The following is a 72,089-nucleotide window of genomic DNA, read 5'->3' as shown; positions in this document are numbered from 1 at the left end:
ACTCAGTCAAATAGAATAACAGAGTTAGTGTATATAGTACAAGGTTATTGGCTTGCTCTGTGTTATTTTTTTACCAAGACGTTGACAGCGGGACGTGCATGCGACTGCTTCCTTCATTCAGCATCTCTGTTCCCTTTGACGTGCAACCATACCGACGCCTTATTGATGTCCTTCAAAGACATGTTCCAACCAGTGTCAGATGTTACCACTATCTGCTGTAGTTTACCATGAGCAAACCTATAGTTTATGTGTTTCTAACATCATCCACAAATCAACGCAGTGGAGCTGTATCTCTCATAAAAGCGGTCTTGTTTCCACAAATTGAAGTATTAATATACACATATGTGGATTCATCTTTAGGTCGAGAGAATACGTTCGTAGGCGCAGAAATACATTGCTCTAGGTTATAACACGCCACTGAAACCTTTGTCTAGATACGGCCACTGCAAAAAAAAGACTACATTTACAAGCTTGTGAATGTCTTGGAAAGATGATGTTTCCAAGGCATTTCCAATTTTGGAAATATGTTAGTTTGGAAATATGAGATTTCCAAACATTTACAAGTTAATTTACGAAATAGGTCGTTACGATTTCCTAAAGAGAAGGGGCAGAAGATACTTAAGACGCTTTTCGTAATGCATGATCAAGTTTAAGCAGAATATAGTTTCACTGTATCTTTGATAACTATGCAGTGAATATCTACTATCTTCAGGTACAGCAAACTCAGCAAAATATATTTCATACCTACATGTCTAATTACTACTGGCCTACGCAGTGGCCTAACGTTTAGCAAGTTTTCCTAAGGCCGGTCATACTCACTGGATCATCCTTACACTCAACAAACCTTGATTTAAACGACCTAAATGGAAATTCCACTGTCCACATACTTCATGTAAAAGTAACAATAGGTACATTGGCAATGAGTATAACAGCCTTAGTCTTAAACATACATTCAAAATATCACAAACCTTGACCGGAGATCTTGCCAGTCGCTCAACACATGTGTTTGTGCCAGTGCTTGATGCGTTCATTGGCCTCCTTCGACTTGGATTTGATGTAATGTAGCAGCGAACTTGTTTGTAGGAGAACAGTATACCAACGGCGTGTTTGTCTACAACAGATGGACATAGCAGACGTTGCACCTTCGCGGAAATGGCTTCTTGGGCGGTACGTAGACAGGTAACACTGACGACTTCGTCTAACAGCTGAGAACAGGTTCAGATATATGAGAAGGAAAATCTGACAAACGGAAGAAACGAGGAAATTATTATGACTAGATTAAGTCAGCAACATTGGAACTGTTTTCTTTGCTTTTGTTTAGAAAATAGGCAATCTTAATTGTGCTTTATGGCAAAGTGATGCCGGTTAAAGATGTGACATGGTGTCTATTTTGCAGTAAGGTTTATGTTCCTGTAGCAGAAATCCCATTGTTGATTTTGTGTGTTTTTGTCGTTATGTCAATTCGTATATGTATTGATGATAGACTATGTGTTAATATGCTTGCATGCCTGTTACTGCCATCAGATACTACAGTTTGCTCAAGAGTTAACGTTGTTACCTGGCGCACGGTCCGTAATAGCTGCGTACTGGTATGGTAAACATACATATGCATATAAACCACTGGAAGCCCGGAAGCTTTCTGTTGTTTTCACGGTCTTCCAGTTCACTTCTTGTAGATACAAGCACCTGCACGCAGCTATGCACAACACTGTTATCAAACTGTGTAAAACAAATTCTCATGTTTTAACCAGATATTTTCAATTGTGTTATAACTTGTTTATACCAGTGATGTAAACCTCAGGGGTAACAGTCAAAACTGATGTTGCATTTTGGCACATACTGAAGAACTCTTGGAACGTCAGCGAAAAAACATGAAGCCTAGAAAAAGTTTCGTTTGGTGTAAAGGGTAAAATAGCTGTGAACAGTCTATGAATGAAACACTGAAAGTCAGTGATAACCCCATGTGTTTCGTCTCTCGATAGTACCTCAATTCACAAAGTACTGTTTTGCCTAACAGCGCACAGGAGTACTTTTACCACGGCACGTTTGTTTTCACTGTAGACGCAAGTTCTATTTTCTTAGGTTTGCAGTATATGAATCATTCTTGGAGTATGAAATTTACCTTTTTACATACTTTACACAGCGTTTTAACGAGCTAGTCGGAAATCTGTCATTCCATTTCTTCTCGAGATGTTAGATGTGCACCTTAAATTATCAGCAGCCAATTTAGTAGATAACTCCCTTGTCTGTATTGTAAGGCAGTTCTTTGGCAATACGATAAACAATGGATAAATGGTGTTTAGATACTTGTGGATGCATCCGACATATAGCAGCAGTATCGTCGATATGTTAATAGAAGCAATCAATGTGTTCTAAGGCCCTTTATGTTAAGTTCAGATTTCAGCAATAATCACATGATGCATCTTTCCCAATAGATACTGGAATATATTCAAACACACACACTTTTATTATTACTGCCAAGGAAATTACGAACTTAATGTGCATGATATTGTGTTTTGCTTGTGCTATCCCTGCTATCAAGGGAAAATAGGGATAGAGACCCAACAAGATGATATGATACATGCTCCATTTCTCCTCTGAAACAGCCACGCACGCATGTACACATGCGTACACACACCAAAAAATATCTCATCTGAAAATGAAATGTTACATTCATATACCGGAGGTAAGATAATGATGACGGTTCGGGACAGATCTGAACAAAACGCATACTGGAGGTTTTAAACGTAGAGCTAGTTTTGTGTTTTAGTTCTTCGAATGATGTAGACCTCCGGTTTTAAAACATCATGACTGCTTTCTTAGTGGCCCACCATTTTAGACAGGTAACAATATCCCATTTGCTTTCAGACCTTGGATGCATGATTACATTGATATCTGTATAGAACTAGGTGTCAGCTCTGTCTTCCCTTCACGTCTGTCGCCACTCTCGCTTCCGTCACCAAGAAACGTTCCTAGCATACAGGAAATTCTACTGATGACAAGTTCGTAGTTAACGGAATGCTTACGGTAAGCATAACATGGATAGACCGATAATGGGCTGTACACCGCACAAATACTTGAGGGACTTGGGCTGTACTGTCAATGAAATAAGTAAAGGGCTAGACTTTTATTTATTTTTCTTATTATTATTTCGATTTCTTTCAGGCAGACATATATGTTCACACATATTATGTAAAGGTATATTGTGTAAGTTGCATAAACATGCAAGGTATGTAATGCATTGGTATTATTTTATAGAGTCAATAAACATTGTTAAATGTACATCGAAAACATTTCCCTATTCAACAGCTCTAAATATCTTTCTGTTGTGAATACATTGTATGTGTTTCGTATTGTATCGTCACATCGGCAACATACAGGGCATAAATCTTAAGACACACAATATTAGGGAGCGTGACACACTTTAATAATATTATATGAATATACGCAAAGGATCTAAGCAACAAATTCTCGTGATGCAATACAATCCACTTGCACCAAACACTGGATGGATGAACAACACGATAGTTAACAAGCATCGATCAACATACTTTCATACCACTACAGCCAACCCCCTTCAGGGTACAGTATCTCATTTTTTTGCGTGTCACAAGAATCGTTCGGATTGAGAATACATAAACAATACAGAAATACCTGTTACCTTCTGTAACCAATTAGTGGCAATGTCCTCCACTGATATATGCTTGTCTTTCTGTCATTTGACGCCATTGACGGCGCATTTATTTTTCATTTTCGTTATTTTCATTGATACCTTGTCGATTTTGTTTTGACTTGACAACATTTATAATCTGCTGTACTGAACACTGATCAAAAGAAAGAATGCCATTCTATCATTCCTTTTACAATGGGATGTATGTTGGTGACACATGCACCTGTTGAATCATATGTGGAGAACACTCTGCACACGTAGGCCACATTCTGTTTTAGATATTGTTTTGATCTGATTCTTTTATGATTCTCTGTCAAAGATGATACCGGTACGTATAGAGAGAGGCACATAATTTTATTGGTTATACATTTGGTGTAACAATACCATGGTTAAATATGTACGTTTTCACATTGAAAGAACTTTTGGAAACGAGAAACTAATGATATCTTTTTGTATTTTAAAGGCGGTTCTATGGGCTTCAGGACGATATTATGACATTCAGATGTGAAATTTTTCTTTCCCTAAATGTGGATATTATACATTTATCTACAATAGTTTTACACCACGTTTCAAATAATTCTATGTGAAACACATTATTTGATGTTTCTTATTAGATGTATTTTTAACGGATTTCAATTACGAACACATCTGAGCACAAACCCCATGAATAAAATGCAATATTAGACGGACACACTATGTGTCTACAGTATACTTTACTTATGATCTATTGCATTATAAAAATAATGAAGTCTGAATTTCTTGTAGCATTAGCAGCTGTTATAAACAGTGCTTCTGACAAGCAAATACTCGTGTTAGATGAGGATGGTCAAAAGCAACTGAACGCTGACAATAGCGCGACAAACCTTCCGCGTGGACATAGGTCGTATCGGGGCGACTGGAGGTTGAAGAATCTGAGGACGTGTAAGCTGGCGTGTCATCAGCGCTCTTGGGGTAAAGATAAAGTCGCTCCATTTCATTTCAGACATGTATAAGTTGCAACAGTTCCGGAAACCTTGCAGTCCAGGATAACACACTATCGATGTCCCTAATCATCGTCCTAAAATGGTAAAGTGATGTCTGTCATCCCTGTAGTGCCCAGCATTCAGCTTTCCAACATTAAAACAGCAATGATCTAAGAAGCTTCTATTGTCTTCATTCCACCCTGCATTATACTGCGATCACTTCCATAACGATTGACTAGAATACCTGACGTGAGAAATGTTCACCTCGACTCCTGGTGATCCTCCCTATCCTGCAGTTGGATCGTAACAAATAGGTATAGGCAGTCATTCGTGACGACGATCCTTCTTAGCTGACGTCCTGTCCACCACAAATGTTGTCTGCACCGCTGGACACGTCAACATTGATGGCGTGTTCTTGTCATGTAAGACTGCAGTATTACTATTACAGATTCGAAAATCTCGATTTGTTTTAAGGCAGTAACACTTTCTTTAATATACAAGAGAATATATTCATAACGCTATTTTGGAAGATGTCCGAATGCGTGAAATAGTATGTCACTTATAACTTCATACTGCTATGTCAGTCGTAATACTGTAACAACAGATGTACTGCAACGATTCCATACTGAGTTTAAGCTTAATTTCATGCAAGGTTATCAAGAACTGAACGGCACGTGCCAATCTCCTAAGTAATCCAACTGAAGAAATGCCAAAATTGATCAGTCTGCAAGAGTGGAATGATATTAGATTCATCAGGTATCAGGCGGAACGAGGATCCAATGTTTTATAGAAATTGTCTTAAGTCGTGTTCTGCCTATTCCAAGTCAGTCCTGCTAGTCACTAAGTGTCTTCCTATTCCCTCCACCGCCAGGGGGTTAACTGATTAGCCCCAGTCAGTGCCACAGTATGGGGACAGAATTTGATAGATTTTGTTTTAGCATCTGCTGATGAGGGAAAGTAAACGAGTTGAAATCGCCTTTCCCCTATGATGTTTAATCATCCCATAGCCATGTGATGGTGGTTAAGTGCATGTTGACTGTACCGCAGCATGTATATACCATTTCGTATTTTTAATAAACAGCGAGTCATGTAAATCAACGTAGTGTTCAGTCTTATTGCTATTGATGACTACAAACGATGAGCTGATCACGTGTTACCCACACAACCTAGACAAATTTACGTTGGCGGCACCAAGATTATTATATGGTCCCTGTTGTCTTATTTCCCCAGTCACCCAGACAGCATAAACGTAAACGTTTGATTGGCTGACCTTGTATGCTGAGGACCAGAGACCTATACACTTCATGGGACTGACGAACTAAGTGCATATCAATGCTTCAATATATCTAAAGGATGCTGAGCTATACCTCCTGTCTTACTGAAGCTGGTAGCCCCTTGATTCTGAGAGAATTATTAAACGTCTTGCACCGAAATTGAATACCTATAAAAAATCCGCTTTCCAAAAGAATTAACGCCACTGTCTCTTCCCTTGTCTATTAAATATTCTTTGAGGAAACAGTTGTTTGTATATAGATAAATATGGAGAGTAACCATTTGTCAGTCTCCTTACACTGGCGTTCAAGGATCAGTAGGTAGAGACCACTGAAATGACTGATGAAAGCAGGTGTTCAAGAATTGCAATTGGATGATCGTGTCTGCTACTCCTGAAGTGCTACGAATGCACAGATTTCCGTATAAGAGTGACGTCACGTACATTCCGGCTCTGTGGCGGCGGTACAGTCAAGTGACCAACATTCTCTTCCCACAGAGACTTCTTGTCATATCTTTCGACTACCGTCTGTTGTAATACATCTCTATCTCGGTGCGAGTGTTCAAGGTTCATGATTGGTTGCAGTCAAATTTAGTTGTGCAATCAGTGACCTTGTTTCAAAAGTGGTTCGCAAAGCCAATGTAATTATCGTTTGCATCGGGGAAACTAGAACCTCTTATAGGATAGGAATGAAGATTTTATGGATATCAACTTCTTTATATGAGAACACAACGTTTCGGAGTTAATGCTTACTCCTTCATCAGGTGATTGAGAATGGGGTACAGAGCTATATTTATATGTACAGGTAAAGCAATAACAAAGTAACAAGTGGAATGACTTAACGAAAGCTGGAAGCCAGTATAAACAAGCGCTGATTGGAAACCGACAGTTATGATAACAATGATAGAAGCCAATGGTAATACATTACAGATGATGAGATATGTTTACATAACACAGGTAGGGGGTAAGGACGATGTACATGATAGGGGAAAAGGGTGGAAGCCAATGGTGGATGATGTTTACATAACACATGATTGGGGATAAGGATGATGTACATGACTGCATGAGGGTTGATGGGCATGTTTACATGGGGGTAGATGATGTACAAACACAAGTAGATAAGGATGTACACGGGTAGATTGGCTATACATGGATTACATAGATTACATAGATAGAATGTACACAGATAGGTGAGATTAATTTATCAATAAGTCCCAGGCACTTGGTAGGTACAATCCTTGGTCACGGTTGATTGCTGGTTTCTGTCTCCGGATCTCGATGGCTTCTTGCAGTTTCCTTTGGCGCCAGTTGTTGTTGTTGGTAGATAGTATCCTAGTGTCCTCCCATCGGATTGAATGTCCAGGGTTCTTGAGAATGTGTTCAGAGATGGCCGATTTCTGGTCGAGTTTGCTGACAGAGGTCTGGTGTTCCTTCATTCTGGTGTTGATTGGTCTCAGCGTTTCTCCAATGTATCGGTCGCCACAGTTGCAAGCGATCTGGTAGATGCATCCTCTCGGGTTAGGGTGTTCACAGCTGGGTCCTTTACCGTTGGCTTTTAGGTAGGTCTTGATGGTCTTGCCACTGGAGAAGGTGACATCGATGCTGGCTTTGGTCTTGATGAGGCGTGATATTTGATGACTGATGGGGCCAAGGTAGGGTATGGTTACTCTGATGGGTGATGGAGAAGGCTTGAGGCGGGGTTCTCGGTCCTTGAGGGTCTTGTTGATGGTGGCTGTGACGAGCTGGGGAGGGTAACCGTTTAGTGTGGTGAATGTCTTTCTGAGGTGGTCCAGTTCATTGTTTAGGGCATCAGGATGGCAGAGGGCTTTGGCACGTCTGGTAAGGGTGGCGATGATAGCTTGCTTGATCTGAGGATGGTGGCAGGAGTTGTAGTGGATGTACTGGTCGGTGTGCGTCGGCTTGCGGTATACTGAGGTTCTGAGTCCATCGTCTGTGGCGTGGAGGGATACATCAAGGAAGGGCAGGTGTTGGTTGGTCTCAGTCTCCATGGTGAACTTGATTCTTGGATGTTGGTCGTTGAGGTGGTTGAGGAGCTCGCTGGGGTCGTTGTCATTGGCGATGGTGGTGAAGGTGTCGTCGACTTTGCGGTACCAACAGAGGGGCTGGAACGGAGCTGTGGAGAGGGCTGCTTCCTCGAAGGAGGTCATGAAGATTTCTGTAATGAGAGGAGAAAGAGGTGAGCCACAAGTCCCACCTCCAAAAAAACATTGAAACTAGCAGACGCCACCGACAAGACACCCTCGAGCCTGACCTCTACCACAAGACCCAGTCCTTAGCAGAGAAGACCAAGCAGCACCTCCATGAGAAAGTGAAAACTACCCACATCACCAAGTTCACCCAGTTACAACGCCCTCCCACCTCCAACATTCCTGAAGCTAACAACACCACCAACCCCAAGACAGTCATCAACCTCAGCAGTAAAGCTCTCACACCATCTCAGACGTCCCTCCTTGCCAAAGGCCTGAGATATGTCCCAGTCACCGCCAAGATCAACACAGATGCCTTCATCACCAGCATTGAAAGCAGACTTCAACAACTGGCTCCCAATGGCAACGTAGACTATCTCCGACACCAGATTATAGACACCATCAAGCAAGCTCCCAAGCCCCGCTCCAACCTCACACGCCAAGAGAGACAGGCCATCACCGAACTCAAGAAGGATGACACCATCACCATCACCGAAGCTGACAAGGGCAAAGCAGCAGTCATCATGAACACCCCGGAATTCCTCCAGCTCGTCAACAACAGCCTCTCAGACACCACCACCTACCTCAACATCAAGAAAGATCCCACGGCCAGACTGGAAAGACAACACAAGAAAACCCTGAAGGACCTTCATGAGAAGAGAGAAATCAACGACATCATCTTCAACCAGCTGAACCCTATCAACTCCCAAGCCCCATACGGAAGAGCTACCATCAAGATCCACAAGAACCCGCCCAAAGCCCGGATCCTAGTCGGGCAACACAAGAAAACCCTGAAGGACCTTCATGAGAAGAGAGAAATCAACGACATCATCTTCAACCAGCTGAACCCTATCAACTCCCAAGCCCCATACGGAAGAGCTACCATCAAGATCCACAAGAACCCGCCCAAAGCCCGGATCCTAGTCTGCTCCAGAGGTTCAGTTTTCTACAACACCGCCCAGTTCCTCTCACGTCTCCTCGCTTCATTTGGCAAAGATGGCAAGTCCTACATCAGCGACTCTTCATCCTTTGTCAACCAGCTGAAAGAATCCAACCTCACAGGCACCATGGTCAGCTACGACGTCGTGGACCTCTTTACCAACATCCCACTAGAAGAAGCCCTGGACATCCTTCGCAGCAAGTTAACCAACGGGATAGATGACTTGGACACCCACCTCACCATAGACAGCATCATCAACCTCGCCCGCAGCTGCTTCGACACCTCCTACTTCACATTTAATGGTAAGATATACAAGCAGATCCATGGTCTCCCCATGGGCTCACCTCTTTCTCCTCTCATTACAGAAATCTTCATGACCTCCTTCGAGGAAGCAGCCCTCTCCACAGCTCCGTTCCAGCCCCTCTGTTGGTACCGCAAAGTCGACGACACCTTCACCACCATCGCCAATGACAACGACCCCAGCGAGCTCCTCAACCACCTCAACGACCAACATCCAAGAATCAAGTTCACCATGGAGACTGAGACCAACCAACACCTGCCCTTTCTTGATGTATCCCTCCACGCCACAGACGATGGACTCAGAACCTCAGTATACCGCAAGCCGACGCACACCGACCAGTACATCCACTACAACTCCTGCCACCATCCTCAGATCAAGCAAGCTATCATCGCCACCCTTACCAGACGTGCCAAAGCCCTCTGCCATCCTGATGCCCTAAACAATGAACTGGACCACCTCAGAAAGACATTCACCACACTAAACGGTTACCCTCCCCAGCTCGTCACAGCCACCATCAACAAGACCCTCAAGGACCGAGAACCCCGCCTCAAGCCTTCTCCATCACCCATCAGAGTAACCATACCCTACCTTGGCCCCATCAGTCATCAAATATCACGCCTCATCAAGACCAAAGCCAGCATCGATGTCACCTTCTCCAGTGGCAAGACCATCAAGACCTACCTAAAAGCCAACGGTAAAGGACCCAGCTGTGAACACCCTAACCCGAGAGGATGCATCTACCAGATCGCTTGCAACTGTGGCGACCGATACATTGGAGAAACGCTGAGACCAATCAACACCAGAATGAAGGAACACCAGACCTCTGTCAGCAAACTCGACCAGAAATCGGCCATCTCTGAACACATTCTCAAGAACCCTGGACATTCAATCCGATGGGAGGACACTAGGATACTATCTACCAACAACAACAACTGGCGCCAAAGGAAACTGCAAGAAGCCATCGAGATCCGGAGACAGAAACCAGCAATCAACCGTGACCAAGGATTGTACCTACCAAGTGCCTGGGACTTATTGATAAATTAATCTCACCTATCTGTGTACATTCTATCTATGTAATCTATGTAATCCATGTATAGCCAATCTACCCGTGTACATCCTTATCTACTTGTGTTTGTACATCATCTACCCCCATGTAAACATGCCCATCAACCCTCATGCAGTCATGTACATCATCCTTATCCCCAATCATGTGTTATGTAAACATCATCCACCATTGGCTTCCACCCTTTTCCCCTATCATGTACATCGTCCTTACCCCCTACCTGTGTTATGTAAACATATCCCATCATCTGTAATGTATTACCATTGGCTTCTATCATTGTTATCATAACTGTCGGTTTCCAATCAGCGCTTGTTTATACTGGCTTCCAGCTTTCGTTAAGTCATTCCACTTGTTACTTTGTTATTGCTTTACCTGTACATATAAATATAGCTCTGTACCCCATTCTCAATCACCTGATGAAGGAGTAAGCATTAACTCCGAAACGTTGTGTTCTCATATAAAGAAGTTGATATCCATAAAATCTTCATTCTTATGCATTTCACTTCTAAATGCCCTTCAAAGACTCTTATAGGATAGGTTGCGATACGCAAGCGTTTCTACTAGACAGAACTGAGCCATATAATGGAGAACCAAAGGCGTTTAAATCGCCCTCGTCGACACCAGACAAGCGAGACATTTAATGTCTGGTGTGTCACATCAACTCAAGTTCCCGGCAGATGAAGGATATTTGTGGTTCCACATTTGCTTGTATCGGTCACGTTCGATCCAAGTCGCTGTGCGAACAAGTGTTCGGATTGGATAGAGAGAAAGGGAAATCATTCGTGTTTTGATTTTTGACGCTGGTCGATTTCACCAAAAGCAGGAAATATGGCCGTTTTTGAACAGAGGTTCGTAGGAAGATATGACATGTAACCTCTGTGGGAAGAGAATGAGTGTAATATAGTGCATTTGCTGATAATGTCCTAGCGAATCAAACAATATACTGATTTTTCATTACGCCTGCAGTGAACAAGCGCAAATACATGCACTACACTTTATGTGCCACAGTGCTGCAGTTTTGTGGTCTGACATGCCATTTTGACTCAGCTATCACAACAAGAGACTCAAGTATTCTCTCTGGCTGCATATACATGCACCGCGGCGGACAACCTGTTAAGCACGTGTTACCAGCGATACTGGCCTAATAAATCACATCAAATATTTACGTGCATTGGGTTTGACAGAGTGGGTTTGATCAGTGCTTCAGTATAAAAGTCATATCATGGCAACTCATAATAACTGAGAGTGAAGACCGAATGCTTTCCAACCTCAGACCACCAGGGTTGTGATTCTGACAACCCAGGTTTAACGTTTGTTGTTACGGGGTTTCCACACTCCCAGACTAGATTTTCATTGATATAAACCACAATTTGAGACTTATTCATAACGTATGTTTCTGAATGTTCTAAAGGAGGGAAAGGTGAGGGTTGATATGAAGGCATCGCCAGACATACTGGGTGCGTCCACTCTCACCTTTCATCCTTGTCCATTATCAATAAACTGATTGGCAAACTCAATAACGCCTGGAAATTCCATCCAGTCTAGACGCAATTTCCATTGCAGAGAGAATACAAGGGCCATTTATCATCGTTGTCAAATAATGTTGATCATGTCTGAACGGAAGCCCGAATGCGGTAAACATTTTGCTCTGCTTGACGGGTCTGATGGACACACGAGATATCAATACTTTGTTTGTCAGTGTCATAATATCACGAATATATTCTCAACACCATCATGTTCAACTGGCAAACAATGTGTTTTACTGGAATTCAATCCATAAATCGGATATTTGTGTTGGAGCGACAAATATCACTTATGCCAAATAATTGATCGTCGGTGGAATTTGCAAGGCTGGTGATCGCAACTCTGACGTATCTCGTTTCGGCAGGAAATGAGCGTTTTACCACTGTGCAACAATCCATTAAAAGAGGTCAAACGTTTGTATTGGAAATACATATCAACCTTGACTCACATGCATGGCACGTATCGTGATATATGTGTTCTGAATGTGGATTTCTGTCAATTTCTCATGATCCACAGTGTCATGCATGTGCGCATTGTTTGGACTCCGCACTAGAATCTTCTAGTGTTGATAGCAAACTCTGCATAACGGAAACTCTAGAGTTTATTGACCACTAATTAATACTGCCACAGTTCATATTGTTTTATGATTCAGAATATATTGATGGTGGGACACGAAGTATCTAATTTATGGGGCGTCAGTGTTTACTATCCATGGATGTCAGAGTATGTGAATTCGATCAAAAAAACGTCGTCAATTATTCTCAAGCCTTTATTACAAAATAAAAGCCGTTGTCTACATCTAGACGTTGGCATTACAGAAAGTTATAGCGTCAATGAGTCGATAGAAGCCGCCCTCAACACCAATACATCAACTTGGTACTTCAACCGAGACAGCTCTAACAGTGTTCACAATCACCAAACAACAGTGGCTGCAACAGGTTTACAGGACACACACTCCTCTTGACAGAATTGCAAATCGATGTTTTTCTTTCATTTGAAGGCCGTCTGTAGGTCTTACAGTTGAGTGTGTGTTGTATACAGTGCGGGTAAGTCTTATGGTTACACTGATGGCAAAAATCGTTTTTACCTACCAATGTTAAATATGTAACGTGTTTTTTATTCATAACACGAATTGCACATCAACCTGAAAGGAGATTATTCTAGATGGGTTAAAATACACCAACCTTGAGTTTGCAATGTCTTCCTAAAGGAACAAGCTATGATAAGGAACATGATGTCTACTGTCACTGCATTAGGTCCTCCACTCGTCTGTTTAGACTGTTTCCGTTGTCTTTTGGTTACACCGCTAAATTGGATACATTGTCTGGTGCGAGAACGAGGTGTTATTTCAGTAATTCAGACAGCACGCAATGGTTCGATGCCAGGTCAGGTCCCACCCAAACAAAATTCCTGTTACACTGTCTGACGCTTTTTACCACGAAGCTTTCCATGAAAAAGATTCGTTAAAAAAACTAGTTCGCCAGGAATCAGTATCATGTGGCTGAGTTGAACACCAATGTTGGGCTGACACTTTTACTCCAGGGTGGTTCAAAGAGTTACACGTATCTTATTACACGTGACAGTATATGAATTTTGTCTTAAATTCAGTGTTACTTCTGTTCTAATTACAGAAAACGTGCATAGATCTGACCCATGCCCTCCGTTCTGCCACACTGTGGAAGAGTGAAGGCGATTATAAATCCAATTCCATTTAGATGGAACTGCTAACCAGATGACATGCGTATTTAATCGACAAAAGTATAAAACTTGTCACAAGTGAGGACTGATTACACCTTGCATGTTGGCCCTTTCAGCAACTGCAACAGACCAACCTCTGGCAAAGTTGGCTGTAATTATTGCATTTTTAATGAATTAGATTTGTTGCATGGCTTATAAATACATAACTACTTTATGTTTGGAACTTTATATTTATAACTTCGATAGTGAATGGATGTATCCTCAAAGGGGGTACTGTAACGTCCGAAGTCAATTTAAACTTGACAGGCTTTTTAAACGCAGTATTTCCTAACAATTATTACAATAGCTAACAGCTGAAGGGGTGGTGTAAATCCAGCTAGGGTTCATGCAGGTAGCAAAGGTACTGTACGTCCCCATGGTCCCTTGTATGGTGATCTACCTTCAGTAGTTGGTGATCTATAGCCAGTTTGTATACTGCATTGTCAGAAAAGTGCTATTAGTGTAGAACTGTTTCTCACGGAAACCCAGGACTTTGGTGAGGTCTCTCAGTGGTCATGCGAAACACTCGCTATTACTACAACCAAAAATGACGGCATGACAAAGTACAAATGTTTGGACGAAAACTTACTATTTGTGCATACCTTGTTAATCGAAAGAATCACATGTGAAATGTTTGCAACGGATTTACCGATAAAGTTGTCAGTTTGATTTGGAAATACACACTTTATTGCTGTGCTGAATAACCACGCTGACTGGAATGACGACATGGTGACAAACTGAGACTTCAGTTCAGGAAGACAGCCACCAGTTTGCAGCACAGATCGCTGAAATCTGGCGTCTCTCTGAGAATGTAAATGTGAGTCCTGCTGAGATTCCATTCCGTGGCGTGGCGTGGCGTGACGCTAATCTAAATGACCAGAACTACAAATGGCAACTAACGTCAGATCTTAAACTCAACCTTGTTGGTGCTGTCCGATAGCTACTTCTTTACCTATCAAGTAATGTTCGAGTTGAGCGGGATGGCAAAACTACCGCTCAATGTGTAGAACTGAAAACGACAGCGTGTTTGATTGTATGTCGAAATACTGTGCAATACAGTTAAACGAACATTGCCTTGGAATAATAGGAACGTTCATTTGCTAAGTATATTATGTGTAGATAAAATATATTTTTCTGTTATGATGCAACATTACAGTGCATAGCTTTGTGCAACTGCCAGGTCAGAGTCTCTAAGTGGTATCTGCTGATGCCCTAATGTTCTCAGAGTTAGAATAACACATTAAAAGGTAGTACAAATATGTTTTTTAAACAAATGCATGTGTTACCCTGAAACAGATGATTCTGTTTTTGGGTTTTTTGGGGTTTTTTTCTTTCTTTTGGTGATATGTACCTGTGAGTCTGACAATAGCTGTATGCAATAAAGAGAACTAAACAGTATCTACAAAATTTGGTCAATTTCCTGACATCCACTTCGGTGGGGGCGTGCACAATGAACCATCTGGGCCACTTCCCAGTCTTCCCCATCAAGAGACGCACGGTCAGAAAGTCAAATATAGTAGGATGTATTCATGGTGGTCTCAGTTCCCAATTAGGAACTGTCTGTGGTCATGAATCCCGGCGTAGGTCATATAGTCATGTGTCTGTCTACTGGCCGCGACATTTTCCATTATCTCTGCCAGATGTCGTGCTCCATGTTGACTAGGAGAACGGATTTGCTGCAGCTCATTGCCACAACATGACATTATGGCGTTGTTGTCATACATAATTCGGGCCACGTTGCTGAAACTTCGTTTTAGAAGTAATATCTACATTCACCATTGTTTAAGATCACAGATATCACAAAACTTACGTGTAGACATAAGAGCATAACTTGAAGCATGAGTAGGGGACCACTGGTGTTGACATGTTGACTGGGTTAACCTCTTTCACCATGACGACAAGATCAGATGGTCCGTGGTTCGAATATAGACTCGGATATTTCCGGAATCCATTTGATCCACTTGAATTGAATTGGATCCACTTGACTATCAGCTGTTGTGTACGAAATGTCATTGCACATATTACCACAAACCACTGCTTCATGATCCAAAATGCATTCCGTTGTGCAACATGCTTACATCTACCAACATTCAATTATATACGTAAACATATTTCCTAATTTGCACTCTTGTTTATTTAAAACAATTATCACGGACCAGCTTGTCAAAAGACAAAGCCAGCATATATCAAGTGGGCACTTTTAGTCGGCGAACACCATTCTTCGACTGACGTCGACAAAACTTCGCAGGCTACCCCTGGCCTGTGCATGTTCATGCTATATGGGAATGATAATAGCTCTCTGTCATACAAACACACGGAACTGTATTATGATGCACATTAACCCATACAGGGTCCTAATCTCTTGTTCTGAAGAATGCTACTGCTGATGGGTCACGGAAGACGTGTGTTGATGTGCATCTGCACTACAAATAGTGAGCATATGCTTTCTCTTTCCCATACGTATGCTTTCGTAATCTGAAGTGAGTGAAGCTCAAATGAATTACATTTTTTAAAACAACAACAAAAAAATAATTAATTTCGATTGCCTGCGTATATCAGGAATTGTTTGTAATGAATGACGATATTAAACAGGAACCAGGTGGTAGTTCTATCATTTTGAAATGCTTCCCTGTAATTGAAAGGCAAGATTCTATGGTTGGTGGTATCAATTACGTCATGTCCAATCACAAAGGGATCCCGCCAAATCCTTGTAAAGTCCGTTTGTGTCATTCAGCCTCTTAAGGAGAATCCCAGGATGTTCATTAAATTAGAGAAAGAACTTGAAACTTATTTCTACTTTGAATGAAAAATCCATGCACTTGATTGTTATCGAAAATACAGCACCCGAAAGTGGTGCATAGTTTTCTCCTGGAACTCCGTAAAGTAAGCTAGTGAGTGAGTGAATGAGTGACGAGAACAAGTAACAATTGTAGATTAAGAAAGTTAGAAGCCAAAACACTGTTGACGAAGAACAGGAAAACCACTAGTATATCACAGATATCCATTTTAGACTAGCAATTAAATCTAAAACAGTTTAACTATAGAGGAGAATACAATATAAAAATTGTAGATTGCCAACAACTGCAGGTCGATCACCAAACTAGGGACCATAGGGACTTACATTACTTTTGCTACCTGCATGGGCCCTAGGTGGATTTACACCATGCCCTCTGCTATTGGTTTTGATGCAGAGAATTAGCCATACATTAAAATAACAAAAATGCTACGATTGGAAACCTGGAAAACTTAAACTGACATCAGATGTGTTGGGGCTTATGTTCCCTGTCAGGAGGACAATAATTGTGCAGTACTTTGACCCCATTTGAGGGTACAGCCCCCAACAATTTGAGTTACCAGTTTAAACTTCCAATCGTCTATTTACATATCAGTTAACTGATCTAATTCTTTTAAAATCTAATGATTGAATGAGAACTAGTATTGTTAAAAAGAATCTTCATAGATCATGATTTGAAACAGTTGTCCCTTGTGAGGGAATACGCAACACAGTCAGAGAACTAAGGTAAGGCGCTTTTGAAAACGGGTTAATTATTTTTACCTCAGGAAACCTCAAATGACTTACCAAGCAGATAAAAGATCATGTTCTTTATTGATGCAAACATATAAAGAATATAAGAAAACAAATGATCGTTTGTTCAACAATATCTATTGCGAATACATAAACCCGTGAAGATCCAGTTTAGAATTGGTGTTAGTAACTCATGTTTCTCGCAGCGGCGACTGAAGAGATAGTGTAGTCAAACTGGCCTGACTTGGCTGACACTTGTCATGATATCCACTTGTGTACACCAACTCCCATCCAGTAAAACAGTAAATTAATACCAGACATGTTTGGAAAATGCGTTTAGGGAGTGACTTGATACTGGTTGATATTTTAGATTAAAGGTCAGGCATTATCAATCATTCATACCACCACGACATAATATGGCATATGAGTAACTACAATGCATCATAACCAAATCATAATGATTACTCGTAAAATGTCGAAACACAGAAGAAATCTATAGTAGAGACACTTCTGAGAAACCTTCATGACCCAACTAGCAGGCAGACAAGGTGACAGCGTTCGTGTGACGTATGAGCAGTGCATGACAGGGACCGTCTCAAAGAGTCCTCGATTTCGAGAACACAGTCTTCAGACTTTTGCAATAGCTCTGGGGTAATTCTCGCAAAAGAAGCAAACGCATACCTTTTAACGGCTGAAAGCGTGAATGTGGTTATATTGCTAGCCAAAAAATGTAGCTGACGGTGCCGTATTGGTATACGCCGAACTATGTGGCCTTGTTTTGCAGGTAGTTCGTCAGTGATGTACTGGACCGACTTTTTCTGCTGCCGTATTTTTCTCTTGACCTGAGGTTTTGTTTCTGATTGCCTGTAACGCACGTTACTGGAAGTGAAAAGATCCTGCAACTGAGTTCTAAGATTGCTCGTGGTGGGTGTGATGATACCAGGGACACGCAGGATATGGTAACTGACCTTATCCAAAATGATAACGCTTGGTTCATCCAGTTGAGGTAAAATCTGATGTTCGAACCAAACAACAACAAAAGAAGTACCTGCCCTTTCGTTTAGCTATGGTAATCAGCATCAGATTTCTCAGCCTCCAAAACAAAGTCACAACACCCAACCAGCCCATTGGTACGGATACCAGCATGCAAGATGATCAGGCGTCTACCTTTGCCTGATGGTAACACTGATGCCTTAGACCGTTCTTCAGGAAGCCTCATTCGATCGTTTCCATGATTCGTATTACACCAGGTTACATCAAGGTGTATAATTTGAAACCCCAAATCGTGGTATTCTTCAAAGGCTCTGAGAAAAGCAGGATTGAATCCTTTTCTCTAAACACAGTTCCTTCATCTCCCTATTTGGTATACTCCATTCCTTCCAGTGTTACAATAAGTGTTGTTTTCGGGACATTTGTTGCATCTTTGATCTCACCTTGTATTTTAGCACACGTCAGTGGGATTTTGCGGCCATACAGTTCATAAACTGCACCGCGTATGACACCCTCATCAAAGCTATCCAGTTTGTTTTTCCTACCTGTTTGTCTTGTGTCAAATTCAGCATATTACTATTAAAGCCAAGCAGTAGTTTCCAAGCATTTCCGCCATTATTTCAGAATGTCTGGTCAAGACTGGATAACTGACAGACCGCCAACCTACTGATGCAATATTACTGCGTTCAACATTAAACAACAAAGAAATAAAACCAACAAACAAACCCAATAAAAATTGAACTGTCTCAGTCTTGGATATCTGAGGTACCCTCATAACTATCAAAGCAAAATATACAAGAAACAAAACGTATGAACCATTATGCACACAAGAAGATGCATATACCAAAGTGTATAAATAACTTGCCCACGTTTTGTTTTATCTATGGCTATAAAAACTTACGATGTTCACTTACTTTTTGTTTGTAGTAAAGATGAGGATAACATTGATAACACGTTGATATCTTCATGTGCGACACAGCCGAAAGGCCGCATTGACAATGCCGAGTACACTTATGCACGGTATGCGGGGCACAAGTGGACTGATTGATCGGTATATTTACTTTGTGTCTTAACAAATAAAGCACAAACCCCACAATTTATTAATTTGTTATGTGACTAGAAATTGAGGTACTCTGCAAACAGACTGAGCTAATGGTGTTCTTGAAAACGTGACAGACATATTTTTAACTTGCAACAAATTACAATAATTTCAAGTTACCCTCATTTGTGGCTCCTGATTTGTCAAAGAAAGCATTACATTGATTTCATCTGTTGTGCCGTTCTTACAGGATACTTAGTTAAGAAAATAAATTGGCATTTTTCACGAAGTCGTCTGTTCAAGACTAAAGAACGCACAACTTACCATTGTGCCCACAAAAAGAGAAAGCAGACGGAAAACTTCATGCTTAAAATTGCAAAAATAATACCCTTCTTTAACAAAATATCAAACAGACAACGAAGTGCCTTTAATGTATAATTGCAAAATGTTTTGCATAAAAGGACAGATAATGTAGAGGCTCAGTGTAGTTTCCAAATTGGCCCCCAGAGTATTGTATATTTCCGGCCACTGTCTAACCAGTTGTTTCCGTTTACAGTAAATCCCCAATCTATCACTAATGAGACAGTCACTTAGTAGGTCTAACATGACCCTGCATGGGCACCATATCTGACATACGTACTTAAACACGTTCTTTAACATTACACGTGCAAAGTTCCATGTCCAGTTATCGTCAACCCAACATAATAGAACAATATTTTAGACCAAGGTTTAGAAGATATTCGAGATATGACGTTTCATTTTGCTTGGGTAGATACATGTACTCAACGCGTCCAGACTAATATTTTCTGGGACCTAAGATGACACAGATTAATTATCGAGATAACAAAGAGGTTCGCCGCCTGTGTCTATGTTCCAGGCATGGAGCATTACAAACTACCACTGTTGGGAGACCAACGTTGTAACTGTCAAGTAGCACGAAGCTGCCATTTCTATGTTATGAATCAGTAATCACATCAGAAGATTTGACGAGTTTTCTCATCATTTACATAGATTTCGTATGCACAATAGAAACACTATGCTAAATGGAGGAATTCCATACTGGAGTTGATATTTGTTATGATATAATCCCGGATGACAACATTATTGTGCACATGTGCAGAAGCATGTATGGCAAAGGAAGCACCTTGGTTCATTCAGAGACCATTAATGAACCTTTCTTTAACTACAATTCAAATATGTCGTTGCTAAAGATTCAATATTGGATTTATAAAAAACATATGCATTTACGATATTATATATGCATTTGATGTCATTTACCTGTCCCCAGTAAACGGAAACGGTTCATATCCATCAAAAACTGAGCCTGAGGCAATACTGATTCCCTGGAAATATCATATCAGAAGCGGACTGAAGATTTTCAATGAGGCTAATAGCATTCATTCAATGGGTGACCACGGATTTCTGAAGAACTATTCATCCTTATGGATCCCTATCAAACTTATTTTTAAGCTGGGTCAATTGATATGTATTATCCATCAATCATATGGTCGCTGGATTTATTTAATGGGCACTCCAAGATTTATTGTAACCAGAGATGATAACCTCCGATTTTCTGTTTGTTTATCAAGAAACACAAATATTTCTAAATGATGATTAACAGCCGATGGGATCAATGTAATATTAACGCCCGATTTCACGTAACGTTTATAGATTGCTTGATGTGATATGATAGATGTGATGAAGGAGGACAATATATTCCACTGCCGTTTGATAACAGATTTGCTGTGTGTAAACAATTGAGTTCGTGCATTTACGTTTGTCTGAGCAATGAACTTCAGATAATTTTAGTAGAGAGTCTAGGTCAAGGTAGACTCAGATGTTGTGTGTGGGTGAGTTTAGTTTTACGCCGCACTCAGCAATAATACAGCTACATGGCGGTAGTCTGTAAATTATCGAGTCTGGACCAGAAATCCAGTGACCAACAACATGAGCATCGATCTGCGCAATTGGGAACCGATGACTTGTCTCAACCAAGTCAGCGAGCCTGACCACCCGATCCCGTTAGTCGCCTCTTATGATAAGCATAGCCGCCTTTCATGGTAAGCATGGGTTGCTGAAGGCCTATTCTACCCCGGGAACTTCACGGGTCAACACAAGTAGCTGAGAGATGATTTTTTTGTGTGTTAAAGTAGCTGAAGTTTGAAAATCTGTCATTATGCATGCATCCAGAGTGCAGCGACTGACCCAAGAAGATAAAAAACCCTTTATGTCCTAATTTGGGTCCTTCAAAATGAGACCTCTAAAATTTGTCCGATCACTTGAAAAGATTCGTGCGATGACGGTAAGGGTCATTGATCATCTGTAGCTGCACAGACTCTACCCATACCCTCAATAATGACAATACGAACGGGATAAACAAACGTTAATCAATGTATTGTAATCCATTGGACATTTTACTGATTCCACACCTTCGACATACTTTCTTTGAGGTCACTGTGAAATTCGGATACCCTTTCATTTAACCTGTCTCGCAAAATTAATATTAGTTTTTACCAAATTACTTCTGTTCTGGAACACGTCTTCGCAATGCACACTTTGTTACTTGTGACCTGATCTAACTAGGTGTTTAAGAAGGAGATCCATCAACTGTGTTTTCATAACGAGATAACGCCAATATTTCCCGCAACAACGACGAGTACATAGATCATGAGTCTAACATAATCAGACACCTCTGGTACGTATGACTGACAGTGCCTACTTAAATATACAAAAGAACCAGGATTAGTTTAAACTTTAAAGGCAAAAAAAACCCAGCTTTCCAACAAGAATATAAATCGTCATTCGCATTGTCAAATGAATATGATACACATCAATTTGATTTTTGACTCAGTCCAATGCAATAACGCCCAAGACTAAAGCACGTATAATGTCCCCAAAGCGTTGTCAAACGTTAAAGTACAGATCATTGGAGACTGGACTCTTCAAACGGCATCCAATAAACTTCCTTGCTGAACTGCATATTCTCACGATTTCTGCCTCCCGCACCATCAGGACAGCATTACTGTCTCTACTTCTGGCAGAGTTGGTGCTGTCTGTGTGTTTGAGTCATTGTAATCACTTCTGTAATGGTTCCATGGCCTCTAAGAACGTGAATTACTTGATATTTTTATGGAGCATGTATCTATAAAATATATATGAGCGCAGTTATCTATGAATCAGTCAGCTCCCTCTATATTTTGCTACTTGCGTAGCAATAGTTTCCTCTGAACAGTTTTTGCCTCTATTATGATGAGATTTTTATTCAAAATATGTACAGCTATTTCCCATATGGAAGAAATGGATTAACAACGGAATAAGTAGAAGTGTTCAGACATTTAAGCGTTCTAAGCAAGTTGATAAGTGCAAACGTTGGTTATTCTGCATGTATCGAGAAGAGCATATGTTCTGATAATGTTTGTCCTCTTGGACTGACTTTTGTGCTGCTGGACTTTTCCCATGAACTGGGGCTTTGTTTCTGATTGCCTGTAACGCACGTTACTGGAAGTGAGAAAATCCTGCAAATGAATCCTAAGGTTGCTCAAGGTAGGTGTGATGATACCAGGGACACACAGGTTATGGTAATGTCCCTATCCAAAATGATAATGCTTGGTTCGTCCAGCTGCGGTAAAATCTGAACCGATCAAAAATACCTGCCAATTCAAAGGTAGTAACCATCAGATTTCTCAGCCTCCAGAACAAAGTCACAACACCCAACCAGCCCATTGGTACGGACACCAGCATGCAAGATAATCAGGCTTCTACCTTTGCCTGACGGTAACATTGTTTTAGTGATTTATATTACACCAGGTTACATCAAGATATATAATTTGAAACCCGAAATTGCAGTATTCTTCAAGTGTTCTGAGAAAAGTTGATTGCATGGAAAAATGAGTATATTTTGTAAACACAGCTCTGTCATCTCAGCTTTCGATCGATCTGGACCCCATTCCTACCAGACCTACGAGAAGTGTTTTTAGACGTTTATTGTATCTTTGATCGCATCTTGTATCGTTGGTGGGATTTTGCGTTGATACAGTTTATAGAATGCACAGCGTATGACACCTTTATAAAAATATCCAGTTCGTCTTTCCTACCTAGTTTTGATTTCAGACCGCTGAGGTTATTTATTTGTTTACAACTTTGTTCACTTGATTACGGGCTTCCCACATGCAATAGTAAACCGTGTCATGCCTGATGACAGTTTTTCCCCTCAGTATCTCGTGTGTGAAATACTGGTATAAATTTGCATGTTGGGGAGGAATGTATATATATTCACAATAAAAAATACAATTAGGGTGAAAAATCACCATTGAGACAACACATTATTAAAACAGGCTATATAGATCACCAGCAACTGAAGGTAGATCACCATACTAGGGGCCATGGGGACTTACAGTACTTCTGCTACCTGCATGGTACCTAGCTGGATTTACACCATCCCCTCAGCCGCTGGTGATTGTATGCAAGATTAGCCACAAATTGAAATGACAGAAATTTTTAGACTTACGTACCTTCTCAGGAGGACAATAATTTTACGGTACTTCAACTTCCTTCGAGGATACGGCCGCTAACAATCTCAGTTACTAATTCAACTTTCAATCATAAAATACGTTTGTATGTACAAGTCAGACAACAAATCTAATTCTCACTCACTCACTCATTGTAACAGTTTTGTCCTCCCATTCAAAGTCAATTTAACTCTACCATACCTTTAATCGTAGTATATTTTTGTTTGTTTGTTTGTTTTTAATAGGCACCCGTGGCGAGCCACCTCGAGCCTCGTGGTGGGTGCTGGGTAACGCTAAGTGCTCGCCAACACCCCCCCCCCCCCCCCCCCCGTGTGGATCCGGGGGCATATTTGGTCCACCAACCCGTTGGCCGTGGGTTGCGGCCCTGTGTCGGTGGAGGACGGGAGTCTGGGGGTTGAGGGCACTGGGGGCCTGTGACCGCGTTCCCTTTGCTCAACACACCCCTTCGACCCTTACTTCACCTAGACGGGAGGTTGAATGGGCCCGGTTCAACCAATCGGCTGGTCATGCCAAGCCCTGTGCATAGATTATAAATTTATTTATCATTGCACAAGTGTGATTTGGAACTGATTTTGATTGATTTTGGTCTTGGCTTTAATGTCTAAAACATGTTTGATGTTGAATTATGTTGCTTTGAACTTTGCCTAGAGTCTTATGCCAGAAGGCAATGGCTCATGGGCCAATCTGGTAGACTAATTATTTCTATTTCTTCTACTGGAGTATATCATCCGGGTATCCTTGGTGCTGCAAGCTGGAGGCCCGCTTGCTTTAGCATCGTCCTTGTGATACTCCGTGGTGGGTGGGGAGCTCGGATGGTGAAATCTACATAACTAACCATGGCTTACGAAACCCCCACTAAGAAGAGCAAACGTCCTCTCGAAAATGATCCCGTTGACGACCTCAGACCGTCCAAACAAATTGATTATTGGCCACGTTTCCTTGTCATTGAGACCAAAGATAACACACCTTTGAAGCTGAACCCGTTTGCTGTGTCTAAAGGTGTCCAAGGCATTGCTGGCGAAGTAAAGAACATTCGACGATTACGTTCTGGTGCGCTGTTGATTGAGTGTGCCAGAAAGCAACAATCAACCAACCTTTTGAATATTGACACTTTTGTTGGTACTCCGGCTACTGTCACGGCCCACAAAACACTCAACACCAGTAAAGGAATAGTGCGAGATCGTGATCGATTGCTGGCAGACATGTCTGACCTAGATATCGTTTCCGAGATGAGAGATCAGGGTGTACTATATGTCAAACGTTTCTCAACCCGTAAAAACAACACAACCATAAAAACCAACACATATCTGTTTTCCTTCTCATCGCCTACTGCTCCAAAGTCACTTAAGGCAGGGTACTGTAATCTCAATGTTGATACATACATTCCGAATCCGCTGAGGTGCTTCAAGTGCCAAAAATTCGGCCATGGTGTACATACGTGCACATTGTCTGTTGTGTGTGCTCACTGTAGTGAAAAAACACACACAACAGAAGATTGTGACAGCCATGTTAAAAAGTGCACAAACTGCGCAGGGGATCACCCATCTTTCTCTAAAGAATGTCCTGTGTGGAAACAACAAATGGCCATTAACAGAATAAAGTTTACACAAAACATCAGTTTTGCAGTTGCAAAGAAAATGGTCCAGAGCTCAGTACAAACGGAAAGCTATGCTTCCGTTGCCAGACCAAACCCAGACGCAACATCCACAATTATGAAACTATCTGCAAGCTGTCAGACAAACTTGACTTGGGTGAACACGGATTCCCCTCATGCTCAACCTTTGTCACCTGCCATATCTACTCAAACTGCAGAATCACTTCCTGGTACATCTCAGATTCAATCAGCAACATCCCCTGATCATAACATATCTTCTCAGTCATCAACAAGGTCTCAACCCAGTAAAACAAAAACTAAGAAGCCTGATTCTTTGAAAAAGCTAAGTGGCAGAGCCCTAAACGGTTCAGAGAATAAAATCCAAATTTACAACAAATATGGATCACTCGAAGACATGGACGTGTCTGAAAACGGCCGCTCTAGGGCACACAGCCTGTCGCCCACCAAAAAAGTGTGGGGTAGATCCCCAATAAATCCCCCCAAAAGATAGGTTATCAGAATAATATTATTCAGTGGAATTGCAGAGGACTAAGGACTAATTTTAATGAATTGCAGCTTTTAATCCAGGATTTTACACCGTCAGCAATGTGTCTACAGGAAACATATTTAAAACACACTGATACTCTCGACCTCCGTCATTTCAAAGCATACCATTATTTTTCACCTCCAGGTGATAGGGCAAGTGGAGGATCATCAATCTTGGTACGGCAAAATGTTATACATAGTTCAATAGCGCTTAAAACAAATCTCCAAGCTGTAGCTGTGCGACTTACATTACACGTTGCATTTACGCTTTGTTCATTGTATATTCCACCTTCATCCGCTGTCCAGTTAACTGATCTACAAGCTCTTTACAGTGAACTTCCTAAACCCTGTATAATCATGGGCGATTTCAATGGCCATAACCCACTCTGGGGTGGTCCTACTACGAACACCAAAGGTAAATTACTTGAGGATTTTCTTTCAAATAATGATCTCTGTATTTACAATGACGGATCACATACATATTTACATCCTGGCACAGGGACATATTCAGCTCTTGATTTATCAGTTACTGACTCTAATCTCTTAAATGAATTTGAATGGTCGGTTCACGATGACTTGTGTGGGAGCGACCATTTCCCTACAATACTAAAACCTGTGAGCCCCTCTGATGTACCTCCATCATCACGATGGAATTTTAAAACGGCCAACTGGGCTCTATATGAATCTCTCTGTACTGGCAAACTTAATCCCGAACGTTTTATTACTGCTCCTGATGCTATTAAATGTTTTTCAGATGTACTTATTGACATTGCTGATGAGTGTATCCCAAAGTCTTCTGCAGTTCCACATATTCGAAAACCATGGTTTAACGATGAATGCAAACAGGCTAGAAAGGCAAGGAAAAAAGCAGAACATTATTTCCGTCGCCACCCTATGGTGCATAATTTAAATAGATTTAAAATATTAAATGCTAAAGCACGGCGTACCTTTAAACAGAATAAACGCCAATCTTGGCAAAATTATGTATCTAAAATAAATTCTCGGACACCAATGTCCAAGGTATGGAACATGGTCCAGAAAATTAAAGGTAAAGGTACTAAATCTACTGTCCATCATCTTAAACATGGAGATCAATTGCTTACTGATAAATCAGATATTGCTAATAAACTAGGTGAAACCCTTGCTAAACACTCTTCCTCTTCCAATTATGTACCAAAATTCCAGCAATATCAAAAACAAGAAGAACAGAAAACTATTAATTTCAATTCTGATAATGGGGAAGATTATAATGAAACTTTTTCTATTCATGAACTCCATACTGCTCTTGATCAAGCTCATGACACTGCTACTGGAGCTGATAACATACATTATCAACTCCTGAAGCACTTACCAGAATCCTGCCTAGAAACTCTTCTCAATATTTTTGATGATATTTGGACATCGGGTAACTTTCCTCTGTCATGACGTGACGCCATAGTAGTACCAATACCTAAACCTGGACGTGATCATACGGATCCATCCAATTATCGACCTATTTCACTAACTAGCTGTGCTTGCAAGACCATGGAACGCATGATAAATAATCGACTTGTTTGGTACTTGGAAACAAATAATCTTCTCACAGACATACAGTGTGGTTTCCGTAAAAACAGAAGTACTGTCGATCCCTTAGTGCGTTTAGAATCATTTGTTAAAAACGCACTAATTAATAAACAACATGCTGTGTCTATCGTTTTTGATCTCGAAAAAGCATATGACACAACCTGGAAATATGGTATTTTACGAGACGTACATGACTTCGGCTTGCGAGGTCGTTTACCTCAATTTATAGCCAACTTTTTAAATGACAGACAGTTTCAAGTTCGAATGGGTTCTACCCTGTCTGATCATTACAATCAGGATCAGGGTGTTCCACAAGGCAGTATTCTGTCTGTCACACTTTTTAGCATCAAGATAAATAGTTTATCAAAAGTTTTAAACGACTCAATTGATGGATCGTTATTTGTGGATGATTTTAATATTTCTTGTCGTGGTAAAAATATGCATACCACTGAACGGCAACTGCAGCTTTGTTTAAACAAAATAAATAAATGGTGTCTTGAAAACGGCTTTAAATTTTCTAAATCGAAAACTAACTGTATACATTTTTGCAGAAAATATAAGCCACATAAGGACCCTGAACTATCTCTAGATGGCACTCCCATCAAAGTTGTAAAGGAGGCCAAGTTCTTGGGCCTAGTCTTTGACTCCCACTTAACATTTCTGCCTCATATTAAATCTCTTAAAACTAAATGCCTGAAGGCTCTTGACTTGTTGAAAGTTGTTTCCAACTCAAAGTGGGGAGGGGATCAGGCTACCCTCTTACACCTATATCGATCACTGGTCCGTTCGAAACTCGATTATGGCTCCATCGTCTATGGTGGAGCCTGCAAAAGCAACCTTAAACATCTTGATTCTGTCCACCATCAAGGTCTAAGACTTTGTCTTGGGTCTTTCAGAACATCACCTATTGATAGTCTTTACGTTGAGGCCGATGAACCATCTCTTACTCAACGTCGTATAAAATTGTCTTTACAATACATAACTAAATTATATTCTAACGAATCTAACCCTGCCTATAACTGTGTGTTCAATCCGCTTTATGAGGATTTGTATAACAAAAAGTCGTCTCTTGTCCCCCCTCTTGGGCACAGAATTAAACCATTTATTTCTTCTGCCGGCATTGAGCTGGAAAGCATATCGCCTTCCCGTCTTCTTTCTTCTCCTCCTTGGCAATTGGTTAGGCCACAAGTTGACCTAACCTTAACATCATTTAAATCAAAATCAGAAACAAATGACTTACAATATAAACAAGAATATCATCAATTAAAACATCAATATAGCAATTACAAACCCTTATTTACAGATGGATCCAAGGACGGTGGCGCAGTGGCTTGTGCCACTGTCACTGGATCCAGAACAATATCTTCTAGATTACCAGATAATAGTTCTATTTTTACAGCAGAAGCTAACGCCATATTAACAGCTCTTAAATATATTCAAAGACACCCGAAACGTAAACAGTATATAATCTATTCAGACTCTCTTTCTTGCCTTCAGGCTATCAAAAATCTTTCTTGTAAACATCCACTTTTAATTGAAATTATTGAACTGTATAATAATCTTGCTACTGGCCAATACGACATCGTCTTCTGTTGGTTACCCAGCCATGTAGGCATTTCTGGTAACGCAATGGCCGATCTTGCTGCCAAGGCGGCACTCAACAAATCTGTGACACCACTTTTTATTCCCTACACTGATTATAAAGCTACCATTAGATCTTATATCCGTGATCTGATGCAGAAGAAGTGGGACACCCAAGTTAATATAAATAAATTACATGAGATAAAACCTTACACTGGTTATACCCACTTGGGTTGTCAGTCCAGATTTGAAGAGGTCATACTACGACGATGTCGTATTGGCCACACTAGATATACTCATGCATACCTGTTAAAAGGTGAGGATCCTCCATTTTGTATCCCTTGTGATGAGAGAGTCACGGTCAAGCATATTCTGCTTGACTGTGTCGAATTCTCCATCACAAGGGATATGCATTTTGCAGTTAAAACGATGAAGGATCTTTTTACCAGCGTTAGTTTTCATTTAATTATTGGTTTTTTAAAAGACATTGATTTTTTTATTGAATTGTGAGCAATATGTTTCTGTAAAAAGATGTATTTTAATAATTGGTAGTTTGGATTCCCTAGTATGGTGATCTACCTTCTGTTGCTGGCGATCTATAGCCTGTTTTTATATTGTATTGTCTGAATATTGATATTAGTTTTAACTTTCCAAGCTAGTTTTAATTCAAATTGTGATACTGTAGTTGTTTTACTGTCCTTTGTCGACAGGTTTTATAACACACATATATTCCTTTTCAGTGGTTTGTTCCCGTCACGATATGGCTGAAATATTGCCGATGTGACGTTAAATATTAACTCACTCACTCACTCACTTGTTTTTAATATTGGCTTAAAGTCACCTAAATCGCTATCAGCTGAATGGGTGGTGTAAATCCAGCTAGGGTCCAGGCAGGTAACTAAAGTACTGTACGTTCCCTGGAATGGTGATCTACCTTCAATTGTTGGCGATCTATAGCCTCTGTTCTATATTGTATTGTCTTCTTTAACTACAATGTTTTAGTTTTTCATGCCAGTTTTATGTTCATATCTGTGAAATTGTAGTGTTCTTACTGTGCATCGTTCGACAAGTTTACACTTCAACAGTCTTTTCGTGTTTATTATATGAATTGTTTACTTAACGGTATTGCCGATGTGACGTTAAATATGAACTCACTCACTCACTCACCTTTAATGGATAATTGCAAAATGATTTCCATAAAAACAACGCAGACGGCATGGAGGTTAACTCACCTAATTGGAATCCTGAGTATCCCAAAATTCCGTCTAGTGTGTTTCCGCCTGAAGTATCCCCAATCTGTCACTAATTTGACAATCAACTGGTATGTCTAAAATGGCACTGCATAAACACCATATCTCACAAGTGTACAATAACATGTCCTTTAATATGATAATTGCTCCGCTCCTAGTCCAGTCATTGACACCAGTGGTGTATGTCAACCCGACACAATGGCACAATATTTCGTAATCATCGACCACCGCTTAGGAGACATTCTGTTCCCACGAGATGTGACGTTTGATTTTCGGATGGGTAGATATACGTCATTATCGCGTCCAGACCTACATTGTCTGAGAGCTGAGATTGCACAGAAATCTGAGCCCAAAGTGACAAGACGTCTAGCATCACATATTTGGACCTGAGCATGTCACGAGTAATGTACATTTGAGTCCCGAAACAGTGGATGTAAATTTAAGTTTTCCAGGTTTTTAATCGTAGTATTTTTGACACTTTAATGTATGGCTACGCATAACAGCCCATGGCTTAGACGATGGTGAAAATCCAGCTAGGGTCCATGTAGATAGCAAAAGTAATATAAGTCCCCATGGTCCCTAGTGTGATGATCTGTCTTCAGTTGTTGGCAATCTACAGCCCATTTATATATTTCATCGTCCTCTATAGTTGAACTGTTTTAGATCTAATTACAAGTTTTACATTCTCTGTGGTGTTCTAGTTGGTGTTACTGTCCTTCGTTGACAGATTATTATAACGTGCCATTTATTAATATGTATGTTTGTCTTTAATCGCTCTCGTCAGGATATGGTTGTAGTATTGCCGATGTAACCATAAATTTTAACTCACTCCAATGCATTTACATTGTTCATGTAACAGTGGTACAAGAATAATCGAGATTACAGACATATCCGCCGCTTGTGTCTATGATCCAGGCAAGACCCTCTTTTGGGAGGCAGACAAGCGACTTCGGACCAACGTTGTCTTCAAGCAGCACTTACGTATTTTCTATCTACGTATTTCCATCTCTATTTTCGGAATTAGTGATCTGTTTGAACGATTTGGAGAATGTTACCATCACGTATATCGCACTGGTATGCAGAAAAGAAACATCATGTTTAGTAGATGAATTACGTATATGAGTTGATATAATGGCGGTGGGTGAGATGGTTAAACCACCAGGCTAGTGATCCAGCGAGATTGAGGTGTCGAGATCGACCCACCTGTGACCAGGTGTACACAACCCTGTGCACTTAAAAGAACCCACGAAATCCTTTGGTATATGACCAGATGGTGGTCACATGAATACGTGCATGCACATACTTGCGGGTACAGCAACGTGGAGTAAACTTGGACAAAGTACTGTGTCTATGTGTCCCAGTCCACCCAGCTGTGAATTGGGTACCTCGTTATAATGAGAGTGCTACAAGAAAAACTCGGTGTGCCTAGTGGCAGCAAGAGTTGTATACACCCTAAACAGTTGAGATTGGTAATACGGTGTGACGTTGAGACTGACATCCAATGATCGAGGGACCATATATCAGCGCCTGGAGCAAGCACTAGGTGCATGGATATGTGCGCTATATAAATACCCTGTAATAAAAAGACAACATTATTCTGCACATGTACAGAAGCATAAGTGGCAAAGCATAACACGTGCTTTATTCAGCGACCTTTAATTAACCTTTCAGTGACTACAACGCAAATATTACCTTGCTAAAGATTCCTCGTTGGGTTTATCAGGAACATGTATTTACAATACTATATGCACTTGATGCCATTTGCCATTTCCCAGAGACCGAAATAGCTACAGTTAGAAAGAGTTTCTGTCCATCAACCGCCGGATTTCAGGTGAAAAACTGAACCTGAGTCAATATTGATTTCCCGGAAATGTCATATCAGAAGCATACTAAAGATTTTCAATGAAACTAATAGCATTCACTCAGTGGGTGACCACGGATTTCTGAAGAACTATTCTTCCTTAAGGATTCCTATCAAACGTGTTTTAAGCTGGGTCAATCTCCTGCAGGTCTAAGCCTTGATTGATATATATTATCCCATCACTCACACGGTTATATTCAGTCGGAAGTCCAAGACTTATTGTAGCCAGAGGTGACAGCCCCCGATTTTCCGGGGTTTTTTAAAGATGAAACTCAAATACTTTAAATGATGGTAAACAGCCAATCGGATCAATGTTTGATTAACACCCGATTTGACGTAACGTTTGATGATTATTTCTGCAAACTTTGTCCGATGTGTGGTGAGAAGGAGGACCATATTCCACTGCCCTTTGATAACTGATTTGCTTTTTGCAAATGGCTGTGTTCATGTATTTACATTTTCTCTGAAGGATGAACTTAAAATGCTTTTATTAGAGGGTATGCCCAGGTCAAGGTCGGCTGAGATCTGTCATAAGTACCTCAGAAGCGATTTTCGGTGTTGATAAAAATACTTGAAGTTTGAAAAGCCGTCAAAGCGCCTGAAGTCTGGCGAGTGTCTGCATCAACTGACGCAAGAATATAGGACGATTTAGTTTGGAGTTTGAGAGCTTAAATGAAACCTATCAATGCATCCAATCGCCTGACAACATTCATAAGTTGACGACGAGAGTCAGAATTGATCATATATGGCAGAAATGATACTTCTAACGTGAAAGAACAATGAGCAGAATTGCAAAACGCAAGTTATATACAATGATTTAATATGTAATTATTGAAAAATTTATTTAACGCATTCCACACACCTTCGACATGTTTTTATTTCTTAACTTTTTTCTTTTCTTTTTTTTTTGATAAATGTGGGATATACGGAGAATCTTTCATTAATCTATGTCACAACGTGTTGTTAGATTTACCCAATCACTTCTGTTCACACAATTGTTTTTGTGTCCTAATCTAACTAGACGATTGAGAAAAACATCCATCAGTTCTGTATTAATAAACGAACAACGCAATTATTTCTCAGAACAACGACGAGTACATAGTGACCCATAGATAATATTATTATGCAAATCATTTTCGCAGTTAACAAGGATACTCATCAACCGTGTTCTAATACCAAGAACAGCGATAATTCCCGCAACAACGACTGGTACATCGTTGACGATTTCTTTCACATAATAAGAAACCCTGGATTGGGATGCATGTATGATTCATAGTGCATAATAAAACTACATACAACGAATCATGATAAAATTATTAAATATATGCAAATTGTTATGTTAACCAGCTCCATCAACTAAAGGCTCTGATTTCCATATTTTCCGGCATTAATGTAAATGCATTTACCAATTACAACATAACTATACATTACTGAGATAAGTGGTACATAACACCGTTTATTTACAGATAAAACTGACGTTAATATATCAGAGACCACGTCATGTTCTGTAAGCTTAAAAGAACAATAAAACAAGCATTCCAATAAGAGTACAAACCATCATTGGTATTGTCAAATTAAAACGACATTCTCCAATTTGATAATGCTGTCCCAGAATACACAGTCTACTGATTTCTTAATCAGTCCAATAAATTAAAATTACATGGTTTGACGTGTGAGGTTTTGCTTCTGTCCAATGCCATAAGGCCCAATGCAACTATGATCTTCCCAAAGCGTGGGAAAACGTTACAGTACAGATCACTGGAGACTGGACTCTTCAATAAGGACCCAATATACTTGCTTGATGAACTGCACATTCTCACGATTACTGCCTCCCGCTCCTTCAGGAAAGTATTTCTGTCTCTGTTTCTGAGAGAACTGGGTCTCTTTGTGTGTTTTTATATATTGTAGTCAATACCATAATGGTTGTATGACCTCTAAATGTGTGAATTACGTGCTTTTTTGTATGGAGCCTCTACTTCTATATATCTGTGAAATCTATATTTATAAATCCGTCAGTTCCGACTATATAGTACTACTTTCTTAGGAACTGTTTCCACTAAATTTATTGCTGTCCTAACCATGATATGATTTTACTTCAGTGTGTACAGTGCTTGCCTTAAAGGAAGAAACGGTATAAAATTAAATTAGTGGAAGGGAATCAGTATTTCGGCATTCTAAGCAGGTGAATAAGTGTAAGCGATGGTCATCCTGCGCGTATTCAGAAGAGTAAATGTACAGATGACGTATGTCCTCTTCCATTTCTATCAGCCCTCCTGGCGGTATAAGGTATGTGTTTTATATTGTACTGTCTGCTTTGGATAAAATGTTTTAGTTTTTCATCCTAGTTTTATATTTATATCTGTGACAATCTACTATTTTACTTCCATCGTGGTTTCATTATTTATTATGTAAATTGTTCTCGTCACAATATGAGATATTGCCGTTGTTACGTTAAATATTAACTCACTCACTCCATTTCTATCAAAGAATTTCAGGAGGATGTTCCGAGTCGCCCATGCTTTCACAACCTCTCAAATGAGATTGGGTTGGTCAAGGCGTATCGCCAGTTGATTGTCATCTCACCTTACTTTTCCAAATTTAATGTTTTCTGATGCCTGAATTAATTACTGTTTGCCTAATGCTTGCTAGATTGATCGGTCTCTGGGAAATAATTGCAACATTTATGGAGGCAGCATAAATCAACATTCACATTCTCACTCATTTTCCTCTGGCGGATTGATCGAGGTTACGGGTTAATGGAAGTGCTAACAAGACAGAAGTTAAAATGCAGAAGACGACGTTTGTGAAATGATATTCTGATGACGGATGTCGTCATTATCGAATTAGGTTCGAATTTACATCCGTTTGTGAGGTAGTTGGTTGTGTTCCACGTAATCCGTCACAGGTAATCGATTCAACATTTATTGAATACTTTTTTGGACTCTTCGTGTGCCACATGCAGAATGACGAAAGTACATTGGCAGACACCTGCACAGTGCACAATGATGTATGTGGGCACTGACCCTGATAGTTACACTAGGGTCGTTAAGCTAAGGTTCAACTTCACTGTGTCAAACAGTGTCATCACATTCGAGAGGCCAGCGGCCACCCACAATGCGAATCACAGTATGCATTAATTTATCAGTGAGAGAGGGGAATATTATCAAGCTATTAACGAGTAAATAATGACACTCGTGTGTAGGCGATGGTCTGCAATTTCGCATAATGAACGATATCTAATTAACGTTCGTATATAATATAAACTGAGTGAACTTAGCATTTGGATTAGGTGGTAAACACGGGAAGGTTCCATTTGAAACCTCCTCCTGATATCGCCAATTCCAAATGAACTCCCGTTCTAATACTCCATAACACCCAAACATTGACACAAAGGTAAACCAAAAGCCCCATAAGGGTTTTACTGCCTGTATTTATTTACGTCGAAAACCAGTGAAGTGTCATTAGCTGGTCGTGTTTCAGGTTGTTCCCATGGCAGCATGTGGAACGGCTCATATGTGACGTCATTTCGAGTTTACGTCACAGTATGATTTGAATATTGTCACCATTGCTGACGACGCAACAAACAATTTGTGTCATATCTCTGCGTGTTAACACGCAGCGAATAGTATTGCAATTTCCTGCCTCGTTCATTTATTTGACGCAATCTATCGTATCCCGTAGTGCGATGATAGACTGTCGTGTTATCAATCATTGGATTGTCTCCCCCAGACTCGAACGTCAGACCGCCGCCACGGGAATGTCGCCGAGGGTGCCATAAAACATCAAAACCTAGAACTGCGGGTAATGCAAACGCTTGGAAAAAATGTCACTTGACAAGCAGAAAATGACAATGTTGCACGCCAAGCTACTGAACCCTATTATACATAATACGATTGGTATGAACACAAGCAGGAGCACACACCAGGAAGCGCAGACACAAACGTGCGGATGTTTTCGTTTGACATACTGTTTCAGACGACCTCAAAAATATCGTGTGCCCAGTACAAAACTATGTTCGTCAGGAATAACTGTTCAGACGATATTACTGAAGCTGTGTAACTTTACAAGTGCCTGTTGTGTGCAGGTGGAAGTCAGTGGAGCTGTTGCTTCAGGAAGTAATTTCCCTTCAATGCATTGAAAGTCGTAGTAGAACACAGGTGTGGTGACATAAGGTCACAAGTAACCCCTATACAACAATAACGGTTCAAGTTCCTCCAGACAGTTCATCAAGTGCAACGTGATGCCCTTTCAATTATATCGGTGAATGTTTCAGGAAGCACGTGTGGGAACAAAATGTCAACATAAAAGGGCAATACAAAAACGACCCATATCCAACGGTATCGTGTCACTGATGTCATGAAAAGGCGAACAGAAGTATAGTGGTTGTATGCGCTTCCTGTTGTTTGTGTTGGATTTCAATCTTCAAGTCGTCTTGGTCTCATGCCTACAACATGGTATGAACTCAATCATGATGTTGAAAATGGTTATGACCACCCAAAATATACTTCTCAGGGCGCGGAAGACATTTCTGTGTTTGGGACCAGTTTCGTTTCCCTGGTTTAGAGGCTGCGTACTTTACCAGTGTCTGCTCTTTGTGGGTTCACATCTGAGATTTCCTCACCCGTGAAGGTCCCGGGGTAGAATAGGCCTTCAGCAACCCATGCTTGCCATAAAAAGCGACTATGCTTGTCGTATGAGGTGACTAACGGGGTCAGGTGGTGAGGCTTGCTGACTTGGTTGACACATGTCATCGGTTCCCATTTGCGCAGATCGATGCTCATGCTGTTGGTCACTGTATCTTCTGGTCCAGACTCCATTATATACTGACCGCCGCCATATGGCTGAAATATGGCTGAGTGCAGCGTTAAACTAAACTCACTCCCTCACTCTGAGATTTCCTACGGTAATGAAACTGACTCACTGGCAGTGCTTTCACTGTTATGGATGGCATTTTACAACCTGACAACAGGCAGAGTATTAACAAATGTGATGATCTGAATAGTGCAATTTGTCTACGGACATAATATACAGCAGGTAAGTGGTTATATGTTTGACGTGCTTTATGAATTCCCATATGTCACCTTCAAAAAGACATGTAATCTATTCCAGTACTTTGGGAGTCATGACGAAACTTCAAGACCAACAGAACGTCTTTTGCCAGTTCAGTACCGACTTCTCTCGCACAAAATAGAAGTAAATCACCCCGACAAATTTGTTAGCTGTTGCATGTTAGAAAATGAGCACTAAAAGTGTATGTCTCCTTGAATTTGCTTAACAATGGCGAGAACGTCACATGTTCGTAGGGTTAGTTTATCATCTAACTCACTTCGACACACTGCCAACAGCAACTGGTGACAGAAGTTATGGCGTATATTCTGCTGAGAATCGTGCAGAAAGCAGGGATACTGCACATCCCCATAATCCCTGTTAGTGAGGCCATAGGGCCGGCCAGATGTCAGCTGAGCGGAATAATCTGTTGTATATCTTCATGTTGGCAATGGCCTTAGTTTTCATCAGGTGTGTTTTCTGTTGAGACGGTGAAACAACCGTTACATTGTAACTTTAGGAAGATATTTTGCATTGAATACCTTTTTCTTATGCCCGTAAGTCTGTAAAGTTGCCGACAAGATTTTAACTCGCTTCTGAACTGATGGATTCTAACATATTTTGGTGAGCACTGCATCCATCGGGTGGTGACCAGAATGGTGGCGTACTTCCTGCTGTTGCATCATGCAGAATGCATAAAGCACCTGTGATCCCTAGTAGCTTGGTCCAGCTTTGGCTGCTTTTGTTCTATAACCTAGTTTAAATTTTATCTAATCTATTAATAATAGTTCATGTGTAATGATACCACAACACAGATTACGACTCTTTGTCAATGTGTATACTTTCTTTATTTGCTTTTATCTCGTACGAAATATTGGCTATATAATGTGAACTTTAACTCACTGCAAGTTTATACTCATTAATACATCAGGGCAAAGTCACATTCATTAATTTTCCCCTTAACTGTGCCCTTATACATGTGGGTATATGGAGTGGACATTTTCTACCAGTCCTCCAGTGCAGCAACTTCTTTCTAATTTTAGTCGACGAGCACATTTTTCGACTGAACTCAGCTGGGAAAACGAGCTCTTGATGGTAAAAAATAGCTTTCCTTTGACATGGTTCCACATCTGTGTCCGTCCACATCATTTCCACACGCCTCTCTGTCACATACACCACAGTTTTGGATGTGCAATTATGCAGCAGATGTATCTCATATTCTGAAGAATGCTGACAAACGATGTTGACGCGTATTTGAGTTACATAAATTGATCATGCCCTTTTATATTCAGATACAAATGTCGATACTTTCGTTATCGGAAACGATATCAAAAAGGCGTCATGTTAATACCTCCCCAAAACTAATTGATTTCTGCTGCCTGCGTACATCAGTAATTGTTTGTAATGAATTACGACAATAAACAGGAATATGCTGATAGCTCTATTAATTTCCAGGGCTTCCTTGTAATGAAAGGCAAGAATCTATGGTTGGTGGTATCAATTACGTCATGTCCAATCACAAAGGAATCCAACCAAACCCTTAGAAAGTGCGTTGTGTCCTACAGCCTCTTAGGAAGAATCCCCCAATGTTCATTTGATTAAAGAAAGAGCTTGTCACTCACTACTCTGTTGAAAGAAAAATCCGTACACTTTGGTTACTACCGAGTATGCAAGTACTCGAAGGTGGTGCTGCATGTCTTACACCTGGAACCTCTCTTTCATTAAAGTGGAATAAGAGGCTATCAAAAGCAGCTTAATTGGTTCCATCACCTCGTGAGCAAGCAAGCAAGCAGAACAAACCTTATATTATGTAATCAAGGGATTTTGTAACAACAGAGAAATAAGACAAACAAACAAATCTGATTAAAATGCAGTTGCCTCCATCGTGGGCATATCGGGGTACGGGCATAAATATCAAAACAAAATATAAGATGCTGTGTAATTCTTTTTTTATATTTCAGTGATGATACAAGCAATGCATACATCAAGCAATGAGATCAAGCAATGCATACATCACGGGTTTTTTTTCTTTTTTACTTATTAATGCCGAATTAAACAATAAGCATCAAAGAAATGAAACAAACAAACAAATCTGATTAAAATGCAGCTGCCTCCATGGTGGGCATATCGGGGTACGGTCATGAATATCAAAGTATAACATAAGAATAGATTGGGATGAACATTGATATTGTTTTGGTATCATCATGTTCAAAACATGTCAAGGGTCTGATTAATCCTACAGATTTGACTTCTGCAAAGGATGTAGGGAACATGTGCGCGAGCAAAACACAAATCTCACTCATCATTAATTGTCATGTGACTGACAATTTAGGTACTGTACAAGTAGGTTGAGCTAATGATGCATTTGAAAAGTGAGAGAGGTATGGTTTTATTTGTTTCGTTTTGTTTCTTTTCAACTTTGAGCAAATTGCACTGTTTCCAAGTTACATGATAAAACTTAAACCTGATTTGCCGAGGAAAGCATTGCATTGAACTGATCGTTTGTGCCGTTCTTATAGAATGCTTCGTAATTGGCATTTTTATGAAATCTTGTGCTCAAGGCTGAAGAGAACGCAATCGAAAATTTTCTCCCACAAAAAGAGAAAGTAGACGGAAAACTCCGCATTTAAAATTGAAATAATATTTCTTAACATGCTGAACAAAATATCAAACAGACAACGAAGTAAATTTAATGGATAATTGCAAAATGTAATGTTTTGCATTAAAGCAACGCAGACAGCATGGAAGCTGTGTGTACTCTCCTAATTGGCATCTTGAGTATAACATATTTCCGACCGGTGTGTCATCACTGTTTGTTTCCGTTTGAAGTAAATCCCCAATCTGTCATTAAAGTGACAGGCAGTTATACTGTTCACAAAAAAGTAAAGAAATGCAAAAGAAATACATTTATTAAAATTGCAAATCATTAAATGACGCAGTAGAATGGTAAAACATATGTACACACAATTAACAACATGATATGAAATGGTATTGAGCAAAACTGGACTTACAAATCATCAAAAGCATCTACTCGTTAAACAGTCATACAAAATGTGCAGCACTGATGGAGCGAAATGTCAAATTAAGGTTCAAGTCTCTTTTGGACAGTGAAGAAGTAATTCTTATGACCACCATAAGCACAAATGCAAGCTTCCGTGCGTCTTTCAATTGACCAAATGACCATTTAAAGTTATCATTGTGAAATACTCTGTCACGCTCTCAGTAAAGCCTGCTCAGGGTCATCCAGAGTCTAAGGGTGAATTAGGGGACCGTTAACGGGACTTCCAACAATGTCCCAAGCATGTTCAATGGGATTAAGGTCTGGTAACTTTACAGGGTAGTCTAAATATGTGTGATGACGTTGATCAAAACAACGCCACGAAGAACTTTATCTCGAGCATTATCATCCATAAAATTGAAGTTAGAACCCGCTTGTTGTACCAGATGAATCATTACAGGTAGGTTTACACTGATCGAGGTGCACGTGTGCATATCACCTATTTTGCATGGTTTGTCTGAGGGTGATTGCGTTCGGGTGATGTTGTTAATGTTTTCAAATAAATCAATTTGACATCTGCTAAGGGTCATGTGCCCTTGAATATACCGTTCAGTAAATTGTCGGTACACTCGCTATTGCCATTGATAAAGATATTACACTGAAATTACTTGATGTTTGTGAGGAGTATGTTATGTTCCAACTAGCATGACACTGAATGAACACGCTATCTGACATGTTTACGAAAACATGTTCCTCAGAATGATGAGCACGACGTACTTCCTCAGACCAATGTCCATGTGTTGAAGCCGTAGTGTAAGTCAACCCCACACAGTAGTACATACACAATATTTTATAGTTATCAACCAGCTTGTAGAAGACTTTTGATTTTCCATAATTAAAACGTCCAGACTGATTCTGTCTCTGATGTAAGATTAGACAAAATTCCAAACTGTACTGACGTCTGAACATCAAAACTTCATCACAATACAATACTGTATGTCCGTGATGCCATTTGTCATTTCCGAGTCAACAAAAAGCTAAACTTAGGAAGTGAGTGAGTTAAAATTTATCGTTACATCAAAAATGTTTAAGCCGACGAACACCATTAATATTATACATAATAGTGGATGGTAAATGGAAAAACTCTGTCAACGAAGGACAGTGAAACAACGAGATTATCACAAATTGATATTTAAAGCTAGTAATAAAATCTAAAACAGTTTAACTATGGAGGACGTTACAATATATAACACGGGTTCTAGACAACAACTGAAGATAGATCACCATACCAAGATCCATGGGGACCTCTGCTACCTGCATGAACCCTAGCTGGATTTACACCATCCCCTAAGCCCCTGGCGATTGTAACAAACATTAGCCGAATTTTACAATAATACGTTCCCCCATTTGAGGATACATCCAATAACGTTTATTAAAATCATTAAAATACATCTGTCTAAGGATTCCTATTGAGCTTATTTTTAAGCTCGCTCGCAAAAGGTACCGTAAGTCCCCATGGTCCCTAGTATGGTGATCTACCCCCAGTTGTTGGCGATCTATAGCCTGTGTTTTACATTGCATTGTCTGCTTTGATTACTAGATTACTGATTACTGTTTTACTTTTCCATGCTAGTTTTATATCAATATATGTGACACCCTAGTAGTTTTAATGTCTACCGTGACAGGTTTTGTTCTCAATGTTCTTTTTCAACGTTCGCATATAAGTTGTTTTCGTCACGATATGGTTGAGATATTGCAAATGCGATGTTAAATATTAACTCACTCACTCAATTACTTGAAGCTGGGTCAATTTCCCGCAGATGTAAGCGTTATTGATATGTATTATCTCATCAATTATACTGCCGCAGAGTTTTATTTAATGGGGCATTCAACACCTATTCCAGACGCGATAATCTCCGCATTTCTGTTTGTGTAAGGTGAAATACTTATAAATGATGCTGAACAGCCGATGGGATCAAGATAATATTAACAGCCGTTTTGACATAACGCTGGAAGATTGTTTCTGCAAACTTTTTCTGATGTGTAACGAATAGAAAGAACAATGTTCACTGCCGTTTGATAACTGATTTGTTGCGTGTAAACAGTTTTGCTCACGCTTTTACATTTTCTCTGAGGGATGAACTTAAAGTACTTGTATTCAAGACTATGCCGAGGTCAAGGTCGGTTCAGATCCACCATAAATACCTCAGAAGCATTTTTTGTAGGAGTGGTAAAAATACTTGAAGTTTAAAAAACTGTCTTTGCGCCTCAATCCAGACTGTAGTGATTGTCTGCATCAAAAGTTACAATAAGTATACGACAATATATTTCCGAGTTAACGTGATTAAAATGATGCCTATACATTTATCAAGTCGCCGGAAAACATTCATGGGCTGATGAGGGGCGTCAGAATTGATCGTCTGTAGCTGCTCAGACTCTCCCCACGCCAATGTATAATGGCAATACGAACGTGATATACGAATGTTAACCCTTGAATTGTTATTCTATTAACATTTTACTCACTCCACAGACCTTCGACATATTTTTCTGAGAACTGTGTGAAACACAGATACCCTTTACCCTAGTACTCGTAACCTGATCTAAATAGGCTTCTAAGAAGGACATCTGCCAACTGTATGTTTTAATACCCAGATACGAACACTATTCCCAGAAACAAAGACGAGTATGTCGTTATAGAGCAGGTTGTCCATATTTTTGATAAATCAGACACCTTTAACGACTGAGAGTGCTTCCAAAAATGGATAAAACGATGGAGGAATTTCCTGGAACACCTTCCAAGCCGTTCGTACAGGTGTACCTCCAAATATATATATATTTCAACGTATTTACCGTTAACATTACTGATAAAAGGTCTGTAACAACGTCATTCAGATGCGACTGACGGTAATATATCAAAGGCAAAGGTACTTTATGTTCTAAAGATGTAAAAGGCCTGGAAGTTTTCCTGCGAAAATAATAACCATCATTTGTATTGTCAAATTAAAGCGATATACACCAATTTGGTAATGCTGTCCCGGAATACACAGGGTATTGATTTCTTATACATTCAAATAAATGAGTCACATGATTTGACGTGCGAGCTTTTGTCTCAGTCAAATGCCAAAGACTAATGCACGAATGATGTTCCCAGCGCGTGGGGAAACGTTAAAATACAGATCATTGGAGACTGGACTCCTCAAACATCACCCAATAAACTTACTTTCTGAACTGCATATTCTCACGATTACTGCCTCCCGCTCCTTTAGGAAAGTATTTCTGTCTGTGCATCTGACAGCAGTGGTGCTCTTTGTGTGTTCTTATTTATAGTAATCAATACCATATTGGCCGTATGGCCTCTAAATGTGTGAATTACGTGCTATTTTTAATGCAGCATGTATCTATATGACCGCATCCATCTATCAACCCGTCAGCTCCAGCTATATATCACTACTTTCTTTGCAATGGTTTGCAATGATGATACTACAATACAATGTTTACAAATCCTGCTCAGTTGGAAGAAATGGATTAAAATGGAATTAGTTGAAGTGTTTAAATATTTAGGCTTTCTAAGCAAGTCAAAAGTGCAAAGGTTTGTCAATCTGCATGTATCTAGAAGAGTGTATTCCGAGGTCATGTGTGTCCTCTTCCACTCCTGTCAAAGGAGTCCCGGAGAATATATCGAGTCGCCTGTGATTTCATAACCTAACAAATGAGGATTGGTTGGTCACGACCTGTCTCCTCGCTGATTGTGATCTTACCTTACGTTTCTAAAGTTGGTGGTTTATGATGTCTAAATCAACTACTTTTTGTTTGATGTTTGCTAGATTGATCGGTCTCTAGGAAATAATTGCAATATTTATGGAGGCAGCATAAATCAACATTCACATTCTCACTCATTTTCCTCTGGCCAGATTGATCAAGGTTACGGGTTAATGGAACTGGTAACAAGACAGACGTTTAAAATCAAAAGATGGCGTTTGTGAAATGATACTTTGATGAAGGATGTAGTTATTATCGAATTAGGTTCGAATTTACATCCGTTTGTGAGGTAGTTGGTTGAGTTCATGTAATCCGTCACAGATAATCGATTCAACATTATTGAGTACGTTTTGGACTCTATATATGTTATATACAGAATATTGACACTATGTTGCCCGTCAACTGCACACTCTACAGTGATGTATGTGCGCATTGACTCTGATGGTAACACACGGTCGTTAAGCCAAGGTTCAACTTCTCTTGTCAAACTGCCATCACATTCGAGTGGCCAACGGCAATGCACACAAATTATCAATCGGAGAAGGGTATGCTATAAAGTTTAAAGTCACAATTAACGAGTACATGATCACACTTTTGTGTAGACAATGACCTGTAGTTAGGCATAATTACTGTCTAATTAATGTTTAACATAAACTAAGAAGACTGAAGATCCGGATTTGAATTTGATCTTCAACTGCGAGATGGATCGTCTCTTCGATTTCATTGACGCAAGACATCGAATCTCGTAGTGTAAGGACAAATGCTCATGTTCTCAACTATTTGAATGTCTCGTCCTGACTCAAATATTTAGCTGAAATATTGGTGAGGGTACCATTAAATTACTAGAACAGGGGACAGTGCAAAGAAATAAATTTACTTGGCAGACACAAAATATACGATGCTGAACAGCCACCTACTGGACCCTATTAAACATGATGGGACAGGTTGTATGAACACAAACAGGTGCACGCACCAGTAAGTGCTCTCACAAAGACACAAACAATACCGATGCTTAAGGTTGGGATTCTGTTTCAGTCGGGCTCAAAGATATTGTGTGCCCAATACAAAAAAAAGAATGTTAGTCGGGGATAACAGTTCAGACCTATTTTGTACAGATATATTTTTGGATGACCTCAGCCATAACCATGCGCGTAAACGTTTTGATCCAAGAACATCTTATATGCTGTTTCTAACACAATGAGTATTAAGGAGGCATAGAGCGTGAAAGGACTTCTATCATTATGCAACCAAGTCAAATGAACTCTTGCTTGAGGAAGAAATTTCTCCTCGATGTATCGACACAGGTGAGGCGACATAAGGTCAAAAGTAACCCCTTTACGACGATAACAGTTCGAGTTCGTCCAGACACATCGTCAACGAGCAATTTGATGTCTATCCAGTTTTATCGGTGAGTGTTTCACGAGGGACGTGTGAGAACAAAATGTCAGCATAGTAGGGCAATATAACAACGGTCCATCTCAAACATTTCAAGAAAAGGCGAATACAAGAAGAGTGGATTCCTATCTTTTGATGACGTTGCCAATATATTATGCCATCCAAAATACACTTTACTCAGGCGTGGAAAACATCTCAATGTTTGAGGCTGGTTTGGTTTCCTAGCAGTTGTGTACGTCACAAGGATCTTCTTATTCTGGGTTCACATCTGAGATTTCCTCCCATCATGAAACGGACAAGCACCTTTTCAAGCTGACAGTGCTTAGAGGACTTCACTGTCATGGTTGACATTTTACAGCCTGACAACAGCAGGAGAAAACAATGTGATGCCTCGAACTATGCATCTTGTCGAGGGACAACATACAGTATCTTGATAAGTTAAAAATTGCCGTGACAAAAGGTGTAAGAAGTCCCCTCAGAACCAGCAAAACATAACACTAAAAAGTCTGATATTTCCAATAATTTGTATTAAAGAACAGCAAGATACAAAAGATTCACTATAGAGGTTTCATGTACAGTTATACAGAAGTAGACGAGGCTTAGCCTTCATTTGCAAAGTCAAATAAGGAGGAACTATGTGTTCAGCGTTTCTATGATGGTCTGTATTCCAAAATTGTTAAGGATCATTTACAGGTCATTGTTTATCAGCAAGCTAAACTTCCCAAATATAACAGTCTTGTAGATATGACTCGTCGTTTACAAGATACTGAGTCCCAAAAACTTTGATAATGCTGCATTATTGCGTATCAAATATTCATTTTGCAAAACAAACTTGGTCGTAAGGAGAAAGATTGTCGTACTAGATTACGCTTAGCCTCTAGTCATGTGGGAATACATTCTGGTGTTATGTCACAGTCCTTTGGGTCACGTGGTACATCGAATTTCGGGAGACGTATGCATGATGAGTATGCGAGGTCACATTGCATGATTCTGTCGTCAGAGAGTGAATGTAGTGCAACCTTCTGCTTCACCATCCAAACTTGTTGAAATTGGTAGGCTAAGTACGCAAACAGTCATTGATTCGGGTGCGTGTGTGTCATGCATTAGTGTTAGCTCGTTGGAGAAGGCTTTTCCTAGTGGAGTGACCACAGGATACGAAGTCGCAGCTTAAGAGCTTATCTGGCGAGTCATTAGATACTATCGGCACAGGTGATATGTGTGTCCGTATTGACGCTAGTATCTACGAGTGTACTTTCCATGTGTAGGAAAACAGTACCGAGAATGTTCTGCTTGGCTGGGATTTCCTGTCAAAATCTGACATTGCTACTCTGGTACCTAAACATAATGAAGTCAAACTGGGTAACTTAATCGAGTCTGGTGACCGGGTTGCCACTGTACATTTGACTGAATCTGTTGTTATACCATCAAGGTGTCAGAAAGTGTTGTGGGTGTCTGTTAGTCGGAACCTGGGTGATGGTGAACAGATGATGATTGAACGTAATGAGAATTTTGAAACCAAGACAGGGTTGTTTGCAGCCAGGTCTGTTGTTAGCTCGAGGAATCTGTGTGCGTTAGTAATGAATCCAGAACCAGTAAGAACTGTACAGATGTCAGACTCTTGGTGAGGCTCGAGAGTGTAACGATTCTGTGTGTTCAAATACTCCCTCAACTTTGAAATAGAGCGAGTTAAGCGATCCTAAGTTTGACATAGGACCCATGGGGAAAAGGTAATAGCACTGCTCAGAGAATACAAAGATACATTGTTTACAGGTTTAAGCAAGGTGAATGGCCATACATTCAAGCTTACACTTAAACCTAATGCAGATTTGAGTAAGGTTGCACAGCGTCGCAAGCGGTGTGGTCCTCATACATATAAGCTCGTTGATGAGCAAATTATACCAATGGTTGATCAAGGTATAGTGAAACCTAGGTACATCAACTATCATTTCACCTATAGTGTTGGTTAAGAAGGCTGATAAGAGCTTAAGATTTTGTTTGGATCTGAGAAATTTGAATGACCAGTTGCTTGACGAACGTTTTCCTTTAATGACTCCTAATGAGGCACTGATGAGATTTAATCATTCAAAATATTTCAGTGTTCTTGAAATGAACTCTGCTAACAACCAGATTGTTTTTGATGAACCGGCAAGGCCCTTGACTGCATTTGAGAATTCGTCTGGTGTCTGGCAATTCTCACGTATGTGTTTTGGCTTAAAAACTGCTCCTTTAGCATTCCAACGTACTATGCATCTTGTCCTAAGTGGGTTGTCGAAAGATCATGTTTTGGTGTATCTGGACGATGTGTGTGTCCATTCGTCCACGGCCGATGAACATGTGTCAGTGTTTGAGGTGTTTGAGCGAATGAAGTCTGTTGGTTTGACATTAAAACAGTCCAAGTGTCATTTCTTTATGGATACAATAGAATATCTTGGTTTCTCAATTCCTGCTAGTGGAGTTGGTCCTGGTGAGAAAGGTATTGAGGCGGTTCGGAATTATCCAGTTCCTGGTACATGGGAGCAAGTGAGGTCGTTTCTTGGAATGGCTACATACTTTGTTAGATTTATTCCCATTTTTTCCGATCTGGTGTTGCCACTCAGTTGCATAGTAGAATCGTGTATGTTTGGCATGAAAGTTAACAGAGTGCGTTTGACAGAGTTAAGGCTCTTGTCAGTAAGGCGTTAGCACACCGTGACTTTAGTCCTAATGCTCCTGCATTTGTTGTTCAGACAGACGCCAGTAAATCAGGTCTAGCAGGGGTACTTCTGCAGAATGATCATCCTGTTTCCCATCCTTCAAAAGAGTTGCCAAAAACTGAACTATTCCACTGTGCACAGGGAAGCTTTGGCACTTATCTGGGCAGAACGGAAGTTTAGAGAATATATATGGTAGGAAGTTTGTAATTAAAACAGACCACAGGCCTTTGACATGTATTATGTCATCAAAATCTGCTACATGCGCAAGGTAGTATTTAGAACTTTCAGATTATCAGTTTGATGTAGAATATATACCTGGGAAAGGTAACATTCCAAGTGACATTCTGTCAGGATTTCCAGTGGAAGATTCGGAGGAATTGCTTATCTGTGCCTTATCAACAGACAAACAGTATGCTGTTATCAAGCGTGCTCATGATCTTGCTCATTTTGGTGTGATACACACATGGAATTTAGCAAGGATGACTGATAAGTCCATTACACAGAGACATGTTCGAGAATACGTCAGTCAGTGTTCAGGATGCATTGAGGGTCCTCATGCCGTGTCTCGGAGTCTCATTGGTGAAACTCGGACAGCTTCAGTACCTTGGCATATTATCCACTGTGACTTTGTCGGACCACTCCCTACATCATCGAACCGTTTTGAGTACGTGTTGACATGTTGGATGATCCGACACGTATTGTGTTTGCATTTCCCGTACGATCAGCTACCTCTGCGTCAGCAATGTAGGTGCTTGAAAAACTGTTTTCCATCTTTGGACCGCCACATACACTACACACTGATAATGGTTTGACTTTCACGTCCGTTGAATTTAAGGATTTTATGGATCACAGGGGTGTTGTGCTCAGTTTTACCCCTATAGCTCGTCCGCAAGCAAATCCAGTGGAAAGGGCACATAGAACTTTGAAGTCATCCATGGTGAAAACGGCGACGAGTGAAAAGAATTGGGACAAAGTGTTACCCGAAATCTTGTTGGCTCACAATTCGTGTCCAAACAGAACAACTAGAGTATCACCTTATTTCGCCATGTTTGGTAGATTAAGTGACGTGTGTCGTCTCTACAGTAGAGTTTCTTCTGGAGGGGAGGACGTAGTTGGTACTGAGTTGTCTGTGGGAACAGTGTTCAAAGAAACATGTTCAAGCCAAACAGGAACGTCAGGAGGATACGTGTGATAGACAATCGAGAAGCTTTGAAATAGGTGATAACGTTGCAGTTAAAGTTCTAACTGGTCCTAAATCTCGTAACAGACATTTTCAGACAGGTTTTGTTGTGAATACAATCTTTGGTGATTTTTTTAGTGTAAATTCTAAAATAGCTGATACGCGACGTAAAAAATATTTTGGTTAGTAAAGATCTTGTGATCTTAAACCATACTGGAGGGGAGGAATGTGAGATGTAAACACGAGACGGACGCTCCCTTTAATTAGTGTGATACCCCTGCATCACACGTGACACGGTGAGCCAATCAGAGGAGCTTACTGTAAGCGGGGCGTCCGTGCTACATGTGTGCATCAGTCTCGTCTGTTTTATGGAAAATGTTTTGTGTGCCGGCCGGCGCCTTGATTGTTATTCCTTACAGAATGCAACACAGCGAGTGGTCAGGCAGCGATTATGTAGGTCAAGCGTTGACGGAGATTTATGATGTTACTCACGTAAATGTTTAAGTCCGTGTCGACAACACGGCAACTAGCCTTTATATATACAGTCAATATTTCCTGAAAGTTCGAGCTCTTGCGGCCATCGCCATCAACATAGAATTCAGTAGAACAGCAGTAGTGCTCCGGAAGTAAACAATTAATCAAGAGAGGCAACTCTAGAACACATCCTCAAAGCCTACTTCCAAAATACGAAAACTACTGGAAATTTATGATACGGAATGTGACACATAATATTTCTCATTCACAAAGTAAACATTGTGACCCAGTAATAACTGTAACTTAATTAATAGCACAATTAATAGAAATACACTCTCGTAACAAAATTAAGAATCACTGCCGTTTATAGGACTAGTCTATTCCGATACAGAGAAGTAACTTATCAAGGATAACCCATTCAAACACTATAGACTAATTCTCACCGGACCAGCTCCTACTTAAAGAGTGGTCAGATATATAATATATCAAAAGACACGTCACCAATTCCCGTACTTTCGGGGTTATGATGAAATTTCAACAGACAAAATACACCCCTGCAGCATTTTGACAGTAGAAAAACTGTTGAAAAGTGCATGCCTTTTTTTAAATTTTCTTAACAACTGCCAAAACGTTGCTTGTTCGTAGGGTTACATATGTATCAAAGGGCACTCATCCACCTCCTTTCCTGTCGTCAGATACGTAATGGTTTATTATCTAACTCTGCATCAATCTCGTAGTGAATAGAATGGCGGCATACTTTCTGTCTTGCTGCATCACGCAGGATTCATAAGCTGGTCCAGCTAGTTTGAATATTACACTCATGCACGGTATATAGGGAACAATTGGGCTGAGTGGTCGGAGTTTCCTTGGTGCCTTTGCAAGCAAAACACAAATGCCACTATTCATTAATTCCAAGGTAGCCACTTGATAAAACGTACTTTGTTCAATCTCCTGATTTTGCAACGAAGGCTTTACACTGAATTGATCGTTTGTGCCGTTCTTATAGCATGCTTCGGGAAGAAACTAGTAATTGGCATTTTTATGAAATTTTGAGTTCAAGACTGGAGAGCGCAAACGAATATTTTCTCCCACAAAATGAGAAAGTAGACAGAAATTTAAAACTGAAATAATATTTCTTGCCATGCTGAACAAATATCGGACAACGAAGTACCTTTAATGGATATTTTCAAAATTTAATGTTTTGCATCAAAACAAACGCAGACAGCGTGGAGGCTCGGTGGATTCTACGAATTGGCAACTTGAGTACTATATATTTCCCGCCTGCGTGTCATCACTGTTCGTTTTCATTTGAAGTAAATCCCCAATCTGTCATTAAACAATCAAACAATCTGGACTTGCTCGTATGACGAGACAGTTTCCTGTAATCCCCGAAACCTGCCAGGATATCAGGCGTGAATAGTACTAATTAGTCTCGCCACAGCCAGCCAGGCAATCAGCACGGAGTTCCAGGTGTTGAGCAGTGAAGTGGCTCCCGGGCAAAATGGGTTAATGTGACAGTCAGTTATACTGATGACACAAAGGTTAAGAAATACAATTTTTGTAGTCCCATTACATTTTTATTTACTGAAATTGCATATTACGGAATGATGCAATAGAATGGTGAAACATATGTACACACGATTAACAATATGGAATGAAATGGTATTTAGCAATAATAGACCTAAATATCATCAAAAGCATGTATCCATGAAACAGTCCTACAAACTGTGCTGCATTGATGGAGCAAGTTGTTATATTTCAAGTCATTTTTGAACAGTGAGGCAGTGTTCAGTAAGGCATAAGACCGCCACAAGCACAAATGTCAGCTTCTACGAGTCTTTGCGTTTAAGATCTCTTCATGTTGTATTGTCCTGAAGTGAAGTCTTATTTTAGAGACATATACCAGCTCTATGTGTTGATACTGTGATATCGTAGTCGGTTTTACTGCCCTTCGTTGACATGTTTTCATATTTTACCATACATTACCATGTAACACAATTAAATGTTCTGGTCACAATATGGTTGAAATATTGCCGATGTGACGTTAAATCGCAACTCTTTCACTCACTCAGATGACCATTTCAAGTCCCCGTTATGGAATGCTCTGCCACGCTCTCCGTAAAGCCTTCTCAAGGTCATCCAGTGTCTGCTGGTGAACATGGAGACCGTAAACGGAACTTCTAATAATGCCCCAAGCATGTTCAACGGGATTAAGGTTAGGTGACCTTTGCAAGCCAGTCCATATATATGATGATGTTGATAAAAGCAACATCATTAACAACTGTATCTTGGGCATCATCAACAATGGAAGGCCATCATCATCTATAAAAATGAAGTAAGGACCCGCTTGTTGTACCAGAGGAATCACTGCAGGTAGGTTTACACCAATCGGGATGCATGTGTGCATATCACCTGTTTTGCATGTTGTGTAAATAAGCGCTGATTGGAACCCGACAGTTATGATAACAATGATAGAAGCCAATGGTAATACATTACAGATGATGGGATATGTTTACATAACACAGGTAGGGGGTAAGAACGATGTACATGATAGGGGAAAAGGATGGAAGCCAATGGTGGGTGATGTTTACATAACACTTGATTGGTGATTAAGGATGATGTACATGACTGCATGAGAGTTGATGGGCATGTTTACATGGGGGTTGATGATGTGCAAACACAAGTAGATAAGGATGTACACGGGTAGATGAGATTAATTTATCAATAAGTCCCAGGCACTTGGTAGGTACACTCCTTGGTCACGGTTGATTGCTGGTTTCTGTCTCCGGATCTCGATGGCTTCTTGCAGTTTCCTTTTTCGCCAGTTGTTGTTGTTGGTAGATAGTATCCTAGTGTCCTCCCATCGGATTGAATGTCCAGGGTTCTTGAGAATGTGTTCAGAGATGGCCGATTTCTGGTCGAGTTTGCTAACAGAGGTCTGGTGTTCCTTCATTCTGGTGTTAATTGGTCTCAGCGTTTCTCCAATGTATAGGTCGCCACAGTTGCAAGGGATCTGGTAGATGCATCCTCTCGGGTTAGGGTGTTCACAGCTGGGTCCTTTACCGTTGGCTTTAAGGTAGGTCTTGATGGTCTTGCCACTGGAGAAGGTGACATCGATGCTGGCTTTGGTCTTGATGAGGCGTGATATTTGATGACTGATGGGGCCAAGGTAGGGTATGGTTACTCTGATGGGTGATGGAGAAGGCTTGAGGCGGGGTTCTCGGTCCTTGAGGGTCTTGTTGATGGTGGCTGTGACGAGCTGGGGAGGGTATCCGTTCAGTGTGGTGAAAGTCTTTCTGAGGTGGTCCAGTTCATTGTTTAGGGCATCAGGATGGCAGAGGGCTTTGGCACGTCTGGTAAGGGTGGCGATGATAGCTTGCTTGATCTGAGGATGGTGGCAGGAGTTGTAGTGGATGTACTGGTCGGTGTGGGTCGGCTTGCGGTATACTGAGGTTCTGAGTCCATCGTCTGTGGCGTGGAGGGATACATCAAGGTTCAGCGATGAGTCACGTTTTCTGCTGTACAGACATGATGGAAGGATGCGTGTTTACAGACGTCGAAATGAGAGATATGCTCGACAGTGCGTTCGTGAGGTCAACAGACACGGTGGTGGAGGTGTAATGATGTGGGGAGGCATATCTATGAATGGCAGGACACAGTTGGTGCATGTGCAAGGGAATTTCAATGCTGTACGCTACCGGGATGAAATTCTGAACCGTCATGTTGTTCCTACAATTGACGCTTGAAGGGAAATTTTCCAGCACGACAATGCAAGACCGCACACAGCACGCATTACCACGGATTTCCTTGCCAACAACAACATTACAGTTCTTCCATGGCCCTTACGACGTCGACAGCCGCAGCCACAGACACGTCTACAGTTGGTGAATGCGTTGCGAGATGAGTGGAGAAGAATCCCACAAAGGCGGATACGACGTCTTATACAGTCAATGCCCAGGCGATGCAGAGCAGTGATTGATGCCCGTGGTGGTCACACCAGATACTGACTTTCTCACTATGCCATGGAAAATAGAGACGCTTAATACCACTGTGAATGATTGTATATGTCTTGACAAACCTTTGTTAATACCCGTGTGAATTATCATCGCTCAAGTTCCATTACTTTTTGTGCAATTTAAGTTAATAAATCATCTCTCATAACATTGGATTTTCACCTATGCGTTTCTTTTTTGGGCCAGTGTAGTATCATCATGTGTGCGAAAACATGTTCTTTAATATGATGAACACGTGATACGTCCTCAGACCAATGTCCATTTGTTTAATGTCGTGGGGTATGTCAAACCCAGACAAGAGAACAATATTTCATAGTTATCAACCAACATTTAGAAAACTTTTGATTTTCAACATATGTAATTAACGCGTCTAACATTGTCTGTGATGTGAGATTACACAAATGTCCGAGTCAAAATTGTCCTGACATTTAATATCACATCTTGAACCTGAGCATGTCATGAGTGATGTACATTTGGGTATAACATTTCCAATGAATGACCGTGCGCATTCTTCATATCGCCACAACTGTCCCAAATATAATTTCATTGAATCATTGCGGCTTTACAAAATACCCTCATCTGGGAGGCAAATCCTCAACCTCTGACCAACGTGTCTTTGGAAGTTTCTGCAAGTTGTCCCTGATACGTGCATCGCCTTGACCATTTCCTATATTTTACGTGACAAATTGACATTTATTTGTTTGTACAATAAATAGAAAGTTGGAGGTTACAAATTAACACTGTCGTATTTTGTCCTCATCACAGACTGAGAATGGTTTTCATTCAAGTAGACTCACTCATATCAGCTATTCACAGCTATTCAAGTTCAATTTTTTACGGTTAAGAATTTACCGTGACAATCTATGTATGAAAAACCCCTGTGAACCAGCAAAACAGAACAAAAACAAGTCGTAAACGTTCAAATTCTGTATTATGATGCAACGAGAGCAAGGTATACAAAGTCACAAGTCAATTCCACAATACTGATTTCAAGTACAATACAAGTGAAACAAAATCTAAGGCAATGGCTCACAAAATATATAGTATAGCAAACTCACCAAACTGTTTCTGTGAGAGAGAAACAGTCGTGCAGAATGTAACATGGCGAGCGGTCTGACAGCAGTACATGAAGCGTTGGCAGAGGCAGAATGATAAACTCAAGTGAATGAATATGAATGTGTGTATCTGTGCCACACACAACACGGCAGCTAGCATTTATATACATTTTCAGTCGTTTCTCGAAAGTACGAGCACTTACTGCCATCGCCAACACTGTAGACTGTTCTAGCAATGTCTCCTGGAAGTAGCAAACAGGAAGTCAAGAACAGATAATTCCCGGAAAAGCCTGCTGCCAAAATTCTAAGAATGTTGATAATCTATTATACGAAATGTGACCCACCATACTCAATATAAGCATTGTGACCCAATAATAATTATTACTGAATTAATAACAAAATAGACAGAAAATACATAAGTAAGGCATAATAAGTCTTGATCATATTCTTCAAAGTTTGATGAAATCTCTCTAAAGCTCCCTCTGTATGATAAGTACTAGACTTAACTTGCTAAATACCTAACTTGTACATAGCTTCTTGAAACACCTTAGACATCAAATTTGAGTCCTGGTCAGACTGAACAACATGTGGCAAACCAACTAAGGTGAAAAACGTGATCAAAGCTTTGACAATCACAGCAGCAACTATCCTACGAAGCGGAACTGCTTCAGGAAATCTGGTAGAAGCACACATGATTGTGAGTAAATCCTAATTATCAGACTTAGTCTTAGGTAGTGAGCCAACACAATCAATAATAACTCCACTGAAAGGTTCCTCATAAGCTGGTATAGGTTTTAAGGGAGCAGAAGGAATTTTCTGATTTGGTTTTCCAACAATTTGACATACATGACAGGTCTTCCAAAATTCGGCCACATCTTGTCTCACACTGGGCCAAAAGAAATGTGCCAAAATTTTCTCACAAGTTGTGTTTACACCCAAACGGCCTGCTAAGGAAATTTCATATGCCAATGAAAATACATGTTTTTGAAATACTTTCGGTACCACAATTTGATGGTACAATTTCCATTCATGCTCCGCAGGAACATCTGCCGACCTATATTTCCTCATCAGAACACCATCCTTGTAGTAATAACAAACTGAACCTTGCTTACCTCCTCAAAAGAAACAGCCTTACTAGCCAACTAGCCACTTCAACATCCTCACCCAGTGCACTAACAAGCTGCTCTCTGAAAAGAATGTGTTCACCACTTGACAAACTATTTGACTTATCAACAGGTCTTGAAGAGTTACTACACTTTGAAGATAAGTCATCTGTCTCCACCTCACACAAAGAATGATCCATGAATGTACCTGAGAAATCATTAATGGTATCATTCTGCAAAGTCTTGGAAGAAATGGCTTTCAACATTGAACGAGTCACTGCTCAAGAAGGAAAAATACCTGGAAATTCATCCTCCAACTTTTCTGTACTAACTGAACTCTCCAGCGAAACAGTGACAATTGCATCAGTGCCAACTCTCGCCCCCATAAGATCATTAGTGATCAACAAATCGACACCCGGAACTGGGAGAGAGTCAAGAACACCAACTTTCACCTCACCTGAAATCAGATCTGAAGTCAAATTCACAAAATGGAGAGGAGCAGAAGAATTGCCACCTATACCCTGAAGCAAAACATCTGCGTTAGCTGAAGACTCATCAGAAAAAGGGAAAAAGAAAATATCCCTCAAGATAGTAAAAGGCGATGAGGTAGAATTATCACCCATAAGTGACACAGAACCCTTAGACACGGAATCTGGAGACTTACTCTCATAAACAAAACTCTCCTCAGTACCACCTGGAAAGAAAGGCTTAGGTGCGATGCACACAAAAGCATTTGGGGAACCTGTAGCCTGATTTCTAAACTGGAGTTTGTAACATGCAGAAATCAAATGACCTGGCTTCTTACAACATGCACAAACAGGATCAGAACCACTGGTAGCCTTAGGCTTAGGCTGAAAAGTATGTGACTGCTTGCCACTAGATTTTTTTCATGTATTCACAAAAAATGTGCAAACTGTTCAGGAAACCATTCATCCTTTCCGAAAGAATGTCCCATTTGGAAAAGGCAAATGCAAATTAACAAAATCAAATTTTCCAGGAACGTCAGTTTTGCTGAAGCAAGAAAGATTGTACAATCTACTGAGCACACTGAAACTTACGCCTCTGTCACAAAAACATCTGAAAACTTATCAAAAGGAACAACTACGCCAGTACTAACTTCGTCAAGCTCATGTCAGACTGACCTGACATGGGTAAATTCAGATATTCCTCAGTCTGTCTCTCCTGATCTTCCACAGTCTATCTCAGAACAGTCTACTCAGACAGATACAGTTCAGTCTACATAAAAGACCGTATCTCCTTCATCAAAGTCTTCTTCCGATCGCAAATCATCATCATCACCATCTCAGTCACACTAAAAGTCTCAATCGACAGCTGATAGTCAGCCACCTGTTAAAAGTAAACCCAAGCCTAAGCCTGATGCTTCAAAACAACAAAGTGACAGAGCTCCTAAAGTGTCACAAAACAAAATTCATTGTTTGATAAAAATGGGTCTCTTGAAGATATGGACGTTTCTGAAAACGTCCATTCTAGGGCACATAGCTTGTCGCCATCCAAAAGAGTGCGGGGTAGATCCCCAATAAATCCCCCTAAAAGATAGTTTATTCCAATAATATTATACATAGGAACTGCAGAGGATTAAGGACTACTTTACTTGAATTACAGCTATTAGTCCAAGATTTTACACCTTCAGCGTTATGTCTCCAAGAGACAAATTTAAAGCAAACAGATACATTTGCCCTTCGTCATTTTAATGCGTATCATTGTTTTTCACCTCCGGGTGATAGGGCCACTGGTGGATCATCCATTCTAGTCAGACAAAACGTTATTCAAAGCCCTGTTTCACTTAATACAAATATGCAGGCTGTTGCAGTTAGAACTACTTTACATGTAGCGTTTACACTATGCTCACTCTATATTTCGCCATCTTCGACGTTTCCCAAAACTGATCTTCAGGCTCTATATGACCAACTCCCGAAGACCTGTATTATAATGGGAGATTTAAATGGGCACAACCAACTCTGGGGTAGTGTAACTACAAACACTGAAGGTAAATTGTTGGAGGACTTTTGTTCTGACAATGATTTATGTATTTATAATGATGGTTCCAACACATATTTACACTGGGACAGACACCTATTCTGCTCTTGTCTTGTCATTGACAAATTCAGAACTACTAAATGAATTCGAATGGTCAGTCCACGATGACCTCTGTGGAAGTGACCATTTTCCTACTGTATTAAAAGCTGTAACTCCATCCGATGTTCCTCCATCATCCAGACGAATTTTAAAAAGGCTAACTGGGCTTTAGATGAAACACTGTGTGCTGAAAAACTTAAACCTGAACGTTTTATTGACGTTCCTGATGCTATTAACTGCTTTTCTGATGAACTGAATTCCATAGCTGATGAGTGTATACCAAAGTCCTCTGTAGTTCCACACATAAGAAAACCATGGTTCAACGATGAGTGCAAACAAGCTAGGAAGGCAAGGAAAAAAGCAGAACATTATTTCCGTCGCCATCCTATGGTGCATAATTTAAATAAATTTAAAATTGTAAATGCTAAAGCGCGGTGTACTTCTAAACAGAACAAACGTCAATCTTGGCAAAATTATGCATCCAAAATAAATTCTCGGATACCCATGTCCAAGGTATGGAACATGGTCCAGAAAATTAAAGGTAAAGGTACTAAATCTACTGTCCATCATCTTAAACATGGAGATCAATTGCTTACTGATAAATCAGATATTGCTAATAAACTGGGTGAAACCCTTGCTAAACACTCCTCCTCTTCAATTATGTAGCAAAATTCCAGCAATATCAAAAACAACAAGACATGAAAACTATTAATTTCAATTCTGATAACGGGGAAGATTATAATGAAACGTTTTCTATTCATGAACTCCATACTGCTCTTGATCAAGTTCATGACACTGCTACAGGAGCCGATAACATACATTTACCAGAATCTTGTCTGGAAACTCTGCTAAATATTTTTGATGATATTTGGACATCGGGTAACTTTCCTCCTTCATGGCGTGACGCCATAGTAGTACCAATACCTAAACCTGGACGTGATCATACGGATCCATCCAATTATTGTCCGATTTCATTAACTAGCTGTGTTTGCAAGACCATGGAACGCATGATAAATAATCGACTTGTTTGGTACTTGGAAACAAATAATATCATAACAGATATACAATGTGGTTTCCGTAAAAACAGAAGTACTGTCGACCACTTAGTGCGACTGGAATCATTTGTTTAAAACGCACTAATTAATAAACAACACGCTGTGTCTATCGTTTTTTATCTCAAAACAGCATATGACACAACCTGGAAATGTGGCATTCTGAGAGCTTTACATGACTTTGGCTTGCGAGGTCGTTTGCCTGAATTTATTGCCAACTTTTTTAAATGACAGACAATTCCAGGTCCGTGTGGGTTCTACCCTGTCTGATCATTACACTCAGGATCAGGGTGTTCCACAAGGCAGTATTTTGTCTGTCACTCTTTTTAGTATAAAGATAAATAGTTTAGCAAAAGTTTTAAACGATTCAATTGATGGATCATTATTTGTGGATGATTTTAATATTTCTTGTCGTGGTAAAAATATGCATACCATGGAACGGCAATTGCAGTTGTGTTTAAACAAGATTAATAAATGGTGTCTTGAAAACGGCTTTAAATTTTCCAAATCCAAAACTAACTGCATACATTTTTGTCGTAAATACAAACCACATAAAGACTCTGAACTGTCTCTAGATGGGACGCCCATGAAAGCTGTGAAGGAAGCCAAATTCTTGGATGTAATCTTTGATTCACATTTAACGTTTTTACCACATATTAAATTATTTAAAACTAAATGACTGAAAGCACTTGACTTGTTGAAAGTTGTTTCAAATTCAAAATGGGGAGGGGATCAAGCTACCCTTCTCCATCTATATCGATCACTCGTTCGTTCTAAACTTGATTATGGCTCCATGGTCTATGGTGGAGCCTGCAAAAGCAATCTTAAACTTCTTGATCCTGTCCATCACCAAAGTCTAAGACTTTGTCTTGGGTCCTTCAGAACTTCACCTATTGACAGTCTTTACGTTGAAGCCGATGAACCATCTCTTGCACAACGCCGTATCAAATTATCTTTACAATATATCACAAAACTATACTCCAACGAATCTAACCCTGCATTTAACTGTGTCTTCAATCCTCTTTATGAAGATTTATATAGCAAAAGGTCTTCTCTTGTTCCACCTCTTGGGCTCAGAATACAGCCGTTTATTGCCGCTGCTGGTATTGAGCTGAACAATATAGCCCCTTTCCGTCTTCTTTCCTCTCCCCGTTGGCAGTTGGTTAGGCCACAGGCTGACCTAACATTAACTACATTTAAGTAATCAGAAACGAATGAATTACAAATCCTTATTTACAGATGGGTCCAAGGACGGTGGCGCAGTTGCTTGTGCTACTGTCATTGGATCCAGAACAATATCTTCTAGATTTCTATTTCTATTGATTTCTATTTTTCATAGCAGAAGCTACGCCATATTAACAGCTCTTAAATATATCCAAAGACACCCGAAACGCAAACAGTATATAATATATTCCGACCTTCAGGCTATTAAAAATATTTCTTGTAAACATCCACTTTTAATTGAAATTATTGAACTGTATAATATTCTTGCTACTGGCCAATACGACATCGTCTTTTGTTGGTTACACAGTCACGTAGGTATTTCTGGGAATGTGATGGCCAATCTTGCTGCCAAAGCAGCACTCAACTAATCTGTGACACCACTTCTTCTTCCATATTCAGATTACAAAGCTTACATTAGAACGTATATCCGTGATCAGAAGCAGACGGAGTGGGACACTCAAGTAGGTGTCAATAAATTACATGAAATAAAACTGTATATTGGATACACCTACTTGGGTTGTCAGTCCAGATTTGAGGAGGTCATCATGCGACGATGTCGTATTGGCCACATAAGATATACACATAAATATTTGCTTAAAGGTGAGGATCCTCCGTTTTGTATCCCTTGTGATGGAAGAATCACAGTCAAGCATATCCTGCTTGACTGTGTAGAGCATTCCATCACAAGGGATCAGTATTTTAATTCACGAACTCTGAAGGAGCTTTTTAATAACACAAGGTCTCATGTAATCATTGCATTTTTAAAAGAATTAGATTTATTCACTGAATTGTAAATAGATAAATATTTTATTATTGGAAGTTTAAATTCAAAACTGTGCTTGTTAGTGACTGTGTCCCCAAAGGGGGTTGAAGTACTGTAAAGCTATTGTCCTCCTGAGAGGGTACGTAAGTCCATGCACAAACATTCAAAGTAACTTCAAACTGTCCACGTTTTTAATCGTAGCATAAGTGTCTTTTTGTTTGCATTGCTAGATTTCCCAAATTGCTGACGGCTAAGGGGATGATGTAAATCCAGCTAGGGTTCATGCAGGTAGCAAAGGTACTGTAAGTCCCCATGGTCCCTAGTATGGTGATCTACCTTCAGTTGTTAGCAATCTATAGCCCATTTTTATCTTGTATTGTCCTCTGTAGATAAATTGTTTTAGGTGTTTTACTAGTTTTATATTCTCATCTGTGATATTCTAGTTGTTTTACTGTCATTCGTTGACATGTTTTATAATAGATATATATTTCATTTCAGTATTAAATGTTCTCGTCACGATATGGCTGAGATATTGCCGATGTGACGTTAAATATTAACTCACTCACTCACTCATTAGTCAAAGATTTTGCACCATTAGCTTTCTGTCTACAGGAAACTTACCTGAAAGAGACAGATACTTTTAATTTACGCCTGTTTGATGCATACAATTATTTTTTCCCTCCTTGTGACAGGGCCACTAGATGATCTTCAATCCTCGGGAAACAAGATCTTATCCACAGTTCTGTAGTTTTTAAAACTAGTAGTTTTTTACTGTCGTTCGTCCTTTTTTTCATAATATACATATTGCCCTTTTCATTGTTTACTGTTCCCGTCATGATATGGCTGCGATATTGCCGAGGTGACGTTAAATATCAACTCACTCACTCACTCTATCCGCCTTCACTTAATTACAATGCAATTTCTAAAGTATCCATGTTGGGTCTATCAGGAACATATGCGTTTACAATACATTCTGGGAGAGTTCCTGTCCATCAACCGTCGCATTGCAGGTGAAACACTGAATCTGAGTCATTATCGATTCATGGCAGTGTAACAAGAGAAGCGGACTTGAGATTTTGAATAAGGCTAACGCAATTCATTCAATGCCTGACCACATATTTCTGGAGAACTATTCTTCCACAAGGATTCCTATCAAACTAAACTTTTAAGCTGCGTCAATTTTCTGCTGATGTGTGCCTTGACTGATATGTATTATCTCGTCAATCATACTGCCCCTGGGTTTTATTTAATGGGAAATTGAAGACCTATTGTTGCCAGAGGCGATAACCTGCGATTTTCTGTTTGTGTAAGATGAAACACAAATACTTTTAAATGATGCTTAACAGCCGATGGGATTAATGAAATATTAACATCCGATTTGACATAACGCTGGAAGATTATTCTGCAAACTATATCTGGAGTGTAATGAAGAGAAAGGATAATATTTCACTGACGTTTGATAGCTGATTTGCTGTAAACACTTGTGTTCACGCATTTACAGTTTTTGTGAGTTAAACTGCTTGTATTACAGAATATGCGGAGGTCAAGGTTGACTCAGATCCGTCATAACCCAGAAGCAATTTTTGCAGGAGTGGTAAACGTACTTGAAGTTTGAAAAGGTGTCTTTACGCCTCAATCCAGACTGTAGTGATTGTCTGCATTAAATCTCCCGAAAACATGCATGCGATGACGAGGGGAGTCAGAATTGATCATCTGTAGCTGCACAGACTCTTCCCATGTCAATGTATAACGACAATACGAACGTGATATACGAATGTTAACCTTCGAATCATTATTCATTGAACATTTTACTCACTCCCCAGACCTTCGACATATTTTTCTGAGCAAATAAATGAAAAATACATCATTTGTTGTGTGAGTTTCTGTCTCAGTCCAATGCCATAATGCCCAAAGACCACTGCAAGAATGGTGTTCCCTACGCATGGGGTAACCTTAAACAACAGATGATTGGAGACTGTACTCCTCAAAAATCACCCAAGAGACTTAGTTCCTGAACTGCATATTCTCACGATTACTGCCTCCTGCTCCTTCAGGAAAGTATTTCTGTCTATGCTTCTGACAGAATTTTCATATATTGTAAACAATATCATATCGGCTGCTTGGCCTCGAAGTACGTTAATTACGTGCTACTTTCTATGGAACATGTATCTCTATGAACGCATCCATCTATAAACCCGTACAACCGATGCCAAGAAAAAAACCCGTACAACTGATGCCAAGGAAAGGTGAATACAAGTATAATGGATTCTTATTGTTTGTGTTGGCTATTAATCTTAATGTGGTCTTGGTCTCATGCCCAATACGTGGTATGGACGTAATGATGACATCGGCAATATATTATGGTCATCCAAATAACACCTTTTTCGGGCGATATTCTAATCGTTCATGTGGCCTGTTAACCGTCTTGGTATCATCTTCACACACAGGTAAAACGTTGCGTGAAACTTATAACATGTTGCGAATATGTTATCAACACCCAGAATGAGTTTAAGGAGGCGTGGAAAACGTGAGAACGGGTAGGTTTCCCTCTAGATAGGTATTTCTATAGGATCTGCTAATTATGAGTTCACATCTGAGATTTGCTCCGAATTGACATGACATGCTCCTGGCAGCGCTTATTGTCTTCATTGTTCTCATTATTACATGAGCAATAATTCACAGCCTGCCAACAGTGAGGGGTATAAAAACTGAGATTTGTGTAATTTGTCAACTAAGAACATACGTTGCAGATAACTGGTCGTATGTTTGACACTCCTTGTGGATCCCCATAGGTTATTTTTTAACAAAACACGCGTATTCCAGTTCTGCGGCGACGTTACGAAACTTCAACACTAACAGAACTTCTGTTATTCAGTTCAGTGCTGACTTCTCGCGTACAAAACAGAAATGATACATGCCGGCACCATTTTTAAGAGTTACATGTTAGATAATGTGCACTAAAGGTGCATGTGTCTTTGAATTTGCGGGACGTGACAGAATGTTCACGTGGTTACATTTGTATTAAAAGGACAGTCCATCCCTCTCCTGTCGTCAGGTACTTATTGGTCTACCGCCTAACACTCCCCAGATCAGCCACACATTGCTTACAGTCCTGCAGTGAATCATACGGAAGCAAGGGTGCTATATCCCACAATCACCGGGAAAATTGTCTAAATTTGGACACCTAGTCACATTTTAATAGATAGGAATGAACATGTATTTTATCTTCGTGTCCTTAATTTGGATTAGGTGTCTTTTTTGTTAAGACAGTGAAACAACCATTGTAGTGTAATTTGTTGTCAGATATTATAGATTGAAAAAATACTTTGAAATATTACTGCACTTGATTTTATATCGGCAGAAATTAAATATTTCAAATTTGCTGTAAATATATACCCATTTATATGTAATGAGAATAGTTGCAAACTTGCATTAATCACGTGTTCATTAACTTCGGTCATATATGTGAATTCGGCTATTTTGCGCACTTTATCGCCAAAGTGATAGACTACCTGAAGATACAGTTGATACGTGAAACGTGCACACGTAAAAGCATCGTGACTGGGGACTGTAAACCATGGGCCTTTGCAAACCTTGGCTGTAATCATTATTCTAATGAAAATTCCTTAGATGTTTAGCAATCACCAAGGCAATTGAAAGTGGACTTGTATGAGAGCAATTCCCCTTTGCTGCGATAGGGTTGATTCGTGGGGTGACAGTTTAACCTGGAGCAAAAACAACATATGCATTATCACTGACACGTTGACGTGTGTTGTAACACAACATTCCTCCCGCTTCGGAATGCGTGATATTTCAATGGAAACGCCTGAAACTACTATCATCATTACGAACGTCATGATTCTATGAAGCTTCAGTTGGAGAAAATGGTGATCAAAGCTAATCTATGTGTTCATTCACCAATGGAAAAATGAGTAAACGTCCAGAAAGCAACTATGGACTTTTCATGGAGCTTCGTCACAAGTTTGATAAAGTCATTTGCGATTCTCATACACGCACGACGACATGTTGACCTTCAGAGCGCTGAATCACCAGTTCCTTCTGACGATACTTACAACCGCCTTTGACTTTTGGGAGTCATTAACGCACACAGTGCCTTGCCTACTGTTCAAGAAAAATCAATTTCATCATGTTCTTGAAAAAAAACTTTCGTGAAGTATTAATCGGAAGATAAAACGTTCGAAGACACATTTGCGGAAATAGACTTGACATTTATTTTTGATAACGGTCACTTTGTGTAGCGGAAATATGTTGACATCCAACGAGATCGTTTGTTTTTAACAGGTATACTAATGAACTGAGACACTCATTGGAAGATATTTTGACAGGTGCCTGTTAAATTTAACATCGTTATTTATGAGTGTTGAAATGTGCAGCAGGAAGCACGTAGACACCCAAATCAATCGTTTATTTTTTACGTGATCACTGATGAGCTGCAGCACAGAGACGAAGTCATTTTGACAGGTGCATGTTAAATTTAATAAGTTCCTGTGCTTCACAAAAAGCTGTGCCCAAAGTGTTATCAATCATGTTAGGAAGGCATTTTCTTGAGAGAGGAATGCATAGTGGAGTGAAGAACTACTAAAACCCAACCTCGCATGCTATCAGCCATTCAGATACAGCATTTGCTAGTTCTTGTAGATCATGCACGGACATCCGTATCAGATGTGTTCAGTGTCTGCATTTTAATTACTGTCATAAAAACCTGAAAAGATGAACATAAAGATTGTTCTGGGCTACGTATTTTTATTGTGGAGTACAACGTTTCTGAGCTTGTTCTTGCCTCATCATCAGGTAGAACAGAAAATCTGTATGTTCATCATATAGCATCTTCTAAAGATGTCAAACAAGCATTAGAAAGGTGCATTTTGGAAGAGATTTGCGTTTTCTACAACTGAGCTATGCAGTGTTCCAGCTTTATTTTGGACTCCTTTCAAGAAGTCCGATTGTACAAATTGTTGCGGTTAAGAACGATGTAAGAAATCCCCCGTGTACCAGGAAAACAGAACAAAGACAAATAAAAAAACCTTCAAATTTTGTATTATTTGGCAATGAGAGCAAGTTATATAAAGTCCCAAGTCAATTTCATAATACTGGTTTCAAATACAATACAAGTGTGGCAAAAGCTAAGGCAATGGGTCACACAATATATTATAGCAAACTCACCAAAGTCTTAGTGCGAGAGAAAAACCGTTATGCAGAATGTAACACAGCGATCTAATGTTGATTCAGGCGTTGACGGATTTGTTGGCGATGTAAACTCCAGTGAATGTCCGTGTCTCAACACGGCTACTAGCAGCCATTTCCCGAACGTTCGGACACATACGACCATCGCCAAAACTGTAGAATCCTCTGGCAGTCTCCCGGAAGTACCAAATAGAAAAACAAGGGCAGATAATTTTTCGGAAAACGTGCTGCCAAAATCCTAATAATGCTGACCAACTATCATACGAAATGTGATCCATCATGATTATTATGCAAAACACTAAACGCTGTGACCCAATACTAATTATTACTTAATTATTAACAAAATATACAGAAAATACACACTCGTAACAAACTTAAAGATTACTGCCGTTTATAGAGCTAGTCCATACAGATGCAGAGTAGTAAATTATCAAGGATAACGAATTCAGACACAATAAACTAATTCTCAACGGACCAGCCCTTACTTAAAGAGTGGTCAGATATAAAATATATCTTAGCTGCCGGTTGCCAGACTTCAGTTTTGGTAGATCGATGTTCATGCTGTTGATCTTTGAAATATCACATTTTCCGCTCTCCGAGTCAACTCTTTATCTGTCATGGAAGCAGACAGAAGCCTAATAATAGCACTGTGAATTGTGAATGTACTCCACCCATAGAACTGCGAGTGCTGATGTCTATACATATAATTAGCCTGTTATCATTATTCGTTCTTTGCACAATGGTGTGAGCACTCAAGATATAGATTTGTTTTAAGGTATGTTTATTCTCTGTTAGTGCCGAGACCGTGGTCAGTCATACCAAGAATTTAAACAGTCGTTGACACATCATGCAATAATAACGGTACTTTTCATGCACAGACAGCGATCTCTGGATAGTTTGTTGTGGTTAGTACCGAAACAGGCGCTTGTAATGCGCTACTTTCCATGTCATGTCAAACATAGAATTACATTAGGAAAACTTAAAGATAATGGACTAGCGTTACATGTAACACAATTCAGTGGATCATTACTTTCACTCAAGAGCTAATATTGCTAATTCATGAAGTGATATGTGCCGTTTCTGTTATTTACATCGTGACTTCGTAATATTCTTGCTTTTAGTTTGCCTGAACAAAGAAATCAGTGACTGCCATGTGATGACAACCGTCGAATGTGTTCGTGAGATGTGCCATGTGGAGTTTGATAATATAGTCACATTTTCGCGAACGTTTGGCGTAAAGTATCGTATCCATCAATACTCATGATGTCAATCTCTAGATCTCTAGGTCCGTTTTTCTGATTTCTCATCGGCATCAACACGTGTTGTTTCAATACTATAAACATTGATCACTTGAGAGCTTAGTTAAGATTCTCAAAGGGGCCCAAGTTGGAAGAGGCGTGACAGGCATACACAGTTTCATCAACAACTACTGACCAGGATGTAGCTTCCTACTGTGTGTACTTATTTTACCAAAATAGCACATTTAAGGGACAGTCTTTATCCGTTTTGACATGCCCTGAACAACGTCTTTAAGCTTGGGGATAATAACAGAGTTACCCCACCTTAACGGACGTCACGTCAAATGTGCACTGGACGTCCTGAAAGGTCTACTGCATAACATTCAGCACGCAAAGTGTCGCCCTACTTTTGCCAGTAACGAGTGGGACACAATGGCTGTATTGCGATGTACACTACTATCATGAGTGTGCAGCTTTTGTACTTGGGAGATAGTCGATATAAATGATGGTCGTTACATGGGGTAAATCTAACAGAGGACTTGATTCCCCTCATTGAATGATTTTCTACAACTAGTGCTGGTAACGAGTTTTCGACTTAGGTACCATGGCAATTTGGAATTGTGCTTGGACCGCTATTGTTGTGGGATCTGTATCAGTGAGTAGCCGATAACGCCGTCGATCTGGAAGAATTTGTTCATTTATAACCAGACAAGAATTCTATTTCAAATACTGATTTTGCTGAAAATCGTGTTTATATTCGTTTTATTCGTGTTATTTAAGGTAGATGTTACAATGCATTTTACAAGGAAATTGACACCGAATTAAAATCTGTAATGCGAAATCCACTGACATGACAAGGTGTTCTCGGGTGCTACTGTGTCATGTCTATCGACGAGTAACCTCGGTTTTGAAAACGCCTGTGATGTCAAACTGTCGTGCAATTTCAAGGGGATACACGTACTGATGAGAAGAACATATACATTTATACGAGATTACAGTTGCACACTGAGAGATAACTTGTGATGTACACATACCATGGTCTCCAAGTTGTAAGAGATCGATGCCCGTGCTGTTGATCATTGAAGTATCCGGTTCAAATTCTGATGAGACAGGTGCCATATATAGGTGGAAAACTGCTGCGTGCCTTTTCTGTACAACAACTATCGTCGACAGGTTTAAATCTTCTAATTGTGTTCACTCTTTATTGAATAAATTGTTTTAAGTATTCTTTCTCAGTGTGTATATTGTTTCCGTAACGATATGGCTGAGATATTGTCGATGCGACGTTAAATATCTACCTTCTGTTGTTGGCGTTCTATAGCCTGTTTCCATGTTGTATTGTCCAAATAGTGACTTTAGTTTAAACTTTCCAAGCTCGTTTAATGCTAATCGTGATATTCTAGCTGTTGTACTGTCCTTCGTCGACAGGGTTTTATGATATACATATATTCCATTCCACATTATCTTCTCGTCACGATATGGCTGCACGATTGCCGATGTGACGTTAAATATTATCTCACTTCTGTACAACGAGCCCTTTTCGTGATGTTGTTCATATACCCATGTTTGCACAACGCACCCTGCATGCAAATATTTTGGTGCTGTTCTTCATGTATCCATGATTTGTGTAGAAAGACAACAGAAACGGATGGTCGGACTCGCTGTCTTGTCTCATACAATTCAAAGTATATATGTTTGAAGCAATCATAGGAAACGTGCTCTTTCACTTTACTTTGACGATAATCTCCCGTACCTGATGCAAATCAAGCATGTTCCTTAGTAAAGTGGTCATTTTTCAGTTGTTGGTAACCTATTGGCCGTTTTATTGTTTCACCGCTCCGTTTTTGTTGTTGTTTTTGTTGTCGTTTTTGTTTGTTTGTTTGTTTTTGTTTTTCTGTATTTTAATGATAACATGATATCTGTAAATCTGTGTATGTGATGTCATGGTCATTTTATTGCTCTTTGTCTCCTTTTCATACTTTATGCATTACTACTGTTGTATGAATAAAGTTCTCCTCGTAAAGATATGAATAAAAGACTACCGAGTCGACGATAAATTTGGATTCCCTCACCCTCTCCTTGAGTAGAGAAGCTCATTAAGTTAAATCAGTGAAATATCTGATCCAGACTCGATTATTTACTGATCGCCTCCATATTGATCAAATATTACTGAGGTCATGCCGGCATGACCGGCCGACAGCTACGTGTCCATTTACATGGAATGAGGTCCCTGACTCGTATAAACCCGCTATAACCTTTTGAACATTGAGGTTCCTGCGCTCAGGGATCTGGAACTGAATCGAATTACGGACAATGGTAGAAAGGTTTGGTGATATGAAAACAAACCGATGTGGTTTAAAACCGATCTGATCAATCTACTGAACGTCAAACAGATGCTACACTCACGTGGTACAAAGCATTTCTAACACAGCTGTATGCGCCCTTTACGTAATCTGTAAAGATCAGTGTTGGATTTGGTCATCACAAACCATTCTTGTCTTAGCGGGGCTGGGTGGTCAGGCTGCCTGGCCCCATTGAGCTGATCGATGCTCTTGATGTCAATCACAGGATTGTCTAGTCCATATTAAACTATTTACAGATCACCATCATGTAGCTTGCATAATTACGGTGTTAAGCAATAAACGTTCCAACGAGCATTTTCTGAACGCGAGCCGACGTTCGGTTCCTAGAACTGTTACGTATCGTGGCATTTTCTGTTCATGTAGTTTGGCATCCTCTGGATCACAGTCACATGGAGATATTACAAAAGAGTTAATAAGTACAGTGCGTTCACCCTAGAATGATTCCACTGAAATCCCCTTGGAATGAGCCACGCCCATCAGAACTGATGCATCAAACTCCAGCAGTGTAGAGTATGAATGGGACTGATGTCTCTATTACAGCTGAACAAAATAGATTCAATCTGTGAAAAACGAACTTGCATGTACTATCTGTCGTGTATGAAATTTGATCATGGTCAGATTTTGTGGTGTTGGTGGTATAAGTGTGCACTAGAGCATATACTATTCCGGGAACAAACTTATGTGTGAGCATTGAATCATCACAAGAGAAGTGCGAGTATTAAGGTCGGGAAGAAAACACAACACAAGAACATCAACAGTTCAACCATTATCAAGACGGGTGATCCTTAAGCTGCGTTACTGGACTATCCTAAGAATGCATAATGGATAAGGCGTTCGGTCGTCATGCCGAAGGCCCGGGTTCGATTTTCCACATGGGATCAATGTGTCCACCCAACCCCCACGATAACGATATTACAGGAATATTGCTAGAAGAAAGCTGGAAGCGGCGTAAAACTAAATTAGTGAGTGAGTGAGTTTAGTTTTACTAAATTAACTCACTCCTAATCATGCTATAACTTCGAATCAGATGTAACGGAACTTGTATTAGAACTTCAATCAACATGCTTTAAGTTACGTTTCAGAGGCGGTATGACTGGCAGGGAGGTAAGTCAAGTAACAGAAATGCCTTTTATTACACGAATCTATGAGGCTTCTTTGTGAAACTGCTGAATGCTATGAAGGACAGGTGTTCATCTTCGCTACTAAATTCGTCACTCCGTTGAGATGAATTGGGTGAAAACCATCCTGAGCCGCTAGTGCATGGCGGAACGAAGAGGCTGAGGTTTACCGAATCACGTACTGAAGCCAAACTCACCCCCCAGCTTGAAGTCGCGTATTCAGACAGACTTACACAACATCGATTACTTCAAAGAATCGACATTACAAGACGCAAGCCAGGAAGCCCGGAGGAAGGGAAATTTCAAATTTATTTACTCAAAGCGCCCTTATCTCCAAACAATTGATTTGTGAGATAGTGCCATGTAATTTCAAGATGCACTGTGGGCGCGGCGCACTGCATTATCCGCAGCGTACATGTTCATTCACTGAGATATAAAAAGTAAACAGACCAAACTTGTCACACCTGAAGTGTTGAATGCTGCCCGCAGGTTTAATCATCGCAGAGACCGGGGATTTCATCTCAGATTAAACTTGACGTAATGCAAATAAGACTACTTTGGCGATTGGTTTCACTACACGTGTGTATCGTCCACCGACATGTTGACATTGTAAAAGACATTTCATGTATCTGCCCTTTCACGCCGTTGGATTATGACAGAGTCTTTGAAATATTCGACACATATCGATGAAGGGGATTTTCCCCTTATTCTTGTCAACACCTTTTTTGTTCACGTCAATATTTCTCACGGTATTTATATTTTGATAAAGGTTTTTCAACTTGTTTTGCAAATAAACACATCTTAAAGCGTTGCTCTCTTTCTGTTTATCCGTGAAAGTGGCACTTGCTGTATATCGAAATTTGATGAAACTAATTTACGTTGTATTTGGTTTCTGTTTTAACTCGTTTCCCTTTCCATTCTTTGCACATTCAGTCAATACTCTATCGATATTCTAACTGTGAATTCCACATTCACCAGCAACACAGGCTCACAGAAATAAGCAGGCATGTCTGAATTACCTAATGAGGACTACAAGAGTGTTTCAAATGCTCCTCTGTATCTTTCAGGAATACGAACATAAGAAACTCATGCGCAGAAGACGCGTTGTATCCACTGTGTGTGGGCGTTTTGTATGTATCTGGTATAACTGGGTTAATTTA

Source organism: Haliotis asinina, chromosome 16 (genome assembly GCF_037392515.1).
Source record: "Haliotis asinina isolate JCU_RB_2024 chromosome 16, JCU_Hal_asi_v2, whole genome shotgun sequence".
Classification (NCBI taxonomy): domain Eukaryota; kingdom Metazoa; phylum Mollusca; class Gastropoda; order Lepetellida; family Haliotidae; genus Haliotis; species Haliotis asinina.
The sequence above is the reverse complement of the archived record's forward strand: the minus strand, read 5'-3'. Positions refer to the sequence as shown.